The sequence below is a fragment of the Pogoniulus pusillus genome, chromosome 3, assembly GCF_015220805.1.
Source record: "Pogoniulus pusillus isolate bPogPus1 chromosome 3, bPogPus1.pri, whole genome shotgun sequence".
Lineage (NCBI taxonomy): Eukaryota > Metazoa > Chordata > Aves > Piciformes > Lybiidae > Pogoniulus > Pogoniulus pusillus.
The window spans coordinates 49,485,343-49,557,431 of record NC_087266.1 but is presented as its reverse complement, the minus strand read 5'-3'; the positions used below and the strand labels follow the sequence as shown (position 1 = coordinate 49,557,431).

The 72,089-nt window shown below is 45.2% G+C and overlaps 2 long non-coding RNA genes across 4 annotated transcripts; both read right to left on the bottom strand.

Annotated features, from left to right (window-relative positions):
• Positions 1-30,824: 30,824 nt before the first annotated feature.
• On the bottom strand, positions 30,825-48,762 carry LOC135174017 (uncharacterized). Of its 2 annotated transcripts, none has more exons than XR_010301671.1 (3): positions 48,690-48,762; positions 47,790-47,851; positions 30,825-31,987 (listed from the first exon to the last, which is right to left on the bottom strand). It is a non-coding gene; the product is annotated as an uncharacterized LOC135174017 (long non-coding RNA). The 2 variants fall into 2 exon arrangements; XR_010301663.1 differs by lacking the exons at positions 47,790-47,851; positions 48,690-48,762 and adding exons at positions 35,869-35,982; positions 37,471-37,554.
• Positions 48,763-50,866: 2,104 nt separating this feature from the next.
• Positions 50,867-71,715, bottom strand: LOC135192856 (uncharacterized). 2 transcript variants are annotated; one of them, XR_010309047.1, is made up of 6 exons: positions 71,498-71,715; positions 67,837-67,898; positions 67,127-67,266; positions 66,622-66,711; positions 51,493-51,586; positions 50,867-51,174 (listed from the first exon to the last, which is right to left on the bottom strand). It is a non-coding gene; the product is annotated as an uncharacterized LOC135192856 (long non-coding RNA). The 2 variants fall into 2 exon arrangements; XR_010309048.1 differs by lacking the exon at positions 67,837-67,898.
• Between the last annotated feature and the right edge of the window lie 374 nt (positions 71,716-72,089).

Sequence of the window (72,089 nt, the reverse complement as noted above, 5' to 3'; positions counted from 1 at the left end):
GGTGTTTCACAGCTGGAGTCCAAGGCTTTATATTTCTCCTCCACAAGCATTGTTCCAGTATCACCAGACCCTCAGGACCCCCTTCAAATACTGGAAGGCCACAATAAGATCTCCTTGGAGCCTTACCTTCTCCAGATTGCCCAGCACAAGTTTAGGTGTCCTCCCTTCTTGACCCAGTGGTGGCAGTGAGTTCCCCTGCTCTGCTCCCTGGATCAGCTGGCCTTCCCTGGAAAGAGGCACCACAGCCAAGGTTCAGTCCTTCAACTGCTAGAGCAGACACCTGATTCTGAGACACTTTCTCCTGCTATCTGCCATAGCAAGCCTCACAAATGACCTCCAAATCCCAAATCACCAGTGCTCTCTCCCTTTCCAGGTGCTACATCTGTTTCTCCAGCAGTTCAGATGCAGAGATAATCTTTTCCCAGTTTTCCTCTAGAGGGACCCTTACCTTGACTTTAGTTTCATTAGCTCTGATTGAAACACATTTAAGTACCAAAAAAACCCTGCACTGAAACCAAGCTGCTAACCCTGTGAGGATAGCAGCAAGTAACCGTTCCTGCCACAGGCTGCCTTAAAACTGAGGGGAGTCTCGGATGTGTGAGGAATCAAGACAGGACTACTGCAGTGCAACTCCTGAGCCTTCCTGAGCCATACACAGCAAATACATTGGTGTGTTTAGTTTTACACATCCTTAAACGTTTCAGTAGCAAATGAAGTGAAGAAAACAAGTCCAGCACATGTGTTCAGATCCTGGGACACAAACATTAAATCACTGTGAGTGGCACATGAAGAGGAAAATGCAAACATTATGCAGATTTTGATTTCCTCAGCTATTCCTAATTCCCCCTGAGCCCTACATTCATTCTTAGCGATTGCAGACAGCCTGATGACTCAAGGCAGGACACCAGTTAGCAAGAGGCAGCAGCTGAGGCACAGTTTGTCACCAGCCCCGAGCTGGTTCCGTCACGGCGGTGGCACTGCCATCTCCATCAGGCTCCTCGGCCGCAGGGACCCCGGTCTGTGACTTGCGTGTCTCAGGTACGTAGGTGAGGCACTCTGCAGTGCCCCTGGGAAGATCTATCGATCAGCATCTGCCTCCTAGAGCCTGCAGAGAGCTGTCTATGTGACCCCCTCTCTGGAGGAAAGGTGCTGGGAAGGCAGCCAACGACAAATGGAGTGGGTGTGGGAAAAGGGAAAAGAAGCAAGTAGAAATACTAGATGAAAGAGTGACCATATGGTTTGAGCCAGGAGCTGTGCAAGTCACAGCTGCAGAGCTGTGCCTGATAACAGACCCAGCAGAGCAGCTGAGGAGGGCCAGAAGTCCCAGAGAGAAGGTGCCGATGGGGGGTCAGGTGTGGGGAATGGAGGCAGGCTCCAAAAACTCTGCAAAGCACAGAATGAGCCAGAGAAGCCCAGAGGCAGCTCGGCCTTCTCCTAGCCACCCACAGGCCTGCTCTGCCCATCCGCAGGCAGCAGCCTACAGCTAACACCTGCCGTGGCAAACGTCCACTGGCCACAGTGGAAAAAGAGTCACAGAGTCACAGAACTTCCAGAGATCAGTAGAGTCTAGCCCCGTGCCAAGGCAGCATCCCCTAGGGCAGCTCACACAGGAATGCATTCAGGCAGTTTTGAAAGTCTCCAGAGAAGGAGACTCCACAGCCTCTCTGGGCATCCTGCTCCAGGGCTCTGCCACCCTCACTGTAAAGGAGTTTCTCCTCATGTTGAGCTGAAACCTTCTGTGTTCCAATCTGTAGCCATCGCTCCTTGTCTTCTTGCTGCTGACCACTGAAAAACAAACTCCAGCTGCACAGCCCTGCTAGCTGCTGGGCTTTCAGCACTGGGTGCCTTCCAGAGCGTGAGGAGTACTCAGAAACCCAGGCGTGAAAGAAGGCAGATCACAGCAGGGACAGCTCAAACGGGTAGTGCAGGGAGTCCTTTTGGAGAAGGGGACTCAGTTGTCACAGTCCTCCCGGCCGCTGGTGAGAGGGACTCCAGGGCTGACAGCAGTCATTCACCAGCAGGGCTGGGGTCAGCTGCCTCAAAGGAGAGCACATGCAAAGAGACCATGAACATTTCACCTCTGATAGTGACCAAAAGATGAGGAGTGATGACCTGGGAGTGCCAATTCCCATTACTGCAGAGTGACCTCAGATTTTGGCTGCTACATCAGGTCAAGATGAACAGCAAAGCACTGCCTCAAAGCACTCATAGTGCTGGGTGAAGTCCCAGCAGCACAGGCTTGCTCTTCACGTAGGACATTCCTTTATCTTCTCACTCCACGTTACAAAATAGACTCTCCCAATGCTGCCTTAGCCCTCATCCCAGAGGCGTTCCCAGAGGGATCCCCACTGAACCAGAATCGGAAAATCCTGGTTTGGAAACTCCAAAAATCCACCTCAACCTACCACTGAGCTTGGACAGGCACTTCTGTAGACAGTCTCCTCCAGCTCCACGGTGGCGCTGGAGCTGAGACCAAGGTGGGCAGGTTTCATCTGACTAACCAGCACACTTGGCAAGGCGTGAAAAGGACGGATCAGGAAGCACTTTGTTTGTGCCCGTTCGGGTCTGCGGGTCTTGCATATAAGCAGGTCATCCACCCTCCTCAAGCTGCCCCTGGCAACTAGCAGGCACTTTGGCAGATGGCAGAGAAATAAGCGCGGGGCAGATCAGGCTCCAGAGCACTGTGTGCGTCCAGCACAGCACAGTGCTGTCTGCGGAGCGATACCGCATTCCAAAGGGATGAAAGAGCTGAAGAAATAGCTCACTTGAAGTGATCAAAAGGGTGATACGCAAAACGACTGCCTCTTTGCAAGGGCCATTTCTCCTCCCACCACCCCCACAAATGAACTCTAAACCTAAGGCAAGCAATAGCAGCAGTTTCTAACGCAGACAGCTCTGCCTCTTGCAACGATGGTCCAGAGAGCAGAAGTCTGAGATTGATGCACAGCCACTATATATGCTCACCAAACCAGTGCTCCTCGGTGTATTTTTGAAAGCCAGGGGTGTTTTTTCTTTCATACGTCCCTTTCTTGGTTGTTTTTCACAAGTGAAGAAGATTTATTTGCAGCATTAAGTGCAATTCTTGCTGGACAAATTTTCAGCAGGAAATGGAATTTTCAGTTGTGGTTGTTCAGTTCTATTTTTCTTCTAAAGGCAATTGTTTCCCAGGCTAAATTTCAACTTTTCATTACCAAAAAAAAACCCAACCCAACCAAACTCCTTAAACTCAAGTGTTTTAGTGCTTTGGTCCCAGTCCAGCTCAAAATTCGGTACAGTTTTAATAATACCCTCTCCAAAATCCACTACTCTCTTTCAAGCTACCTCTTCACCAGCATGAGGAGATTTTCTATGAAGGGAGGCACCAAGGCACCCTGGGACCTGTGTCACAGCAGGGTTGGCCAGTCCCTGGTGGAAAAGTAAGACACTGTAGCTTCATCAATGTGTCTCTCACTGCACTGCAATTCCCAGGAGGCACCAGCCTGCTGTGCTGCAAACCAGAGCTGTCCTTTGCAGCTGAAGGTAGTCAACATTTTATTGTTCACACCTCTAGAGGTAAATATGATGAGGTGCAGAAGGGGGGGGGGGGGGGGGGGGGGATCAGCCCTCCACCAGCCACATGCGAGGATATATCTGCCCTGTGAAATGCACTGCAATGTCACAGAATCACCGAGTCACCAAGGCTGGAAAAGACCTCTAAGATCATCAAGTCCAGCCCATGACCAAACATCACAACAGCAGCTAAACCATGCCACCAAGTGCCACATTCCATCTTTTCTTAAAGGCCTTCACCACCTACCTGGGCAGTCCATTCCAGTGTCTAAGTACTCTTTCCATGAGGAAATGTTTCCTAATATCCAACCTAAACCTTCCCTGGTGCAGCCTCAGACCATGCCCTCTTGTCCTGTCACAAGTTGCCCAGGAGAAAAGAGCCTGACCCCCACCTGACTACACCTTCCTTTGTAGTTGTAGAGAGTGATAAGGTCCCAGAGCTCTAAGTCTCCTCTCCTCCAGGCTGAGCAGCCCCAGCTCCCTCAGCCTCTCCTCATGAGGATCTCCCTCCAGCCCCCTCACCAGTCTCATCGCTCTCCTCTGGACCCGCTCCAGCACCTCAATATCCTTCTGGAAGGGAGGGCCTAGAGCTGCCCACAGTGCTCAAGGAGAGGCCTCACCAGCGCCGAGTACAGGGTACGGAATTCATCCTGCCAGCCTGCCCAGTAGCACAGACTTCTCTACCCCTGATGGGGCAGAGGAGCAGGGGGAAACATCTGCTCACAGGGTAGGCCATCTCAGACCACCAAAGGGCTTGGAGTGCTTGACAGACAGGGAGTTCTTATTTGGGGAAGGCTGCAGTGGGATGCCTCCTACAACGAAAGTGTGGCCACCAATGAGCATCCCCTAGACCAAGCTATCAGCCTTCTTCCTATTGCAGGGCTGATCTCCTGTCCCCTCTGTACCCCTGCATGCATTTAGCTTTTCAAATGAAATGTTCTTAAAGCTACTTGGGATTTCCATGTAGAGCACCACCAAAATCCCAGTGTGTAGTTATGCTTGCTGTTAAAAGGCTGCATGCCACTCCCTGATCTTCAGAGGCTGCAAAGATGCTCTGCCAAGTCAAAAGGCAGAAAAACTAAGATTGCTCCTGGCTCGGGGTCCTACATGTGGCAGCAGAAAGCTTCACCTTTCCACCGCAAGATGTAATTTCCTGTGACAAGTCCGTGGCAGATGTCACATCAAGCCTTTACATTCTCTTTTTGGAGTTTTCCTTTCAAAAAACAAACCCTCCCATAAAAAAAAAAGCCCCAAGTGTAATTTCTCGGAGGCAGGAAGACTCATACCAAGTCTGGTTTGATGTGTGTGTGTGTCTGCAAAAACGAATGAGAACCGCTTTGGGTGGATGCAGAGCAACAATATGTAAGCCCCAGGCATCGGATGGTTAGAAAGCTGTATCCAGTGTGTGCACAGATGTAATTCACTGTAAGGAATATGTGACACCACACAGCAGTTCAAAGTAGCAGGCTGGTACTAATTACTGTGCTCTTAATGACTTCATCCATCAAACCATAACATGTTCTATAATTGTACAGCACAGCCATATGACAACCAAATGCCCAGCCGCTCCGGCGGTTACGCAGCAAAGTTCCCTCTTCCTTGCAGGCAGGGAACTTGAAAAGTAACTGCACTTTGAGTACCCAAAACGACCTCGTTTTGGCCTCTCAAGGTAAGTCACTGAGGGCTCGGGGAAGGGAGTCAGCTTGAGCACAGCGTAGGCAGGGAGACCCTGATGGGATTGACACTTTCATACAGATCTGAGATGTCCACAGCCTGCAAAGTGAACAATTTAAGGACACCTGGCAGGCATGCCTTGGCCTGGCAGAGTTGTGCCTCTCTACAAAGACAGTGCAGTGGTTGAGGACCTCCCCTCACCCCCTGCCCCCTGCCAAGTTAAAATTTACCAAAGCAGCTCAGATGGCTTGGAAGTAACATACATCTATATTTTACAGCAAAAGCATATAATATACAATACAGTTACATGTATTCTAAATCATATAGCATTTAGAAATAATACAGCAACCTACATTTCCCTCCCAGACAAGGAAGAAGCCCAGAAGGGGCACAATGCCACCCCCTCTCTCTCCCAGGCAGAAAATAACCAGCAAGCCTTACACATTATCTGGTCAACCAAGATTAGTGGAAGATACTAGAGGAGTGAAGAGAGCAAGCACTCAGGAGAGAGGGGCAAACTGTTTGTGCTTTTTAGCAAACCAATGAACAACATAGACTTTATCATTACTGTTCTTTTACAGCTAGAGATTTCATTTCTCTTATTAGAATATTCCAAACATTCAAACCAGCACAGGCAGGAGCAGCACCAAAGTGCAGCCACGGTTGCTGCCTCACAGACAGTCAATGGCCTCAGCATCTTTAGCAAGCAATGAAGTTTGTCTTTGACAGATCCTGAGCTCCCTCAAAGCTGTAGCAGAGCCTTCCCAAGAGTCTGAGCACCATCACTGCTCACATCAGCACCAGTCAGGCCTATATCCTGGCTCTTCCCCTTCCTAAGATGAACATGCTTAGCACCTCCACCACCACCAGCTGCCCTCCTCCCCAGTGAAACAGCACGCTCCAGTGCACACACTTCTCTGCCTGGGGAGAGGGTGTGAGATTAAACTCTGTGACAGATGTTACTCACACTGCTGTGTGAACTGCAGAACCATACTCTGGTGCTAGAGCAGAGGAAGGCAGGGGTCTGTCCTTTGGTTTTCTGCAGCTCTTTCCTCATTCTCTCCTGAGACCCAGTTCCTTCATAGCTCCCTCCCACACGGTGACTCCCTGCCCAGTGGCACAGCATAGATGTGCAATGCTGACTTCGCCATACGCATTTAAAAAGGTGAGTTTCCCACGCTCTCATTTACGATTTCACCCCTGGTTTTCCTCCAGAATGGCTACATGAGGTGTTATACAGGAACCTAAATAATAAAACTAGAGTTGATAAAGAATTTATCAGGATGAACTATGTGTTCCCAAGCTAATAAACTGTGGAGTTAACATAGCACAGATACCCTGCAAGAGAGACTTGCAAGCCCTAGAGCTGCCTGCTAGCTGACCAAGGCTGTGGTGGGTCTAAATGCACCGAGCTCTCCTGTGCTCAGTCCATCACAATGAACCAGAGGATTTGTTCCCACTTTATAAACCAAACTTACGTAGCAGAATCAGAGGGCCAAGCTCCCTGGATTTTCTCTGTAGAGATGAATGAGTGAAGAGGTGAATAGCTGACCTGACTACCTCTAAGGGACTACAACACTATGTGTGTGAGTGTTTGTTTGCAAGTTGCTCTGCCACAGGGATGTAAAGCATCAGATTTATTAGAAAGAAAACCACAAGTTCACCAAAAAAAGTGATCAGAAGCAGAGCAGAATGCACCAGATGGGTTCTTACACCCCAGCTCACCAGAAAATCACTGAACTTCAATGGCCAGCTCTTGTACCTTAGCTGGAAGAAATCCAACTTCTGGGAGAATGCTGCTTCTGGGAAGGCACCAAAACACACACACACACTCCAAAAAAAAAAGTGGAGAACCAAGGACAAATGGAGAGAACTACCTCACCCTGCACCTTGCATGCGTCATCCCTCTCCACCCTCACTCCTTGTTGAAGTCTCCACACCACCTTTTCCTCCTGCTGTAGCACCAGTGACTGCCTCAGCCACTCCTCTGCTGTGTAACCCGCCTGCTCTTGACCTTTTTTTTCCTCCTACATCAGACCTCTTTTCTTTCCTACATCAACAAGCAAGGCTTCCACCTAAGAGCCTGGGAGAACACAGAGTCTTAGGCACATTTCTCAGCTCCTAGTGCCTTCCTAAGGCAACCACAAGCACCAGCTGCCAGCTGCCCAGTTTCCAAGTGAGCAAAACATAAGAGCCTAAAAATGGTGGAGTAACTTGGAAACCAATGAACTGGTGTAGGGAAGTAAAAGATGAGTCACTGGATACTGGATGCTTTGCCTTTAAAATAAAACAAAAAGCACCTGGTGGAAGTGCTCTCACACTTACAGCCAGTCTTAGAGGGCACCACATCATTAAATCAACCACAGGATTACTTTGATCACTACCAAAAAAGGAATTAACCACATGCCATGAGACTGCATCAGAGCTCACCCTCTGTAAAAAGCCTGTTCTGTGGTAGGCAGCTGTGTGTCATCTTTCCTGCCTTCAGGAGCTGTTGCAAAGGGGACTCGTTACCAGTCACGCTGCCCCCAGCGGGCAGGGCCGGCTTACAGGTGGCATTTCGCTTACCTCCGAGCCCAGGTGAGCAAGGCTGGCAACTCATAACTCTGTCCAACACAGAAGCAGCACTTTGGAGGAAGTTCACAGGGTGCCAGGCGATGGCAGCCCTGGAGGGGGAGCATTGCAAAGACTACAAAGATTAGACTTCTGCACTTTAAATGAGGCAAGCCTTCAACCTCAGGTGAAGGGGGGGTACCTGTGTGCACATGCACACCTACACACTCAGTGCAACGGGCATGTGCTGAGCTTAACGTAGCCATCAACAGCTGCAGCACTGTAGTGGTTTCTCTCCTCCTCCACTGGAACAGTCCAAGAAACGCCAGAGGAGCACACCATTACACTTAGCAAGCTCTGCAAGAGCAGTTTAATGCGTGGCTTTGTTAAGTCTTTGCATGTCAGGCTGTCATAGCTGTGTCAACAAGCAGCACGCTGCCACCCAAAGGGGTTGCCTCCGTCAAGCAACACAGCAGAGCTCATGCGGTGTGCAGGTCAGACGCCTGAGCAGGAGCAGGAGGCCTGACTCACTGCCCTTGAAGCCAAAAGACCAAACTCACAGGGAAGGAAAAAAGCACACAGATGTGTCCAAGCTGTGGTGGTAGCACCTCTTGTCTGAGTTGCCAGGCAGTGACATCACATCCACCTGCTTACCTTCCTGAAGAAATCACAGCCCCTGTTCAAGCTCAAAGGCAGCCAGCAGCCGTCAGAGACTCCTGTGACTGCCAAACCAGCAGAAGGCAAAGCATTATTTTAAACCAAGAGCAACAAGGGGCAGGTTGTTGTGTCGCAGGGAAGCCCTGCCTACAGGGAAGGCCTCTCACACCACCATCCTCTTCCTCTCTGATCAGGCTTCTCCTTAAGGGGAGAGAGAAAGAGGCTGAATACGGTGCCCGGAAACTGCTCTATCGTTACAGGGTGGTATATCTGACTTAGATGTGATGTTGGCAAACACAAAAGCTTGGGCAGACGACCCTGAGCACCAGAGGACACTTAGCCATCTTGCAAGCTCTTAGTTGTGGCTCCTAGGACAGTCCCTTTTTCCTTGTCTTACTAACACAGCGTCATCTCCTTTCTGTTCCCCCTGTTGATGGGGTCCCATCTCTTTGCATAGCCAAAGAGTTAGAAGTGACCTGTAACTACTGCTCCCAGCTTTCAAAGGCCCAGAGGACATTTTAAGGAAGATAATGTGTGTCCTGCACATTAGAAAATGGTTCTTTTCCACCTGTTTGTCACAGGTAATGCTATCATCTAATGGAGGCTACAAATCAGCAAGTACCAACCCCATTATTAGTTTACTAATATCAAACATCTCTGACTCCGGAGCTCAGATTCTGTGTCTATAGACTGTAAATAAAGTGTTTCAAATTCTCTGGATGCTGCCAATGAAAGCTGTCATAAAGGAAGCAGTTGCTGTCCTTACATCCAAATCAGGTTTTATTTTCCCCTGAACAGTTCCCCTGTATCAAAGCATTTGCTAGACTTCATTCAGTAACACTTTCCAGTGGGTTACTAGGGGGACTTCTCATGCAAACCTCAATCAGAAGAAGGCAGTGAACCCACTACAATACCATGCAGCAGGAAAAAAAGAGGCTGTGCTGGTGTGCTTTGGTTTTTGTTGGGCTTTATTCTGACTCAGTTACTTGTGGAAGAATGTGGAGGGGGTGTGAGGAGGATCTGAGGAGAGAAAAAAGTCATCTCAAAATGGCAATACTCTTTCTGAAGAGGAGTAGCACTGTAGCATTTCATTTACTTGAGGCAGATTCTGAAGAAACAGCAGCCACAGGGTTTTTAACCTTTAGACACTCTGGCTCAGGAATACTTTTCTTTTATTTTCAAGTTTTTCTTTTTGGCATTACCTTGGTCTTCCACTCGGTGTCACGATGGAACTCGCTGCTGTAGAGAACCTAGCGCTTCTCCCTGTGTTCTGCATGTGTAACACCTAATTGAGGAGCTGTGTGCTGCGAAAAGGCCTTGTGCAAGCCAGCTGACTTAGAAAGGGTGACTTAGAACTTTTCAAGTGCAGTCTTTTTATGCTTTTTGCAGTCTCTGTTCTCATCCCCCCCTCCCCCCCTCAGCGTATTTCCTGTTTCCTCATCCTGTAATAGTTATGTACACTCAAACGGTGGATCAAACCCCTTTTGAGCTGTTGTTGTCAAGTTTTATTAGCATTTCCCACATCGTTTCCTGTTTTCATACTGATAGCCCAGCAAATATTTGCAGCAGTGAGCAATGCAGCTGGAAAACACCTACCCCAAACTGCTGGCAGATCGTTTTCTTCATAGAGTGTCATCAATCCCAAAAGGTATTAAACTCATGCAGCTATAAACTTATTATACACTAAAGGAATCGTTTTGCTCAGCCAGCTTTGAGGGAGATGCAGCACACTTTAAATATAGTAAGGCTGGGAATCAACCCGGGCAAGGGAGTAGCAAAGGGTGTTGGATGTGCCCAAAAACAGAGAGGAGGTGCATGTTGGTAGAAGTCTTTTCACAGCTTGGCACATGAAAGTTATCCTGCAAAAAACATGCTGCAGCATCTCCATTCCAGGTCCCATTAGTGAAGTTACACTTCCAGCAGTGCAGTGTCCCAAACAGAACTGAGGGCAGACATTAATACATTTAAGAGAACAAACAAAATTTCCATCAGCTGCAAGCAAAAGCCTTCTGCTCGTAAGTGCCAAGGGCTACTAACGTAATGCTTCGCCTGTGAGGTGCCCCGGTCTGGCAGCATGTGATGCTGTAGAGAAATTGACTGACTAAGAAGTTACTTTATGCAGGTTGTTACATTGCTCTCCCAGGCAATATCACTGCAAAACACAGCAATCTTTCTCTACAGAAATACAAACTCTGTGTGCCAGCAGCAGAGGGAATGGAGTGCTTTGTGTTAGCCAGCAATATTAAAAGCAGCGGACACATCAAGGCACAGTCAGAACATGTCAGCCAGTGACTGAAAGCAGCAAGGAGGAAAGCCTACATTCTCCCACATCAAGCTGCAACAGGGTTTGAGGGACAGGAGTGGTGCTTTAAATGTTCTGAGGTTTAAAAAGAAGCCAAGTCACAGGAGAAGGAGATTTCAGAACCAGAATGTCTGTGCTTGTAAGCAAAAGGCTGTGTAAAGGAGGGAACAGAGACGTGTGTTTTTCACTGTTTTCTTTGGTGGTGTTTTGCTCACGCTGTTACTTCACAGGATGTGCTATTGTCTCCACTGCCACCACGCACAGAAATACCCTGCAAGCCACTGTGGGCTCTGATACAGCGCTTGGAGACATGAAGGACGTGCGTTTGCTTTCAAGATCTCAGTATCTGAGAGCTTTTCCACCCACACGTGGCAGGTAGCCTTCCCAGTTCAATGAAATTATAAGGTAAAGGAGAAAAGCCACCAAGCCCACTGGATCCAACACAGGTTGGGGGTTGTTGGGCTCCTGAAGTCCTCTTCCCAAAGAAATCTCAAGGTTCAGCTATTATTGTGCTCTTTTTTTGTTCCCAAGGTGCTTTTCACCAACCTGGGGGATGAAAAGAGGACCACTGACTTATCAGGCTTTTGTTTACTGTGCTGGAGCCAAGTTGTTGTTCAAAAGCAGATGCTCACAGCTGGGATTGCTCATAGTCAGGGGCTAGAACTGCAAGAGAAAGCAGCAAAGCTTTGGGGTGTTTAGTTTTTTTTAAGAAGTGGTCAGGATGGTTGTCAGGAACTCCATGAGATCTGCTGCAAGCACATCTTTGACTGAAACCAAGGTCCAGCATCAGAGAGCAGGAAGCCAAGAATCTGTACCACAGGAAATAAGATCCCTGAAACAGGTAGAGAGAGGAAAGGATTGACAACAAATGATCTGGAATTACACTTCAAGAGAAGGATTTGACCTAGGGATACATTTACCTACACCAAGACCTATGACCACCACCTTTCTGCACACCCAGAGAAAGTGGCAGCTTAGGTGACAGTAGACATTTCCACCTAGGCAACTCTGGAGAGGTCAAAGCAGCAAGCCCTGCTCACATCATGCTTCCCCTTGAACCAAACCCAAGGCATTCTTGTGAAGAATAACTTCAGTAACCCTTTGAAGATTCAGATCTACCCTCACGGGTACATCCTTCTGCCCACCAACTGTCCCATGAGTTGTCTGAGATGAATCTTGCCCCGAGCCTCCTCGTGGTGTAGGACTCTTCAAGGGCCAGGCTGACACACTTGGCTGCACCTGGGCATCCCAGGAGGAAGTGCAGGGCCCTCCTGAGCTTCCACTGTGCAGAGGAGGCAGGATGTGTGGCTCAGGCTGTGAATCCTAGATCTGACAGCTAGCTCAGATCTCTGCACTAGCAGCAGTGTCACCATACTCCAGCTCAGTTGCAGAGAAGATCCAGCCCACCTGAAAGAACGAGTGCTGGAGAAGACGTTCTGCATCTACGTTCTGCAAGGAGGGGGTTAAGGGTATGGGGAGAGGTTAGACTGTGCCATAAAATGTCAGTAAGCTTTCTATAGAACCACCAGAAACTGTCCGTGTGTGTGTGTGTGTTTTTAACACCTACAGAGTTCTATATGTTGTCTTTCAGACGCCCCAAAAATTCCCCTTAGCACTTTTATCATTCGACATCTCTCCAGAGTTTAGTCAGCCAAACCATACCCTTTTCCAGTGGCAGATAAACTGCATCTCGAAAACAGCCCAGACCCCAGCACCACAGCGGCCCTGCGCTCAGCCGCATGTGAGCTCTCTGCCCTGTTTTTCTACCGAGATGAGTAAGGCTTTCCTGTGCAGTTAATGTAAAACACCTCTCTGTGCTTCTGTACGTACGCGGGGCAAAGATACCGCCGCCCAGATAACGACCTGCCGGAGCCCTCGCTGCGCTCCGCCGAACGCGGCTGCTCCGCCCGCACTTCGCTGCCTCCCAGCCGGGTTTTGATGTCTGAAGATTCTTCGCTGAGAATAGACCTTGTGCTAATAAGAGAAGCAGACACAAACCGCGCAGCAATTCGCAGCAGCAGCAAGCAGCAGGTTGGTTATTTAGTGTCTATCAATAAAGCCGTGTGTTTCAGCAAAAGCAAAGTCATTCCAGCCGGGGTTTAGGAAGGCTAAAACACGGAAGTTACTTGCATGTTTTTATCAGTAATAGCAACCATCACTCATAAGTATTTTTGGACAGATTTTGCCACTTCCAGGCGCATCACCCTCTCAAAGACAAAAGATCTACTTCTGTAAGCCCTGCACATAGTAATAAAGGCTGCAAAGTCTCTAATAACACAGGGATGGAGACCAATTTACAAAGGGATAAGAAGACAAAGTACTGACTGAAAGAATCACAGAATCACAGAACTTTAGAGGTTAGAAGGGATCTCCAGAGATCATGGAGTCCAATCCCCATGCCAAGGCAGGATCACCTAGGGTAGTTCACACAGGAATGCACCCAAGTGAGCTTTGAAAGTGTCCAGAGAAGCAGACTCCACAACCTCTCTGGGCAGCTTGTTCCAGGGCTCTGTCATCCTCACTGTAAAGAAGTTTCTCCTCAGGTTGGGGTGAAGCCTTCCATGTTCCAGTTTGTAGCCATTCTCCATGTCTTATTGCTGCTGACCAGGAAAAAGAGATTAGCCCCATCCACTTGACACCCACCCCTCAGGTATTTGTCCACATTGATGAGATCTTCTCTCAGTCTTCTCTTCTCCAGACTAAACAGCCCCAGGTTTCTCAGTATCTCCTCATAGGGGAGATGTTCAAGAAGCTTATGTACAGGTGTTTACAACCAATTTTCCATTGTCCTTTAGCCTATTATTGCTGAGATTTGCAAAGAATTGGGAATTCTATGACTTGGATTATTAAATACAGATTGAATCACTTGGATTCAATCCATATTTGATAATCTGACAATTAACTTAAAGGATCAAGCAGACCAAAGCATTCTATTTATCAAGTGTTTCCACAGAACAAGAGTTGCTTCAAGATAGGTTGAGAGAGGGGACCTTACAGAACAGCATGCTGCCAATGAACAGCAGGACTAAGTTGTCACTGGTTCAGGAGCAGCAAATAGGGGGCACAGAAAATGCAGACATAGGGACAGTTAACCTGTTGGTTTTGACCAGGAGGCAGTGGTCCAAATGCATTCCTTTGAATGGGAGGCTTTTCCACATTACTTTTCCTTAGGCTCTCCTGGAGGTGTGATACTTCCAGTGATGGCAGTTTTGTAAGCTAAGGTCTGAAGCACTGCAGCAGGGAAGGTTGTAGGGAGGCTGTCTGGCTGCTTGGCAAAGCTAAGGTGTGCTCAGCCAGCAAGATGCTAACTTGGCTCAACCACTTTGAGCACGTCTAACATAGGCCTCCCTCATCCTCCTTGCCTGTTTTAGCCAGCCCTTGTGCCTCCCAGCCTGAAGTTTGCATATTCAAAATAAGGTTGCTCTCTATTGCAGCTGCATGTCTGGTCACCATGACACCTGCTGCCAGTGGTGCCAGCCCTTTGCTTTCTGTTCTTTGGGTGGCCTTCTCTGAAGCCATACAGCCCATTTAGTTGATGTCTGTTGTCACTCTTTAATAACATTAAGGTAGTGCAATTAGTTAAGCACAGCTGTGTGCTTTGCTCTAAAACCTGAGCAATTGCACCAAGCATAATAGTTGAGCAACATGCCATTGCCTTGGTTCTCACCCTCTGTTTTTGACTTTTTAGGATTTAAGTCTTCATTAACAGGCACAGGCAAGTAGCCACCTGCATGCCCTATGGCTGCAGCTCACCTGTGCCAGCAGGTCGCTGTGTCCTGAGGCACATCCCAGCTGGGAGCTCTCAGCCGAGGGCAAGTTTGGGCATGGAGACTGACCAGATCTGCTGGGAGAGCACAACGAGGAAAGGAAATGGGAAAGGACATCTCCTATCTGCACATGACAGGGGTGTTAGAACTAGATGATCTTTAAGACCATTTCCAACTCAAACAGCTCTAGCATTCTGCTCTGTGATGTCCCAGGAAAGGTTTTGGAGTCTGTGTTTTCAGCAGCTCTGCTTTGAACAATTGGCACTGCTCGGGAACACAAGCTGTGATATCTGTAGGAAGCTGCCTGCTTACACATGCTGATGTTTTCTCCACATCTGCCAGCAGCACCCAAGTTTCCATCACGCAGCACTGCTCTTCTGTATGCAGCATGAGATTGTGGCCCCTTCATGGGCACAGATCTTGACCCAGGGCTGGGCCACAGTGTAGGACTTCCTGGACAGGGCAGCAGGCAGCGGCTGACTAGGACACAACTCCCTGCTGGCCCCTGAGCTTGTTGCATTGTCTGGCACATTTTGACTATGCAAGGAAGTCTTTGTCCAAAGGCAAAGGCAAACTTAAAAGACCATTTATTTCAGAAAGGCAGATCTAAACTCAGAGCAAGAGAGCAAGTGTGGAGGATTCTCTCTGCAGTGGGATGTGCTACAAGAAGCAGTGGCATAACACAAATGTCATCTCAATGAGCAGCACCTGCCCTGCTTGTGCTGCACCATTGCCCAGTCAGATGTGTCTGTGCCATACAGAAACCAGGTGTGATGGTTTGGGTGTTCCCCACCCCTCCACACTTTGGAAATCACCCTGACTAGACTCAGCTGGCTCTGAAAATTGAATGAAGCTTATTAGTTACACCTTAGCACAATATACAAGCAGATATTTACAGTGTATACAGTTATAGACAGAAATATACAAGGTAAAAGGCAATACAAAAACACAACAGCCCTCCAAGAAACCTGAGTCCCCAGGAGGGGCTCCCAACTACCCTTCCACCTTCTCCCACCCCTCTCTACCTTCCCGCAGATGTTGCCTTGTGCCCAAGGAAGAATGGAGGGTTGGCCAGGGGGCTTAGGAAGCAGGTGGATTAATCAGAGAGATGGCAGGTTAGGTTAGAGAGAGAGAAATGCAGTTCAAAGCCCAGGCAGTGACTGAATGTCTTATCTATATTTACAGTCTTGTTCTTATACCTCTCAGCAAGCCTATGAGTGCAGTAGACACCACCATTGTTTGCCTTTCACAGCCTGTAATCTAGTTCTTCTCACCAAAACATTCTAGCTAGCTTCAAACTAGCACACTAGGTTAAATGAAAGGGGTGTCACCCTGTGAAGCTCTCTTCAGCAGTGTTTCATTCCTTCTGGGTCAAGACCTGAAGGTTTTTGTCAACTCTGGTTCAGACAGGAGTACGTCCATAGGAGGTTTGGTTTGGGTTAGAGCCGAGGCAGGAATCAGGGACTTGGCCTGCTGTGAGGGAAAAAGACCCCATCCTGGCAAACAAGCTCTATCAGCTGAAAGGTGTTACTCTGTATGTCTCTCACCTGCCACACTGATGTAAGCCTTCCCAAAGGACGCAGTGGAACCTCGAGTCATAGCTTTGCTTACGCCTCACCTTTCCAACCTCTTTGAGTCTCCCTACCTCAGAAATAAATATTTCAAATAAATCCCAAGTCAGCACATTTTTCTGGGAGTGATTCCCCCCTACAAGTGCAGACAGAGCCCCTGCCTCTTGCCCCCACCTCCCCAGGACAGCAGTGGCTCTTGCACGCCCTTTCAGCACAGGGACAGAGAACACCTTCCCAAAAGCCATCCCTCCACACGTGCAGTGTACACCGACGTTAAAAATGCTGTTGCCTCAAAAGATGGGAGAGAGCCACGAGAAATCTGAACCATAGGTGACAAACTCCTCCATGGGCCAGATCTTACTCAGCAAACGTGGGCTGGAGCCTAGGCAGTGCTTTCACAAGCAGTTCGGCCCAGCGAGAGTGAGAAACCCTGCTTTGTTCTTTGCGGCGATGACACAGCAAGCAGCTTTCCCTGGTGCTGTCGTGCTCGCCATGGCTACAGCAGTCAGCACTTACACTGGGAGAGCAGGGGGAGAGGACCCGTGCAGCCTCGAGTCTGTCTTTGAAGGGAACACTGCCCTGCAAGAGGTGATCTAAAGTTTAACTAAACAGAACTTAATCTTACAAAGCCTTGCAGCACTGAAAGCTAGTTTGCAATTACAAAACGTCGTCATCAGCATCTGCTTTGCTCTTCATCTGTAGATATTCTCTCACCAACTTTCAGGTAGTTGATATGAGCCAGGTCAGCAAGCAAGTTTTTGCTGTCTGTGAAGTCAGGTTTTATTACAGGTGCTGCCTGTTCATGCCAAATGCTGCTGATGTTGTGCTGCAGCATTTGGTTTTCCATGTGTACTTGCAACTATCAGAGCCAGTTTTGGTTTTCATGGCCTAGGTTACAGGTTTTCTTTACTTTCCTCCTCCAAAGTGTGCTCACAGGTACTAATGGCTATTTAAAACCAAGACAGCAGGTTCAGAGTGTTACCTCTGTAATCTTTTCCTTCCCAAAACCCTTCTGCTAAAGTGCTGCTTCATACATCTAGAGAGCAGGAGAAAATTAACACTGTCTGCCTGTATTTGCAGCCCAAATACCAAGAAAAAGGATTCCACAATATTAAAAATTATGTTTACAATGTGATAACAGCATTTTCCCCGTGCAAAGGGTCCTGGCAATCATAAAAGCAAACACCTTAGGCCATCTATATTGAGCACAGCTTGCAGTATTGGTCCCGGGGGAGCACAAGCACTCCAGTGCTGGTCGGAGCAGCTCTGGTATAACGTATCTGCTGACCTGCACTTGAACCTACCACTTGCTATTTTCCTCCTAAAATCTAAATCTGGAAATGTCCTGCCTGGTCAGTAGTGTGCTCCCAAACCACCCAGTGAAATGCTCTAGCTGCTGCAAAAGCGTGCCTGTGCTTGCAGCGCCGCCGAAAACGGGCTCCTGAAACGCAGCCGAGCGGAGATCGCAGCCACCGGTATCACAGCCAGCCCATGTGCTGCGGCCCAGGCACCTCTGTAATGCAGCCAGGCAGCAGCTGTGTGCATTGCAGACATTGTGGGTGGGTGGCTGTCTGCGTGCTCAACAGCTGTCCCCACCGCCACCGAGGGCCAGCGCCCAGCCTCCCCAGGGAGCACCCAGTTTTGCTCAGCTGGAGCTGACTGCAGAGCACCCCAGGAAAGTGCTGCTGCTGCTGCTGCTTGCACCAGTCCTCCTTGGCGGAGGCTGATGGGACACGCTCACCTCAGCCAGCCTCGATCGCGGGGGGAGCCTGGGGGCAGTACTTGCCTCTGGGGAACTTGGTCGGCTGCCAAGGCCATCTTCACAAGAATGACTGCAGACATCAACTACTTTGTGGACATATTTGTGCTAAAGAATACCAGGAGTAAACTGCAAGCTTGGAGATTTGCCCTTTTTATTCCTCAGCCCCGAAGTTCAGTCAAATCCATCCACTTCAGCGAGCCTCTACATTTGCTGTCTTGGAGCTAGTGCTGTGTGTTGGCCCTGGCTGCACTAAATTCACACACATATTTGTGACTCCAGCATTTGTGAACGATGCCATTAATCCCTCCATAAACTGACTTACCCCATGTCACTGAGTAACAAAAACAGCCTTTAGTTTTTTGTTTCGAGAGAAAATTCAAAAGCCTTCATTTCCAGGTCTCCTTGGTCTGCCATCAGTGGAAGGATGTTCTCAGCCATGTCTATAGAAGCCTTTGTCTGGTGGTGGAGGCTGGGTCAGGCCAGCATTCCAGAAACATGAACCTACAGAACTACCATTTCTCACTGCAAGTCAGAAACCCCTGCAGAAGCTGTAAAGGGCAACGAAGGCTTGGATGGCAGAGGACACTGGCAGCTGAGGGGAAGTCAAGGGCATGACCTCACCTAAAACCTCCTGATATAACTCTGCATCTTTCTGTTGACTTCAGTGATGTTCACCTCCCTCCCCAGACGAGTAGCCATGATGCCCACACAGCAGGCAAGTGAGGCAGGTGCACAGGCAGCCATACCGGGTTTAAATGTGCTTACTTACACATTTTTCACTCTCTAGAAGAGGCTGATGCTCTCCCTAAGTCGTTGTGGCTTTACTTCTGGGGTGTTCCCCAGTTTCACAGCAGAGTCCCCTTCAGCCATTTCAACTGCTCCCACAAAAAAGGACTACTTTTTAGTGTGAAGATTTTTCAGGCTGCATTGACACTGGAATAACACTAAGCAAAATGTTGCTTCCTCTCAAACTGTGATATGTTACTTAGCTCTTAAGCAGGACCACACACTTTGCTCATTCTGGTCTACAACTATTGCATTTTCAAAGCTACACAATATGCAGGAAAGCACCAACTGTGCAAGCACAGCTTTTTCTTTCCCTTCCTGGAGTAACCAGGTGAGCTCTGCTGCCCATGCCACGGCGGCGATGCACCCTGGCTGCAGAGGCAGGGCTGCGAAGCCCTCGGGCACAGGAGTCGGCAGGGCTGGGCACACCGAGGCCTGCATCTTCAGGGCTATTTGAGAGTACTCAAAACGTGAGGGTAGGACCTGGTTTTAAAAACAGCATCGCATTTACAACTGTCAGTAGTGAAGCTCCAGCTCGGAACACAGGGACTGCAACAAAGCAAGTGAAGGTTTGGTGGCTTCAGCATGCAGGGCTTGGAAACCATAGCTCTAAACCCTCCAGCAACATCTGACTAAAATAGAATAGGGCTTCTTACAGGCTTAATGTCATCAAGAAGGGTTTTTTCCTAGGCTTAGAAGAGCAAGGGAAGATGGCAAAATGAACAGGGCTTTTAAAAATCCTCATCTGAGGAGGTTTTGGGTTTTCACGTCCAAAACCAAAATCTCCCTTCTTCTGTCCTCTCTCCCTGTCTGCTAAAGCAACTCCACTGCCTCCAAAGAGGGACAGGCACAGGTTAGGTATCAGGGCCAGCTGGGCAAGCCTTCCCAATCATTTGGCTGAGGTCCTTTGCCAGACATAAGCCTGCTCTACCTCATGCACAAATGGCTTTTAAAAGCAAATTGAAAAGGTGAAAGAGAAAAGGATTTACACAAAGGATTTCTATCCATCTTGCTCCCTCTGACCAAGCAGAGGCTGTCAGAAGAGAAAACGAGCTGAGAAGTCTCAGGAGGTGCTTTTTTGCTGTCTCAAACCCCCCTTGGCATTTCCTGGTGAGTTGAAGATATCTCAGAGCTCATCTCCAGTGGCAGCACAAACACCATGTGTCTCAGCAAGCCTGACACCCATGCACAGCTTTGTGATACTGGAGCTACTCCACTTAGTTAACAGCAAACAACAAGCACTGATACCCACACTCCTCAGCAGGCCTTCTGGACTTTGCAAGGGGGACACAGGCCCTTTTTATCCTTTGAGAAAACCAGCTAAGAAGCCAAAGGAGAAAGGTAAATGAGGCTGTGGACAGAGGCTAAAAACAAACCTAAAGGACAAATGGCAAATTGTATGACATTATTAAACCCTACAGTGTATGGAGAAGGGTATAGAAAGAAGTATCCAGAAACAGTTATTTTCACTACTCACTGAGGGCCATCTAGCTAGAAACTGATAGACTTTGGAAGTTGTTTCATCAGCACTTGCCAGACACCCACTTCTCTTATCAGGCCTTTGCTCCCAGGGAGCGCAGGGCTCTTATGCTCACAACTTCTTCTTGGATCACAATGAATTCTTTACATTTACAAAATCTTTATTAGCCTCTGGAGGCCCCAGATAAAGACCAAAGACCATAAAAAGTGTCCAGAGAAGGTCAGACCAAAGGTCCCTCTCGCCCAATATCCTGTCTCTAATGCTGGCAACAGCAGATGCCTAGGAAAGAATACAAGCCTAGGACAAGCCTATAATAAAACTACCACAATATACTCTGTCAACCTCCAGTGATTTGGAGGTCAGGGACTCCCTGACCTAGATATGGCATGTTTGTGTTTGGAGGCAGAGAAGGATTTGAACCTCTGTTCCAAGCACTTGAATCCTGGGGGTGGGGGGGAGGGAGGGAACAACAAAAAAAAATCCCAGCCTTAGCGGGTGAGAGAAATTAATGTTCACTATGAAGACCAAGAGTGCATTTCCAAAGCATTATCTCCAAGAGAACACTCAGCTTTCAGAGCCCAAGTAACAGCATTTAGCCTGAGAGACTCTGGCTGCTCAGCATTCCTGGGGCAGTGTTCGCCCAGACCCCTTCTTCCTTCCAGATGATCCCCAGGAGAACATGGGGAGGATGAAGAGTTCTCAGGAACATGTAGGACTGAGGCATCCAAAGTCTTCCTATTTAATATTTCAACCAGATGCTGAGAGTTCTTCTTGGAAGCAAAAGCAGGCTGGGTAGGTGTTTCCTTCAGGCATCAGACAAAAATGGTATTTCATACCAAAGTGTGGTGGACAAATGAACTATTTAGTGGCCAAAACAGTTATCCCAGCTGCAGTTACTGGAAGGAAGTAGTTGTGATGCCAAAGTCAAAGGGTTATTACAGTGACCCAAACGCAGGCTGGATCACTGGGCAGTGCCCATGTACTACTAAGCAAGTGCCAGTAGTGCCCTGGGGTCATGCAGCCCCAACAAAATGCAGCTGCATTGTGGCCAGCAGCATTCAGACACAGGTCCACGAGGACAGCCACCACAATAGGTCTCAGCAGCAGCAACAACAAAAACAAGCACAAGTCCCTTTACCACGCTAAAGTCTGCATGGACACACATCCCCCTGAAACATTTCTGCGTGGCCTCAGCTCTCATACGAAGCAAAACTGCACCTTGGAGCGTCTCCAGTTTTCCCTGTCAGGCACCACATCCCCCACTGAAATCATTTCCTGGGTGATTTTCAAGACTGCTGCTGCTGTGAGATGTTGCTAGTCTGGAAGTGGAGATGGGAAGGTGGCGCCTGCCCATGGAGCACAACAGCTGGCTAGACAAGGGGTCAGCTCAGCAGCCTCTCTGCAAGATGGCCTGGTGGTGGAAGGAATACCTTGAGGAGCAAGGTGATGCTCATCACTTTGTAGCACCCCTCTTGGGGAAATCCAGGAAAACAGGCTTGGAGAGCTTTATCCAGTGCCCCGGTTACAGAGCTGATCCTTCAGATCCTTCTGGAGCCAGAACAGAGAATCTGCGAGGGACGAGAGTCCCTGTCTGAGGGTGACTCTGCAGCTGGAACAGAGGCACGGCACACCAACTCAAATTGTAGTGCCAAAGGGTCTCAGCCGGGACAGCCAGCCCCTCTCCTTGTGCTAGGCACAGGAGAAGAGTCAAAAAGGGGAGCTGGAAACTTCAAACGGTGCTAAATGAGACTGGTTTGGGTTTGTTTTTTCTCTTAAAAAGAGACAAAGTGAATGGCATAGTTTGAGTGAGGTGAGGATCAGATGAGAAGGCAGAACTGAAACCAGTAACAACTCAGCTGCTAGAGACTGTTTCGCAAGCTCGGAAACACGCTGCTGGGTTTCACTAGGGGCCACTGTGCCGCACAGGATCGGCCCTTTCCACGGCACGGCTGAGCAGGACCAGTGCCACACCACCAGCACAACTCGGGGGAAGGGGGCTTACGTTTCGGTGCAACAAGTTGGAGTGTGACAAGCCGAGATCCTTGCTCAAATCTGAAAACCTCACCAGCAGTCTCCCTCTGAAGCTGGAGCGACTGAGAAGCGTAGCTGTTTGCATGCGTACCGAGCCAGAGCTCAGGCACTTCTCTGGGCTGTGGATCAGGAGCTCTTCATGCTTGTGGCATGTCTTTCACTTTTATGAAGGCTAATTTCTCTACATTTTTAGAGTGGTGACTGTAGCCGCAGCATGGCTGCTATTGAGTTCCCACGGCTACCAGTAGGACTTTTATGTGGGAAATCTGTGGGCAGCAGGGAGCCTCCCTGTTTGTATCAATATGAACTTCCCAAGCACATCGGCCTGACGTTTTCTCAGCCCGAGAGGCAGAGCACACATGCTCTTACTTAGAGCTCTCTTCTCCTCAGCTGAAGGACAGATGTAATCATTTTAATTTCAGCAGTTTTCTAGTGGGTCTTTTGCACACACACACAAATCCTGCACAGATCACTTTTTTCTCTTTAGCCAGCAGAAGCCAAATGCTACAAGCTGCCGAGCGCCACTTGTGAGGCACTAAGGGACTTGAGCAAACACCAGGAGGTACAGGAAGCATCTTTCCAGCTTGCACACCGAAAGCCTGATGAAGACTCCCAGCACTGCAGAGGCACCCAAGTCCCTTTCTCCACCACCAGAGATCAGACTGTTGATGCTGGCAGGTCATCAGCAGCACAGGCGTCCCTCAAGAGTTTCCCAGCCCTTCACTCAGTGGCTACGCATTCCAGAGATGACCAGACACATAAACACATCTCCTGTACTCGCATACGGCAGCACTTCTGCAGCTGGGTAGTAAGCTGAAGACACATTAGAAGTATATACATAATATCTCCCCTAGTTAGAAAAAGTGTTTGGTTCTCAGGACAGAAGAATGCAGTGGGAAGGCCATGGGTGAATTGCATGCCTTCAGCTTTATTACAGGGAAGGCAAGGGGAAGGGGAAGGAAAAGGGGAAGGGAAAGAAGGGGAAAAGAAAGGGAAAGGGAAAGGAAAAAGACACTGGTAGGACACTGTGTTTAGTCAACATTTGAAGACCACACAACCCACAGAGACAACAGGACCATGCTCAGTGATTGTATCTTACTACAGCTTCCCCTTTGCAGAGCTGCAACCACAGTAACTGTGGAAAGGTTTCAGGTCCATAGTCACTAACAACGGACATCTGCAGTACTGCACTGGGAAGCAAGGGAGCAGAAACCTGCAATCATTGGTTTATTACTTCACTCAGAAACGTTCTCAGTGAGAGAAGGTCCAGCTTTGTTTTGCATGAAGCTGAAGCCAAAAGAAACCTTTGAAATGCTCATAGCTCCCTGGGTTTGATCTGAAGTGTTCAGCTCCTTTATGAACCCATCCTTTGACAGCCACTGCAACTTTTACTCCTTGTACCTAGCTGCAGTGGAGGTCCACAGTACAGTGCTCTGAGCATGTTCCTTACTGCTGTGCCAAGTGTCCCACATGGAGACAGGAACATTGTGAGGTACACTGCTCTTCAGCTAGCAGTGGGAATGCCAGCATGTAACTTAGAGGGCTTGAAACAGAAAATAGAATGCTGAAGGTACTTCTAGTGCTGCTGCAGCCCTCTGAGCATCTTCATGGCCTCTTCTGGACTCACTGCAACAGTTCTATGTCCTTCTTGTGTTGGGGGCTCCAGAACTGCACACAGCATTCCAGGTGGGGTCTGAGGAGAGCAGAGCAAAGGGGAGAATGCCCTCCCTTGCCCTGCTGGCCTGTGGCCTGTGACTAGCCCAGGAAGAAACCAGGCACTTGCTCTTTTAATAAGAAGCAGCTCTGAATGCAGTAAGTGTCCCAGAGCACTCCTGCCTCCTCCAGGGAACACAAGGCTGCCTTCTCTGCCCGTATACGCAGGGCTTGCTGCATTATCTGACTGGATAATTGCATTAGTTTGCCTGTTGGCATGAAATTACATTTTGTGAGAGCCACAAAGTACTCTCCCAAGTGCCAGTTATTTTTCTGCTTAGAAAATACCATGCAAAATTATTCCATTCATGAGAGAATTTAAATGTTTTAACTACCTACTTGCTCATATTCTGTAAATTAGGGAAGAAAGAAATAGCTCATCATCACTGCCAGCATGTTCCACTGCATATGACCAGAGCTGACAACATTTCCAGCCCATGCCTGTTTGAGTTCAGCTCGGGACATGCCTTGCAGTCTTCTGGTTGTACTTTTTGCAGTGCAGAACCAGCACACTCCTACAGCTCAGACAGTGCTGTGCATGCTTCCACCTTCAAAACCAGATTTCTGCATATCTTCACCCTCTGATATTTTTAATGTGTTTAATTTGCTGAGTTAAAGTATTAGAGGAATATTATCAATAGCTGTGTCTCAAGAGTCTCCCACCAGATAATGCCTGAAATGTATCTCTCCAGGAGCTATTTGGAGAAAGACTTCACTGCCCTTAATCCCTTGCAGCACTACTTCTTCATGCAAGTCAGCAAGAGTAGATAACATACAAAACTAGTAAAGGTGGCAGGAGCAAGTTCTAAGGCAACCCCATACACAAACCAAGTCAAATTGTCCCCCAGGTACCACATTAAATTGTGCTGACATGGGTGGGATGGCACAAGTGCCATGAAGAGGGCTTTGGCTCACTAACACGTGAGACAGCTCTTCTCAGATACGAGTGTAGTCCCAGATCTGAAGTCCACCGTGCTGGTTTGAGGCTAATTGGAATAGTTTAATGAGAGAAATTAGATCATTGGTTGTGAGAAGAAAATAATGACAAAGTCTGTATCATTCATTGGTTTGCTGAGAGGGATGGAAAGCCAAGATGTCAACAATCTGCCCCACTCCGTCCTGCAACGCTGCTCCTATTCACTTCCTCCTCACTCCGCTCTCATCTCTCTCCACTGATCTTGGCCAACAGAAAACAACATAGGCCTTGCTGGTTGTTTTGTTTGTCTGTCTGGGAAAGTAGAGGGGGACAGGGAGGTTAGCTCTGAGCCCTCCTGGGCAGCCTCCTTTGTCTGGGAGTTTGGGTTTCTGCATTAGTTCTAATTTGTCTATAACTGTCTGTAGTTGTAAATGCATTGTGTATACATGCTTGTAAGCTTGGCTGGGCTGTAAATGCAGCTTCATCTCACGTCCAAGCCACCTCAGTCTGGTAAACTTCAGCAGTGTGAGAGGTGGAAAGTTTCTAATCCATCCCATCCATTAAACCCTTCAGTCATTCTGGGTTTGGCCCTAAGGAAGGACAATTTCTGGGGCTGAGTTTGACTGCATGTATTGAAGCAACCCAAGTCAGTGAACTGCCAGCGCTGCTGTGATGGAAACAAAGAAGGAAGCAGAGCTAAAGGGACTTCTGAGAACTGTCACAAACCAGTTAACTGGGCAGGAGTTAACCAACCTACCAAGCAATAGGTAAAGAGGCTGGTTCCTAGAGATAGGCCAGGCACAGGCAATTTGTTCACACAAAGGCTTTCAGTGCTCCAGTAATCAGATCCATACACAAGGATTATGGCAACTGGACAGACACCAACCAAAAAACCCCAACCAAAAAACCCTCTAATAACAACAATCCTTTAATAAGGCATAATTTAAGTAAAAAAAGGTGTCTTTTTGTTGCTGCACCAGCATGCACAACAGCTCCTCACTGCAGATTAACAAGGTATTGCTTACTGTGCCTATCTCAACGAGTCTAACTTTGTGTTACAACCACCAGCTTTTGCCTTTTATCAGACAGAGAAAAGGGAAATTAGCACTCTCTTTTTCATGTCTCAGAACAAAAGCATCAGCTTTGAAGTGCTGCACTTGTGAAAGAAACCATCGAGCTTTTGGGACTGAAAAGGTTAACTAATTTGGTTTCCCTGATAAGTTTATCTATGATCAGAACTGAGTCATACAGAAATACTCCTACAAGATTTGACCTTTTACTTGTATCCCACACTGAGATAATATTATACTTAAAATGGATATCAATAAGAACTTTGTTTTTAAAAGTATATTTAAAATAAATTACTTTTAAATAACAGAAACTGTTTTCAATTAGCCCTGCTAAAGGAAATCAACTAGAAAGTTATGTATGCTTTTTTGTTTTCTTTATACAAATTATACCCAGGAGCCCTATGATAGCAGCCCTGTACAAACTAGGCACTACCTTTATATTTATTTCTTATCAAAATAAACTTAACAAATTAGATTTGTTTTTACAGCACTTTATATCCAATAATGACAATGTTGTATTGGTCCCAGGATAAAAACAATGAAAGTAGTAGCTGAATGGTATTTTTATTAAGAGTTAACAAAAATGTCTTGTGCAAACAGAGTGCATAAAGAAAATTAATTCCATAATTCCTCATGATGAAGGCATCCTTCTGTTTGTTCTCTTCTTTTTCCCTCTCTCTCACAATATCAACCTCATTTGGAAAGAACACTTGCAGGGGAAAACTTCAAGTTTTAGCACGACTTACTCAGCAGAATTATACAGCTGAACTTAAACATTGCTGACTGTTAAGATTTAATAGTAGGACCTGGCAACTGTTTTGATAGCTTAATTCTTTTTAAAGGAAAAGTTGTTTGTTACTGAAGATTTTGGGAACCCAAAAGAAATATAATCTAAAAAAACAACAGAGCTAAATATCCAAAGAGGTGTTTCTTCTTTGTTCCATTTTTCTGCTTCCTCCACCTTGAATGGGTTTATCCATGCTGCCATGGCAGAGGCCTTTGAGTTGGTGGCAGATTTGAGTATCAGTGAGATACTGCCAGGACAATTCAGCAAGAGTCCATTTTCCCCCAGAAGTGGAAAAATAGCAGGGCTAATAGTCTGGTATCTGTTGCTAAAAATGACACCTCACACAAAAAGAAACAAACAAACCAAAATCCCAACCCAAACCACTGTTCAGAACCTGTGGTTTGCTGCTATTAAGTTAACAGTGGAAAAATCTCACTACTTTTAAAGTTAGTTTTATTTCGTGGCGGGATTGCTCTCCTTTAAGCAAAGCCTCTAATCCTACCTTACAGTCTTCTGCTCTGCAAGTCCCTCTTTGCATTGGCAGGATTCATATTTTAAGTCAAAAAGTGTTGAATTAAAAGGGGAAAAAAAAAGGAAGAAAAAACCTTTTACCTACACGTGCCTCTGGGGCTGCCAGGAGAGATTCATGTACCATCTCCTCCAGATCTTGCTCTGAATAAAAGAGCTTTCAATCAAGATCTCGGGTCAGAGAAGCTCTTTGAGCAGTGCTGAGTTTCTGGCTCTAATGAGAGTCAGATTAGATGCTGCTGCTTGCTCTGATGGGAAAAGATAGAAGCTGGATAAGTTCTGATGCCAGATCCACACAGGAAGCACTGCAGAGAACAGGTGTAAGAAAGGTGTAACCTGGTTCAGTGGATCAAGGACTCCGAAAATCAAAGCAGCTGAACAGAGAATGAAATAGAAGCCTGTGAAGGGCTCTAGTTCAGGTTTCTTTTCAAATGTTGGGAGCACCCAGTCCGACTTCTGACTTTTCACTGTGGCTACAGCGGTAATATAGAACTAAATATGCAATTAGAGGGGAAAATAACCCAGAGGCAGAAGCCTTGCTTACAGCTTGTGTGCCTACATATATCCTACTTACAGGTTACTATGACTCAAATCTGAAACTTTCATGGTTTAAAATACCAAGTGAGATTCAGAGTCATGTAATATTTGCATTCTACCAGCAGCCCAGTGGCTTTTTTGGTAACATATGCTCACGCCACATAAAATCCACTCCTGTGCAGAGGTGAAACATTATATTGTAAGATTCTACTCTCAATAATCCTCCTGTAGCTCAGTCTATGCACTGTATTTCAGAATACCCTTAAACTTTGCAGCTCAGCCATTCCCACTGTACTCTGTGCTTTCCTGAGTGTTAGTTCCCCATGAAATCCTGACACGTGAGCAAACAGACTATGTGCACACAAGAGCATTGATCATCTGATGTCAGTATTTTTTCTGAACATCACGCTGGTTCTTCTCTCCAAAGCTGACAAGTTCTGAGATCTGTATCTAGAAGCTGACTCACTTAGCCACACTGCTGCCAAGGGCTGCTTTCACTGTCAGTGGTAATTCTGGAAGCTCGAGCAGTTTGGTCCCTCCATATTTTGGGGGAAAGAAAATGGATCAGCAGCCCAGCAAATAAAGGAGCTCAGAATTCATACCCAGCAATGCTCTGCCAGCACCATCTCTGTCCTGGTGGAGTTTTCAGGTTTGGTTCAAGCCAGCTGCACTAAAATGTTATGGAAAAGGAATGGCTCCTTGCTTCACTGTGAACAAGGCTGCCTCGGGAGCAAGGGTCTGATCCTCACAAGTGCGTTAGCCCCTGTGGCTCTCCGAGCAGCTCGGAGGAGCAAAAGGTGTGCAGCACCTTTGAAATGCCAGGCCTTGAACTTAAAACACAGGAATTCCTGGATGACCTCCCAGAGGAGAAGGGGCTCCTGCCATTTTGGGAATGACTGCCCCTTAGAGCACTGTTAGAGATCTAGGAAATCAGTTCAGAGTTGAGTAAAACTACATATACAAACTGAGATTTGGTTTTTACACCCCCTCCCCTCACACAGACATCCACCTGGTTTAAACATGAACAAACACTAAGTGTAATCAGACTGGGACTGAGATAAACTCAGCTTTTGGCAGATGTCTAAAGTGTCAGCTGAGACAGGGATCTTGCTCAGATGGAGGGAGACACTTCAGAGCTGTGCCACAAGGTAGTGAAACCAACTCATTTTTAACATCTCACACATGTGCAACTGGAAAGTGAACTGGCAAGAAGGAGTTATTTGAAGCACCAAGTGAAAACAGCTCCTTCACACTGCAGAGGTTTTTGTCAACTTTCTTCTGTTCTGCTTTGTACACTTCTATACCTCAGGAGTTTTACTGGGAGTTTTAGCTTCAAACAAAGCAAAACTAGTCATAAACCACAATATTCTGACTCGTCATATTGAAACTGTATCTCACTCAGAAAGTTTCAATAGCCAAAGTGCAGAGCACTGGTAGCCTGGAGTTCAGCTCAGCCCATGTGCAAGCTGTCAGCCTGACAGCCAGAGACAAGTTTTCCTCACTCGCAGTGACATGGAGAGCTGTTTTCTCTGTGCAGCCCCATGTCTACATTAAAATATCCAAACCTACACAACTGCATGTAGTTTCTTCCAGGAATAATAATAGGCAAACCACCTCAGAGTTGCCAGATTAAACTAACACTCAATAGTGGCAGATCAGTAATTGCTATTTTTAGTAGAACTGCTTCTAGATGTCTTCAATAAAATCATTATGGAGGTTTCCTTAAAGGGAAATTCAGAGATGCAGACAGCACTATTGATGCTAGGTGAGGGCTGTTTGCTTACCTTTATCTTAACAGACATGATTTGTCAGAAGCAGTATGGTACTGCCCAGAAACACCCTCCTGAAGGAGGCTCTTGACTTAAACATACTTTTTATCCTTATTGTATCCCCTTTCCACATTCATTTTCTTAGCAACCCTTCAGCCCAGCGGTTAACACATTGGATTATCACTCTTAGTGACCCCAAAAAAACATATATGTCTAATTTACAACAGCACTTACTATCATGTTTCCATGGTCACCATTTAACTGTCCACTATATTAATAACCAAGGCCAATTTTTACCTAACAAGCATCTAAGCCCTCTAACTTGACAAAAAGCCCTGTCTGCTTGTTTCTCTTCAGAACCATCACAGAAAGTCAGGATGGTGGCTCTGGCTATCAGCATTTTTCCTGTGTGATTCACTCAGACCAAGCAAACCCTCTAGACCTACATTCTTCCTCTTCTGAAATTTCTGCTTAACCAACAGGATCAACAGGTCCTCCTCTCCGTGGGTGGTGATAATGTCAGTACACCACTGCCCAAATAACCTCTCTCTATAGGGAAATGCTAACATTTAATTCCTCAAATTTAAACCACATGTATTTTGGTCTCGTAACTGCACTCTGGATTAACTGCCTTTCACTATTAAGTCGTATCACTAAAAATCTTAATGAAACCAGTTATTGAAATTGGAAATGTTAAGTGAAGTAGACATCTAAATTCATGCACAAGCTACAATACATCAAAATAGTAACTATTTTAGCTAACCTTGTAAACACATGTCTAGAATTAATAATGACACGGCTCTGCGCGTGTTCAGCGCAAAGCTGCATCTCAGAAGTGCTGCTCCTTTTAGCCCCGGTCAGGAATGGCTTCCATTTCTCAACATTCTCCCTAACCCAGAAACAGAAAAGGTGTCATTTAAGTGCTGTCTACGTGAGACCTCCACCAAGAACAGTAAATTACGTGTGGGTTGACCACATCCACTTTTTCCCCCTGGTACTCTCTGCAGAAGGCACTGCCACTGTATATGTTCTCTGCATACATTGCCGTGGGGTGACCGCAAACAGACAGCTGCCAGTGGAATAAAAACACCAGTATTTGGAACAAATACTCAGAGACTTCTTGTTCAAACAAGGCAAACCACAGCTGGGATAAAGTGTAACAATTTCCCCAAACTAAATTGTTCCTCAGTCACATTTAGCACAACTGCAAATATTTCAAAACCCAAATAGATTAGCTCTAAACCAGCAATTATAACAGAAGTGTGTGTGCAGGTACCTCTGTGTGTGTGTGTGTGTGTGTACAGACTACAGTGCTTTCTGCAACATCTAGAAATGAAACTGTTTAATGTCTGCACATAGACATTTCAGGGTTATCATATTAGTTATTTATAATAAATAACATCCTGTGTTATTGAATACAGATGACACTTTAAGCCTTTATGTTGCAAATAACAGATTCCAGGTAAAAGCACATTCTCTTTCGAGCTGCATTGTTTAAAACAGGTACCACCTACCAGCTACAAATCCACATCATTTGTGCTGGTTTGGAGATAACTGGAATATTTTAATGAGAGAAATTAGATCATTGGTAGTAAAAAGAAAATAATGATGAGGTCTGTATCGTTCTTTGGTTTGCTGAGAGGGATACAAAGCCAAAATGTCAACAGTTCTGCAACACTGTTCCTATTCCCTTCCTCCTCACTCCACTCTAGTATCTTTCCAATAATCTTAGCTAGCCAATAACAACTTAAGCTTCGATGGTTGTTTTTGTTTGTCTGTCTGGGAAAAGCAGAGGAAGAAAGAGGGGGTAGCTTTGAGCCCCTTCTGGGCAGTTTCCATTGTCTGAGAGAGAGTTTGGATTTCTGCATTAGTTCTACTTTGTATATAACTGTAAATAGTTTTAAATGTATTGTGCATATATGCTTGTAAATACAGCTTCATCTTACTTCCAAGCAACCTGAGCTAGTCTGGTGAATTCCAAGAGTGGGGGAGAAAGTTCCTAATCCATCACATTGTCCTTTTTTTTCACTCTGAACTCGATAGCTGATCCCATAAATTAAATGTTTCCCTACTCAAAACTCACTTCAGTCCCCTGGACTAACATTAATAAAGGAATGTATTTTCCCAGTCCAGCTGAGGGAGCTTACTGGGACTGGTAAATTATATCAAAAATAACAGTCACCTGATATGGCTCCAATAACTCATGAGATACAATGTGGGCTTGGTTGCAAATGTTAGGGGTGCTTAGGTTGTAGCTCTCCAAGGCTTCTCATTAGTCGCATTCTTTCCCATTTAACAATCTTTCAATTGATTCCCAATCCATAAACCTGTATCACATTCCCTGGCATTTGGTAAAGCCACTATAAATGCCATTACAGCCCTCTTACGGGAAAAGCTGTTCACAGTTCTCTGCAGGAGTCTTCCTCCACCTCCATTCAGGCTCAGATTTGCAGCGCTCAGTGAAATGAATGGCACCAAGAAGGTTTCCCTTTCTTGTTTCCAACAACCATCACAGCCACGCCTTGGGAATTCATCCTGGGGGAAAAAAAAAGACTAATAAAGACTTTACCAAAAATTATTACATGAAAGCAGTTCTATTTCATTCTCAAGCTATAAAATTAATGCTGTACACTGCCAAATCCAATGTTAGGAGTCCTTTGTGAGTGACCCCACATCATGCCACTTTTCCTGTGTCAATTGCATGTCCAGATTCTTACTGATCATAATGCTAGTGGCTGGTCTGAAAAAGCTCATGGGAAAGTGCTCTCTGCCCATACAATCCTAAGGAATGCCTGTGGTGGTGAATTTTACCCAGATTTTGGTACCTTCTGATAGCTTTTATATTCTTTTTTAAGATGAGTTATACACTTTATACATATACAATATGTATTTTTTATGTATTATATCAAACTGTTCTTGTTATGAAAGACTGATTCAGTAATATTCAACCCCACACTGCACACTTCCTACATATGACCACACTAACTAATATATTCAAGGGTTTTAACTTCCCTCTGATGCAGTAGACCATCAAAAGTGGACCTGATTAACATAGATTTCTAATTGCCAATGTAATTAACACCAGGATTTCTCTAATTCCCACTGAGTGCCCTGGTACCTAAAATTAGAGCTTCCTTATGCAAAATTAGTTTGCTGCACCATGCCCAAAAGTGAGGAACTGAGCTTATTTTTGCCAGAGACTCCCAACAGTTTTGAGCATTAGACCACTCTGTTCCTGACGAAAAGCCCCAGATTTCTGGCCAGAACATTTCATGCTGCATCTCCTCAGCAATAGCAGCTACCAATTCACACACAGGTTCACCACCATTTAAACCAGACTTTTGATAGCATCCCATTAAACACAATAACTTTGTACATACCAGACACAAAATTACTTTCCTGCCTCTATGTCTTGTTAAATAAAAACACCTTAGATGGAACTACTTTCGCAGCTGTGCTACCTTTAATTTTGTTAAGCATTTGCAGAGGTCTATAATTCTCTACACCATCTCTCTAAAGGAGAAATTCAGCTGCCTAAAAGAAAGTCCCCAACGCCTGCTGGAACACCCTGGAGTTTCCAGCATACCCGTGCAGGGATGGCCAATGTGATGTGGGACCTACGGGAGACCTTCAACTTTGAAGTGATAGTGAGAGGCTAGGCATGATCCCCAGCCTGGAAAAAGATATGGCTGCCTACAGCACAATTACTGTGCATCATTTTGTTGTCACTTGAAACTCTACAAACATAAAATTAATGTGCTTCTTGTAGTCAAGCCTTGGGGCTTGCTCTCCTATTTTTCCTCAAGCAAATTCCCCTTGGACTCCAGGAAGAGTCTTGGTGGAGCATTGTATCTCAGTAGCAAATGGTTCTCTCTAGCGGCACTTCTAGAAAGGAAGAAGGAGGAGATAAAGCTGTGTGGACTAGTTAGTAAGCTAGAAGATGGCCATGATGAAGCTGCAAGAAAAGCAGCTGCATCACTAAGATGTTTCAGGTGAAATATTCCTGTAAAATGTGGAAGCTGTTGTACTAATGTTGCATGCAAGGCAGTAACAATGGATGCCTGCTTCTGCTCACTTTTGTTTAGACAAGATCAACTTAATCTAAAGTAATGCTGGGAGATGGAAAATGAAGCTTCTGAAAGAAACTTTTGGAAACTATTAGCTTAGTCTAGGATGATTGAGCCCAAACTTCCCAGCCACATGCTGATGCAAATGACAGGGGAAGGCACTGCAAGGGCCCACAGGATGCTCCTGGGGAAAGTCTCTGTTGGGCGAGAGAAGTCATCCTGGTAGGCCACGCAGAGTACATTGGCCCACAGCCTGGCATCTCTGCCTGACTAAAATTGAGTCTGCAAGGGATTTTCACTTACTTTCCTACACGTGGAGAAAATTGCAATAGAGGGGGGAAACTACTTAATGTAAAAAGACAAAGTGGACAAAAGGGCCCTGGTTAAATTTAGACCGAAAGATTTCTAATCACCAGAGCAATGGTGGGTTGGAACAAAGTTCCAGTAGGATATAGGATGGACAAGACATGTTCTGCATAGATTTCATGGTCAGCTTGGTTTTAGCAGCCAGAACACGAGACAGAGTAGAGCAGGAGCTCTTAGCAATGAACCAGCAGGGTCCTGGTTCCTTACAATGCAGCCATAGCTTTCTCCCTGTGATTGTGAGAAATAAAAAAGAATCTCTTGGTATTAAAGGACACTGCAGCAAATATCCAGATGAACACTTACAAGAAAACATGAATATTATAACAGACAATAAAATTATTATGCTTGGGGCTCATTTATGAAGCAGAAAGTGAAACACTTCTTTTGGTTACTTCAGACTAAATCCCAAACAATTCTGGTTTCAGTTGCTTCAATGAGATTAATTCAAGTTTGGTTTGAAAGAAATGAGATCTCACACCTTAGTCTTCTGTGTTTGCTTTGGTGAAAATAGAGCTGACAGCCCATCATAAAGGCTGATTAACATCACTGATTTGACAGCCATGGGAGGTGAGTAAGCAATGATGGAGATGTCACAGAGAATAGTAAAAAGCAGAAGACAGTTTTGACTAGACATTGCTTTGCCTTTTGTTGGTTATAAATCAGGAGCACAGGCTGCACCAAGATCATCTGAAAATGCAGAGCAGCCAACTTTCTTTTGTTCTTCACCCAGAGCAAAGTATCCTCCAAAAGCTATCTTCTAAGCATTTTGTTATTATTCTCTGTCACAGTCAAATCCTCCAGTTCAGGAATTTACACTATTTTCCTTTTTCCAGAATGACACCTGCTGGTGGGAGAAGCATGGGTGAACTGCAAACACTTTGTAGGTTTGACTGCAGCTAACCCAACGTATTCTCTGAGCGTGCTTATCACCTGTGTTCCAGGACAGCTACTGAAAATCAAGATTTGAAAGTGGTAAAGGTGCTAGAAGGAGTATGCTAGAGAAGTAATACAGGTCCCCAGCCTGATTTAATAGTTGCTCTTAAAAAATTACCAAACTACCTACTACTAAGACAATACTTCAATGGCGTTTCAGTGTTGGGAAGTCCACAGAATCAATATGTCAGATTGAGGAGCAAGCCAAAAGGAAACTCTCTCTATCTTGTGCAAAAAGCTGCTGTGCGGCTTCAAACCCTTGAACATAAGAAAATGCAGCTACTGATGCAGCTGCTAAAGCAACTATTGGCACTTCACGCTCCAAAAGATTTGAATGTCAAAGAGAAGTACCACGCACAGGTTCCTGACTTGGTATAGGAGGACACAGCTAGGAGAGAGAGAGAGCAAGTTGCACCTCTGCCAAAAGGCTGACAAACGTTGCTCTTACATCAGGCAGTGTTACGCTATGCAGTGGGCTCCTGCACTCATAGAACCTCTGTTCGTGGGTCTAGGGGTGTAGCCTCCCCTCCAGCTCAACTGCAGCCGCACTGGAGATACTAATCCTTCCAACACGTTTACAGCAATATCTCCTAAAGAGACTGCCAATGTTCAGCACATCTTAATTGAGAATGCAAAACTTTATGTCCCTTATCTGAGATGCCAACTGCCCATTGTCTTCTGCACAGGCAAGCTGAAATGTCGGTGTTCAGCACCCTGAAGAAGACTCTGAAGCTGGACTCCAGAAATCTGAATTACTGAAGCTGCTCTGGGATATTTTTGGACATTAACTCATGGTAATAAATCAGATTTTGAGAACTGTATGTTTTAAACATGACTTACAAAGAAACATTTTTTGGGGAAAATGCCAGTTATAAAGAAAACAGTATTAGAATTTCAATTCAGAATTAGAATTCCAAGAACTCTCTTGAATTCTCTACAAGAGCACAGGCAAACATACACATTCAAATGTGCTCCCCTTGGATGAATTATTAATGTACAGGTATTGCTAGGGCACGCCCCATTCTAAGATCAGGAGGCAAACTTTCTTACTGGTTACAGTATTAGATGGCATTAGGCTGCAACTTAGAGGAGATCTGACTTCTGTTCCTGGATTTGTCACCAGCCTCCTTTATGGCTATGTGCATCTACCTTCAGTTACCCCACCTGTGAAAAGAAGGTAAGATGGCTTTAATACAATAGCTACATGACTGGTTTCCAAGGATTGTTTTTCCTTTGGTGAATGCAAACCCATGAGAAGGGGGTACATTGCTCTAAGCTCACTGGTAAGTACAAGAAGCATGAGGCTGTTTGTTTTAATTGACAGTTTAGATCTGGAGAGGTTTTTGGAACATATTTCTTGCAAAGTTATCAAAGCTTCAGTCCTGCCTATGGCAGTACATACTTCTGTTTACAGAGTCCATGTTTATCACAAACATAATTGTGACTAGCAGAAGCTGGAACCTTATCATAACTTCAGGTGACCCACCTTAACAAAGCAATGATGTCACAAAGAGCCCAACAAAATGCCTTCAATGGGACCTCAGCCCAGGGTAAGCACTTCGCTGAGGAGAGCGGCAGAGTGGAAGCAGAAAGACTGGTAGAAAATCCCCAAACCTGTCATAGCCTGGCCATCCCTACAAGGTTTGAGCTAGCTTAAAAGCAGAGAGGAAACTGAAGAAATTATGTTTGTGCTTGTTCCTATTTTTTATGTCCAGAGCCTGAAACAGGTTTTCTGCTTCCACTAAGCTCAAGGAGTGTCTCCTTGAGCACATCACTACTGACATTTGATCACAAGAGACTCTGTTCTCTGTAAGATGCCAGAAAACAGATGCTGCTCATCTCAAAGTGACAACACTGTTTTCTTATCAGACTAGAAGTCAGCTTGAGTTCTGAGCTCAGCTTGGTGCTCACTCTTAAGCAGCCTCTTCCAATTTTTAGTGCTACACATAGCAAATTAAATGCACACATGAGACAGAAGCAGCCTGGGATTCAAATAAGCCTCTGCAAAAGGATGAGACCTCTGAATATGACCACTCACTTGGCATGGATTAATCTTGGTGTTGGGACTACTTTCATGTCCAATTCTTTTTTATTTCACTTAGGACTTTTTAAACTCTAATCCTTTAAGACTTATTCACCAAATCAAGAGATACACGTGACTGCCATAGTCCAATCCCACTTCTTACTAGGCAGATACTCAAAAACTGATTTAGATCAAAGCACTGCAGCTACCACTTCTGGTAATGTATTACCAATGTCCTTTCCCATAGAAGTCTGCCCATCCCTTCCCCTCCTAAAAAGCATATGCCCTATGATGAGTCCCAGCTCATCCAAACTTCCTTAGCTGCTAAACCACACTATAACCAAAAAGCTCCTCCTTGAAGGCACTCTGGTTTCAGCTGACCTCCTCCGGGACAGCCACAAGCTCTGCGGAAGTGTATTCTAACATGGAAGAGAAACATTGTTTTAAACTGATCCACACAGAGCAAGAACAACGTTACATATGATACCAGGGTTTTCTTTTCTCACTACTTTTGCACATTCAGCTTTTCCTCTGCCTGATTGATGTGATTCTTTCTCCTGTAACCAGCTTCTTCCAGCTTTGGTTGACTTCAAAGAGTAATTTCTTCTCCCAAAAACATATGTCCTTACCTTTGTTTGGTTTACTCACATTACATCCAAACACGGAATTGTTTACTTCAAGAACAAAGCAGGTTGCATTTTGCTTATGCATCTGCAAACAGGACAGGATATGATGAAACAGAGAACTGTGCTTGTGGTTTTACGTATACCATCCTTGCCACTTGCATAATTACAGGACATAGGCTACCATTAAAGTCAATTGCAAAGTTCTCATTGACTTCAGTAGATGCAAACCAGGCATTAATATTATGCTTTTCAGTTTTCTTGAGGTTTAAACACCTCATAAAATAAATTTACAGATGAACTAGTAAATGTACACTTACAAAGAAACCTCCTAAGGAGTCCCTGAAGCCATATTTTTAAATGGTGCTATTCATTCAGTTTATGTAGGACAGACTAAGGGACTGTCCAACAAGGGTTCATAGACCAAGAACAGCAATAAGGAACATGAAAATGTACCCCAGAAATCTAATGCTAAAAATCTAATTTGACATATTTGACAAAACACTTAGGAGAGGATGTTACACATGTGATGTATTCCACAAGCTCAGAAAACCCCACGCATTTATTTACCTGCCTATCCATGCCATTGATCTGCAAGTGAAAACATTTATGGCATATGCAGTAAGGTTTTTTCCCATGAACCCTTTCAAAACCACTCACATAAAAATGCAAGAAAAGCTAATTGAGAAAGAGAGAAAAAGCGAAGGGGGAGCAGGAGTCTAACCGATGCGGAGCGAGGATCACCACCACCCTGAGCTGGCATGTTCCTCCACACAGCTACATGCCCATTGGGCATGCATTTTGATCTCACAGACCTTCCACATGCAACACTCCAACTGACTTCAGTGCAAATGAACGAACTGCAGGATCCAGTTAAGCCTGCCGAAGCTTGAAAGACAGTCTCATGTGCTGCCCAAAGATGTCTGTGAGTTTCAGAGACCGTGGAAATGGCTTCCCTAAGTCACTGTCAAATAACCATCTACAGCTAATTGTGACTACAGTGTGTGAATGTAAATAGAAGGCACACCTTAGACAACAAAGGAACTAACAGTTACCTGGCTCGGTGAAGGCTTTCTCAAGCAGAACATCATACATGACATTACTAAGGATAGCGTTGTGATGGATGCATGACATTTGAACAATCACCTTGTTCCAGACACTAGAGGCAGAAGCAGAAGGGCTCTTCTGGCATTTAATAACCATTTGGGGAATATTTGCCCATGACCACACAGGAGCAGGGTAGAAAAGGAAAGGATACCATCTAGCTCTCCACAGCAGGACTCAATCACCTTAACCTAGGGACCCTGTTTTCATTTTCTACCATGCCCTGCTCCATTCAGAACATACCTTGCTCTTTCTCAACAAGAGAGCTAGAGTTCTGCAGTTACCAGCCAACAAGTCTCAGTGCTGCTTCAGCTCCAGAGCAGATCTAGGCTAGGTACAGGGATGAAGCCATATGAGAAAAAAACAGAGTGCAATCACAAAACCAGAGTCAGTGTTTCAATGTGAGCACACACTGGAAGCATACGGAAGTGGCTGAGGTCATTCTGTTACTCTTAATTTTAGCATACTTGTCCATATAGATTGAATATTATCTTAATGAGATGTTTTGCATATACAAACAAACTAATAAAGACTATCTCCACTATGTGCATCATATTCACAGGGACTTTGGTGCCTTCAGGCCCCCACAGACTAGTAGAGAAATTAATCAAAAGAATCAAAGAATCACAGACTAATTCAGGTTGGGAAGGACTTCAGGAGGCCATGTGGCCCCAGCCCCTGCCCAAAGCAGGCCTAATGTCAATGTTAGATGTGTTTGCTCAGAGTCTTGTTCAACTCTCTCATGACAAACTATGCTGAAGGCTTGCCAACAGCACATGAATGATAAAACTGGGGAGTCCTGAGTTGCATGGCAGCTCAGCAGGGACAGGCTCCTTACTCTTGGTTATACTGAGTAGCATTGCTGCAGCTCACAGAAATGCTCATGGACAATCCTACAGAGGTTGCCTCTGTTTTGGCCTCTGCTGCACTCAGCTAGCAACTGCTCAGTCATTCTACGAGGCTGGTGTATGGAAAGTCTGATCACGGGAAGGAGCTGTGCAAGGCAGAGAAGATGAGATCTCTGGAAATTTTTGCTGCTAGGCTCTGTAAATCTCTATGGAATATTTGGTAACCATGTTTTTTTTTCCACAGCTTGAAACACTTGACCAAATTGGAAAGGCTTTGTGAGGATGGCAAAAGGCACATGGCAGATTCAAAGGCAGAGAAAGGTCTGTGCTCCAAAACCTTTTAAAACACAGGGCTCAGGATTATTTTTGTAGGCAGATGAACATTATTTAGTAGCATTCCTCTTACAAACAGTTCAATCACTTTTAAACTAAAAAGTTTTTTTTACATCTCCAAAACTAGAGACTGACACTAGATAAAAATAAATTTATCCTATGTACATTAAGTTCAGCAAAGCTCTGAGGAAAAAAAACAACAACAAACCAACAGAATCTTCTAACAGGAAGCATTAAGAGAACTTCACCATGGGCAGAGCTGCCCACCCTGCCTCTAATATTGTTTGTTGAGCACTTTGGAATCCTTAGAAGTGAAGCGAGGCACATAACTGACGCTGCTGGTCTGCATTTCTCTGCTCCCCGTTTCTGCTGCAGGACCTTACTGTTAATTACTATTGCAAACCGCAGCTGGCTGGTAGGAGCACCAGTCAAGAATGTTTTTCTCTGGAGCTAAGCTCCAGGAAAATACAAAAAATCTGGAAATGCACTGCATCAGGATTAAAGAGAAAGTTTGCTAGCAGAGAAAATGCCGGTGAACTCAAACCCTGCTAACGTAGAGGGGAGGGAGTGCCAGAGGACGAGAACACTCCACAAATACAGCTGCAATTCCATGAAGTCAGAGGAAGCAGCTTCTTGTCTACCAGATGAGGTAAGGGATGCAGTGTAACACCCCCCATAACACAAATGGATCTTGCAGCTCTATCTGGGCCACGAGGCCCCAAAAAGTAACACTATCAACTATACCTGTAGAGCTTTTGTACTCAGCTTGGGTTTTATTTGGGAATTTTATTTGGCAATTCTGAATCCTGATTTTTCTTAAAGTATTTTTCTGCCATCCTTATTAAGGGGTTGTTTTTTTCTGAGTTTGCACTACTCAGTGTTAACAGCTGGCAAAGGATTACTGATGAACTCTCCATCCTGTAGTACTCAGCAGAAAGTTTGCCACTGACTTCAGAGCAGCAAGATTTTCACCACACAGGAAATCAAGGTAAGTGGGAAATAATACTCATTTCATCCAATTAAATAGTAAAGCTCACAGGTTTTCAGGATCTCAGTCCACAGACATTTCCTTTTACTGTCAGAAAAATACAGTTGGGAGGATATGTAACTTAGAGTACAAAAAAGGTGCTGTAACACAGAGTTAGACAAGGGGGCCAAAGCTGTGAATTCCTTCCATCGACAGGGTAATCTGTATTTGTAAGAGGCCAATCCTGAGCAGGCAGTGAAAACAGAAACACATAACCACATCACATCATTCCACTGTCAGAAACATTCATACTAATTTCCACCATCAAACACGCAGTATGATTACTTAAAGGTGGTTTTTTAACCAATCCTGCTTGTAAAAACAAAGCCCTCAAGATGGTATAACTTCACGTTTTCATATTCTGTAACATGAATATACATCAAACCGGCAACAATCTCTACCTTGTGTACAAGCCTCCTCCGGGGTCATTAACACAGAATCAGCTCCTTGCAGTAAGTAAACACTTCTTTTTTTTTTTTCCCCCTTTAGTTTTTATGTTAAAAATCAAAAATTAATCTTGCAGGTCATTTTGAAACAGCAAAACAGGGCTGACAAAGCAAGCACTGTAGTCTGATATCTTTTATTAGGCCAACTTAGAGTTCAAAAATATGCAAGCCTCCTTGACCACACACAAGTTCATGTATGCACGACTCCAGGCTGGACTCATAAAATGCATCAAACTACTGGTTTTGTCACTACACACACACACAGATATATATAGAGAGAGAGTATGTATGTACATAATGCACATGCATACAGATTTGAAAGGCTCCAGAATAAACTCTTCGTTGATAGAAGTTTAAAATAACAACTGTGCAGGACTTCTGTGGGCTGGCATGTAATCTTGCTATAGATCACTGGCCTCAATAAAGAAAAGTTAACAGCAGGCAACCCAAATCCTGCTTCTGATTTCTCACAAGGTTTACCTCCTATGAAAAAAGCCATGATTTGTATTAATCGTGTTAGCACTCATAGGCTCTTTGCTGCTAATAATAACAACAATGAGACTACTCAGCAGAGACACGGCACTGTGCTTCCTATCGAGTGTTTTACAAGGGTCAGTATGGAGGGTCACTGTCTTTACAATAGCTATGATATTTTGGGATACTTTATGCAGGTAAAAACAACTCCAAACATATGTCCCTTCAGCAGAAGAACTGAAATGTTTCTGATGTTGCTATGTATCCACAGCAAGTTGTACACAGAACCTGCTCACCTCTGCTTTCCACCCCACAAGCATGTAAACAGGTCACCACCCAGCTCTTCAGCGGCTCTCAGCCCACATGACAAGCCCTCCTTCCACCTAGGAAAGAGAAGAGCCAGTTGTGGGAGCTCCAGACAAAGAACGTGGCGAAGGCAAGCACGCTTCTGAGTTCTGGCACCTGTGAACCACCTCCTGCGTGTTTGACTCGGAACAAAGGCACGCCAGAGAATGAGAGCTCTTTGTTGGAATAGAGACAGAAAAATCAATGTCCCTCAGTCCATCACACCATCACAAGCACTGCTTGGTAGGTGCGAGTATCAGACACCACACAACAGTGTCTCTGCAGCCTTCAGCTACTGCAACTGGGTCACAACAACCACTTGGTAAGCTACAGACTTGGGCATGTGTGGTTGGAAAGCTGCGACTCGGAGAGGGACCTGGGGCTACCAGGCCATAGTCAAAGGAAGGTAAGGCAGCAGTGTGTCCAGGTGGCCAAGAAAGCCAGTGACATCCTGGCTTGTATTAGAAGCATGGTGGCCAGCAGGGACAGAGAGATGATCATCCTCCTGTACTCTGCACTGGTGAGGCCAAACCTCGAGTACTGTGTTCATTTCTGGGCCCCTCACTACAAGAAGGATATTGAGGTTCTGGAGCATGTTCAATGAAAGGCAATGAGGCTGGTGAAAAGCCTGGAGCACATGGCCTGTGAGGAGCACCTGAGGGAGCTGGGATGGTTCAGTCCAGAGAATAGGAGGCTGAGGGGAGACCTTATCACTCCACAACTACCTAAAGGGATGTTGGAATGAGAAGGGTGCCAGCCTCTTCTCCTTGATGTCAAGTGACAGGACAAGAAGAAATGGTTTCAAGCTGTGCCAAGGGAGGTTCAGGATTGATGCTGGGAAATATTTCTTCATGGAGAAGGATATCAAACATTAGAGTGGTCTGCCCAGTGCAGTGGTGGAGTTGCCATCCCTGGAGGTGGTTAAGCAGCCTGTGGACCCAGCGCTTAGGGACATGGCAACCAGCAACAGGACAAGGGGACACAGTCTCAAGATGTGCCAGGGGAGGTTCAGGCTGGATGTTAGGAGGAAGTTGTTGCCAGAGAGAGTGATTGGCATTGGAATGGGCTGCCCCGGGAGGTGGTGGAGTCACCATCCCTGGAGGTGTTGAAGCAAAGCCTGGATGAGGCACTTAGTGCCATGGTCTGGTTGAGTGGCCAGGGCTGGGTGCTAGGTTGGACTGGATGAGCTTGGAGGTCTCTTCCAACCTTGTTGATTCTATGGTTTAGGACTGACCCTAAACTAGGTCGAAGGTTGGACTGGATGAGGTTGGAGGTCTCTTCCAACCAGATGCTTTCTGTGATTTCTGTGAACTCTGCCAGGACATGCTGTGGCAGTACCTTGTGCACCAGTTGCATATGCCTTGAGATGGGTTGGTGAATCTAACCTGGTGATGCTAAATGTGGCCCTGATGAAGTTTACCAGCTCATTTTGAACAAGTTCTAGTTTAATGCTGGGTTTTTTTAGATGTGATCAGATCAAAGGGCTTCACAGATCTGCAGAAAAGGTTTGTCTGGCTAACACAGTGTGTTCAGGAAGGATCAGTATTTTGATCCCTCTGCTGGTGAACTGGGTCCTGGGGAAAAAATACTGGCAAGTGGATATGATGATTAATAAAAATTTTGAAACCACCCTCAGAATAAGTTTTAGATGTGGCCTCAGTGTTACCCTATCCACCTGAAAAGAGTAACTAGACATAAAAGCTAGAGCTTTATTTATTCCTGAGCTGAGGTAATGGCTACTAAAAATGTGGATTTCATTGACAGATGATTTAGTGAACATGATGACAGATGCTCAAACATGATTCCATTAAAGATAAAAGCAATATGCTTAACTCTCATGAGGAGGTTTTTTCCTTATTGGTAGAGAATGTATGTCAAGACCTTTAGAAACCTAGGAAGCACATAATGAGAGAACAACAAAGAATCAGCATTTATGAGTATCTGGTTGAAGTTCCCACCAAATGGGCTTTGATAGATCTTTTTTTCTGCCAGCAACAAAGACACAATAGGAATTGGCTGGATTGTAGCTCTTCAGTGCACTCTGTGATGAAAAACATTTCCTGTAGTCAAAGGCAAAGCCAAAGAAAGGACATTCTCCCTACAAGCATGAGGGCAGGTTTTCATTTCTAGAATGAATCTAGTTCTGCTGTATCATCTGAGAACATCAATACTATCTGGGGCAGGAGGAGGAAATGTAGCTACAGCATCAAACAAAACTACTGGGACATGATGTTCCTTGAAGGTGACAGTTTTAGCAGTGAATGGGAAGATACTGAAGATCTAAAAACGAAAATCAGTTACACTTCCCAGAGTTCAGCTTTGACTGCCTATGCAATGCCAGCTGTAATGCACCGGTTCAGTTGGCCTCGGTGCTTCATGTCCTTTTCTCACTTGGTATCAATGAGGGTGACTGAAAGGCTGGATAAGAGCTGTCCTCCACTTCTTTGCTGGCCTCAGTGACAGCTGACTGCTCCTCCAGTGCCAGCCTTCTGGAGATACTGGTCCTGGGCGCAGCTGATGACAGCCAGCGGCCTCAGCCCGCTCATGAACAGGACACCAGAGGAGAGAAACAGACATTTTTAACATGTGGTTCCTTCCATCACACAGGAAACATCTAACAGCTCAGATGGACAATTTCCCCAAATTACCTACTCCTCTCCATTAACCATAAACATTATCCAGGGTGACATCCACCCTAGACATATGCATTTCAGCAGAGAAAAACATTGTGCTTTTATGGCACAGATGCACCTAGGAGGCAATACTATTATCGTGGTCTTTCATATTACAAAGACAAATATTTTGACTCTTGAGTCTTCCCTGGACATTCACAATGAATGTGAAAGCACATTTGGAAGGAATGTGGCCATTTCTTAAGAGCAGAAGATAGAAGGAGCAGTGGGCACAAAGTTGAACATAAAAGGTTTCACCTCACATGAGAAGAAAATTCACTACAGAGAGGGTGACAGAGCACTGGAACAAGCCGTCCAGAGGGGTTGTGGAGCCCTCCTCTCTGGGAACTTTCCAAACCTGCATGCATGCATTCCTGTGCATACTACCCTAGGTGACCCTGCTTTGGCAGGGGGCTTGGACTTGATGATCTCTGGAGGTCCCTCCTGACCTCTAACATTCTGTGACTCCGACCACCATGTCATCTTCGTTTTACACAGAGCTTAGAGCCTGGGAATTTCATAAAGCTCACCATTACAACAAATATCACATATGCTAATGACTACTTTAGTTATTTGCTACCAAACACAAAGAAATACCTACTGCAGCAAAAAAAACAGAGCAACTAGAAAGTGCTGCCTAACTAGAGCTGATCTGCCTGTTAGCAAAGGCATCAAAAGATACAGCTTTGCAGAATTTAGGCCTGGTTTTCACCCTTAGATGAAGCACTGTGCAGTGAGAGCATATATCCTGTGATTTAAAAGACTTAGAGAAAAACAAGCTTTTTATCTTGCTTTCTAACAAGATTCCTCCATAATACTTTCATAATTAAAATGTAGGAGTGGGCAGGTGAGAGGCAGAACTGTTCCATGTGAACAAAGAGATGAGAAAGGAAGGTGTAATTTGGGGTTACTTCCAGTTCTCACTGCACAAGCTATAAAATTGCTGTAAGGTCTTTCTCAAAGAGCTTTATCATTATTCCACACTGTCTTCCAAGCAAGGGCAGGCCTACAGACCTTCTTTCACATGTTTGCACTGAAATAACATGAATGAATGATGTACTCAACTGACCAAATGTAAATGCCTATGTGAGAGTGAGACTAATTGTCTCTAAGCTCCACCAATTGTATTGCCTAGTTTGACCACAATTATCTTACAGGGCTGGAGGTGAGGATGACTGCTTGGTAGTTCCCAGCATCCTACTCTTTGCCCTTTCTAAAACTGGGTGTGATGTTTCCCCTTTTCCAGTCTGGGGACTTGCTCTGCCTGCCATGACTTTTCAACTATCATGGAGAGTGGCTTGACCACTACATCAGCCATTTCCCTCAGGACTCCAGCATGCATCTTGTCAGGTCCCATAGACTTAGGTATGTTCAGGTTCCTCAAGTGGTCTTGAAACTGATTTTCTCTTACAGTGAGAGGGAGCTGACTGCCCTGGTCCTTGCCATGAAGGTCTGGGGCTTGACAGATGTGTGAAGGGAGATTAGCATCGAATCAAAAAAACTGATGAGTACCTCAGCCTTCTCCATGTTGTTTCCTGCTACTATTCCAGTCTTATTTATTAGGGGAGTGGGAATCACTTGATTTTTTTTTAATCAAAACTCCACCATTGTTAAATATGTAAATATAAACTGCTGCATGTCATTATTTTAATGTATATAAATCAGCTGCATTTACAGACACATAAGTTACTCACTTTACGCAGCAAACAGCGACACAAAACTGTGCATACAATTTCACAGGGTGATTTTCTATCTTTTTCAGTTTTCTCTAACCTCCCTGACACAAAGATACCAAAGAAAACTTGACAGAATGCAGTAGTACTATCACTGTCATACGTCAAGCTCACTTTCATTTACTTCAGTGACTTCCCTGCAGAATAACATTAACACAGACCCAGAAGTACGATCTCGTTCTTTAACCTTTTCGAAACAGATGGGTTGGGGAATCACCATGAAAACTGCAACTTCATCATCTCCTGACATGACTTTTAAAACCATGTACCTTCTCAGAAACCACGTCAATCATCTGCACTGAATTAAGGCAATTTTCAGTGACCTTGTACCTAGGGTCAGCAAAATACCCTGTACTTTGTTCCAGACAGCCCAAGCACACACCAACCACTTCTGTGAGGTCCTATGGCAATACTGCACAGCCTTTCAGGAGGAGAGAAAACATAAACATGGCAATTAACATTTTAATGCCAAGTGTTCTCCTACATCTGTGTGGGCTTCTTCTGCCTATGCTTATTCCTTTCTGCAATGAATTACCATGCTAGTGTTAGCTATTTCTTAGGAGTTTTTACCAAGCTTTAAAGTTCAGTTGAATTTCCCAGTTCAGTTTCAGGACAAACATTCTTATCCACATCACTGAAGTCTAGGCAAAAAGTCCTATGTAAATGGTGAGTCTTCTGCTTTGCATACTGCTATAGCTGGACACAGACAATGTCTCTTCTCTGTGCCTTGGGAAAACTCCCTTCAAAATTGTTCAGCATGTTTAGCTTTTATATGCCAAGTCTAACAGAACAGTCACACATGCTACCAGAGTTTAATATTTGTGACTTAATAAATTAACAAAGTCACCTGATTACAGCAAAATTAACATGCCATTTTTGGCTTCTATAACCCATCATAGAATCACAGAATCATAGAATCAACCAGGTTGGAAGAGACCTCCAAGATCATCCAGTCCAACCTAGCACCCAGCACTATCCAGTCAACTAGACCATGGCACTGAGTGCCTCATCCAGTCTTTTCTTGAAGACCTCAAGGGACGGTGCCTCCACCACCTCCCTGGGCAGCCCATCAAGGAGCAACGTAGAAAACAGCAGCTCTGGAACAGGCACTGTCTTCTGGAACACCATCAGTGGCACTCACCATCTAGATCCATATATACTGTAGCACAGACAATTTAGCTGCATTAGCAGGTCATGGATTTGTCTAGACAAGGTGTTTTGAGAAAACCAAGCTGGAGCAACCAATTGAAGTGAATGATATGAAATTGGCCTTAGACTCTGAAAAAGTATCTGCACAGGTGTCTAACACTATTACACACTACTATGGAGATTAACTTCCATACCTCATTGTGCTCCGACAGTGGCAGCTTCTTCATAGGAAGTCCTTAATGTGAACCACACTCACCTGTAGGAAAGACAGAGGAAAAAGGTTTTAGGGCAGTGTCTGACATCAGATTGCTCCAGCAGCCTCACTGCCTAGACTGTGACACCACATGAACCCTGACAAATGTACTGCAGTTTGTGAGCCTCACTTTGCTTTGATTTCAGTCAGGTTGCTGCCTCCCCTCAGAGGCAGTGCCTTCACTTGAGGCCATAGTTTGGGAACTGCTGTTCCAGGCCTCATAAAGATTTCAATCAGGCATACATAGTCTTTTCTGGATAAGACTGGGTGGTGACATACTAATCTAGATTCCTTTAGCAAGTGGATAACAGATGGGAGAAGCAGAAGGTGTCATAACTTGACTGGTTTTGACACTGACACATATTATTCTTCTACCTAAGACAGAGAAACACACTTTAGAGGAAAGTAGTACAGGATAAGTACAAACTGGCTGTGAAGTCATGCACTAGAAGCATTTATCAACGGTTAATTATTGAAATGGAAGGATGTACAGAGTAGTATTCCCTAGAAATCTGTGCTAATTTGGGGCTTCTCAGCATTTCTATTAACAATCTGAATGAGGGAAGATAAAATATGCTTATTCATTACTGCAGATAATCCCATGCTAATAGAGGCTGCCAGCTCACTGGAAGATAGAAATTCAGATTGTCTTGACAAATTGGAAAAACGATCTTAAAAACAGGTGGCAAATCAATAAGGACACACACAAAGTCCAGTACTTTCACACTGCACAAATACAGAACTGCTAAGACAGTAGCCCCACAGAAAGAAGCTCAGGAAACACAGCCAGAATATAATCAACTGGACTGAAAAATAAAAGGCAAACCCTGTAGTAGCATACCTAAAGAGCCTTTAAGAAACTTGAGTTGTCCACAACTTCATCAGGACCAAACTATTAGCTGAATACTGAGTCTAGTTTGAGATATGGGAAAAGAGAAAATAGAGTTCAGAAAAGAGAGATAAGAATTGTCACAGATGAAAAAAAATGACATTCAAAAAATTATGCCATCTATGGAGAAAAAGCAAAAGGACCAGCATGGTTTAGGCTACAGACTGATACATAAAGCACATCAATAAAAGACTTCCAGCGTGAAAGAGTTTTAAGCACTGGCAGATTGCGTGAGGGGTGTAAGAACTCTCCATCCCTGCATCTCTTCAGGAACAGGCTAGACAAATGGGAAAACCAGAGAGACAGAGGGCAATCAGGGCATAGGAAGAGGCTCAGTGGTCTGTAAAGTCCCTTCTAATGCTATTTTCTAGGACACGGTCATTCTGCATCTTCTGAACTTCTACTTGTGAGTAGTTGTGTTTACAGGAACTGTGCCAAGACCAGCATTTCTCATTCAGCATCCTTGGAGTTGAATGAACCTGAGCATTTTTCTTGTTAAACATTCAGTAAGTCGTATAGTCCTCAGAGTTCACTGCACTAAAGCTAAGGCAGTTATGCAGCCTGCTTTTAGAATGCTTTCATTGAATAAATTAGCAAAGCTGCTATCTAGAGTCCACATTATTGCTCAGCACCACTTTGTTAATTTGGAATCCAGATCTGGTGAGTGATTTAGGAAAACAGTTCAGCTAATCCCTAGTGAATAGAAATCCTCAGCCTAAGATTGTATGGCTCACCAGATTCCCACACATGCAAATGCAACAGCTGCCTTGCAAGGGGAAGTTAAAATATCAAGTACAAACTTTAGGGGTTTTTCACATGACATGCTTATTTTCCTTACTCAGAGATCTAGGGCTAGGAAAGGAAGAAGTAGAGACAATCACAAACTTTCCTAGTACATGATTTCTGTAGTAAGAGTGGCAAGTGCATGTATGTATTCCAGAAAGCTCTGTGAGGGCAGCAATTCTGGCAGGAGAACAGTCAGAGCTACTGTTAAAAAACCTAACTCTTTTAATTAGCTGCTCTGCTCTTCAACCAGCCAATACAATTATAGTGCATACCCATCTGATATCAATAACCAATGTATTTTAAACTGTTTAAACTACTGCCTTCTGTGTGCTAAAACACATTCAGAGTACTATGAATTCTAATAGTGAGGGGTTCTTGGAAGGCTTTCCCTGCTGTGGGAAGGTCCCTGCGTAGATTGCTGCCTGCTTGATAGGATGCCCTTGAATGACCCAAAATGGGTTGAGCTTTAGGAGACGAGACAAGGCCCATTTACTCATTCAAACTCGGTATGAGGTGGGCAGGCAGCTGACTTTCTGGGATGCTGAGACAGGTAAGTCAGTCAGACATGTTATATATGTTACAGACATGTTATATATGTTACAGTATATGCTGTACCTGCCTCTGGAGTAGCCATCCAAATTCAGAAGCAAATGATGAAACGTGACAAAACCAACAACTTTGAATATGACAACAATGACAAGTAATTTCTTCCTCAGAATTACTGTGATGACATAATGATTGCTCTCAGATAGGTCTTTTTGAGTGGTACTGCATAACTGAACTTTTTCAGTGCAGCCAAAACTACTGAAGTATGCTTACTTCTACTGAAATGAGCACAAAACTTTTACCTACCAATACTCGAGAGTACATTACTCAATACAGTTCTTTCTATTACCATATTATTTACAGTAAGAGTCTTGAGAGCACTACCTAAGTTGCCCACTTATATACTGGCTTATACACAACTCTAGACATCTCAGACATAACCCTTCTCATTCTTGCTGTGCCCTCCCACTCCTCACTTCTTTTTCCTTCGAAATGGATCTATACGGGATTAATTTTAGAGGCTCTCAGCAGTCTGATTCTTCTCTCATGTGCTCAGGACATAATGGATTTATTCTTACAATACTCTCACCTCCTGCCAATTACAAAGTGCAACATAGTTCTGTAACTGTGCAGAACACTAGATCAGAACAGCTGAAATCCCTCATTAGAAGTAGGATATTCTTGTCCAGCATTACTTTCTAGTAAATGCACATTTATAGGTGCAATGAGACATCTTTCACAAAATGCCTGAAAAAAGAGGCTTGAAATTTAAAGATACTCAGACACTTACCTCCTACTACCCAACAAGAAATACTCAAACAGGACTCAGATGCCCAAGAATCACAGATAACATTTTGGGATCCAGGCCTATGGACCAAATAATTCAATATGCTCTCAGGTTTTCTCAGGTGGAAAACTTCGTCAGTCTCTGAACTTCTGGATTAGGTGCTGCTGGTCCCTTTCCTGGAGTCAGAGATAGCTGATGTGTGCTAGAAATGGTTGTGTACTGCCCGTGGAAAGAAAGGGTCTGTACAAAGATGTGTTGGCTGCCTTAACTCAGGTACAGTTTCTGTAGTGTCACACATGGCTGAGCCACTTACTTGAGCTGCAAAAAAGGCAAGCTGCATTTACTAAAAGAAGGCAACAATTTGTGATGAGAAAACACTTTCTGAGTATCATTTGGCACTGATATGCTCTTAACAACTCACAAGACTTCTTTTTCATACAGCATAGCCATCATGGCCATGGCAAGACTATTACACTTTATAAACATGCTTCAGCTCTCCATAATGGCCATAAGTCAGTTACATGGTTTTTAGGCCGCCCCAAAATTATCTTACCCAAGTAAGCTTATAAACAGAGTAGGCCAACACAAACAGGAACAGGGTGTAACAGCTGATAAAACCCAAAACTCTAAGAATACCTATTAAAGTGAAGAAATGCCAATCCTGACAGCACATTCTTCTCCTTCAGATGTTTTCCTCGGTGCCCTTTTGTTTCTTTGTGGGGAAGAGTAACTGTAATATAAAGGAAAAAGAGACATAACCAGTACAGTAGCTGTAAATTAGGTGCCACAATATCCCTGACTTCAGGGATCTAGCCTCTAAAGTAGGACACAAAGCCCCAAATCAGGTGCTTCAACTTGCTGTGAAATATGTGAGAAAGTCAGGACTCTTGGAAGATTGGCAAGTCCATAGTGGCACATTAAGTCATGTGGAGTTACATGGCTGATACCATAGGCCAGGCAGGTGAATTTCCTCAAATCTCATTTCTTTCTAGAGTTCACATACCTTGAAGCAGCAAGTCAAGACCTATTTGAATTTTAGGCTGGAACTTAGGATCATCCTTAAACACTGAGCGCTGCTAGTGTGTGATGCCCTCAGCCAAGAGCATTACACTTATGCATTACAAATCCCTCTGGCCACAAACACAGACATTTCATTCCTATCCATGCAGATGCAGATTACAGATACTGAACAAAGTTTCTCCATAACTTTTAGTTACACTAAATCCTTTTAGTACACTAATCATTTTTGTTACCCTGCCCTGAATCCCCTCTAGAGAACTTATTAATTTATGAGTAATATTATTTAATCTATTAAAATGAGGAAATATACATCCAGATGTATGCAAAGAAACATTTTTTTCTATATTTAATCTTAATTTGCATCTTGATTAGTCAAATCCCCACTGCATCATTGCCAAGTGAAATAAAATTTCACCAGTGATTAAAGGTGTCCCGTGGGATTGTACAAAACATGTATCTTTAATGACTTTGGTCCACTAAATGCACATGGCCAAGAAGGAACTGCGTTTTATATCTCTAAGTCAAAAGTAATCAAGAAAACACTTTTTCAGAGTGCAAGTAATTTTTTCATTTCAGTATATGAATATTGATATCTTTGCTATAACTCTCCATATAACTCTGTACAGTAAATCTAAATTATTCTGGAGCCATTGTCCCCTGCTCACAAATGCATAAGGTAATCCAGCAGATCCCAGCTTGCTTGGAAGCTCGAAAAGGCCACAGCTGAGATGCCAACATTAGTGTACTTTTTAAAAATAAGGTTTAAAAATAACCCCAAGCTTTATGACAGGTTTTTTATCTTTTGCCCTTTAGGTTCCAGCTACCGGGCCCGATTCTGCCGCGGGCTGAACGAGGCCTGTCAGTGAGAGCTTTTAAGCAGCCACCGTTCCGAAGGAGGAACAGGCGGGTGACCCACCTGGGCGAACCGGAGCCAGGGGGCGTGGGAAAGACTGGTGGCCCGGAATCTCCAGAGGCAGAAAAAGCCAAGAGAGGTAGGAAACCAGAAGGTGCATTGAGTGCAGCCGCAGAGAATCCAGAGGGGTTGATGTTACCAGCCGTCTTTTCGAGCGCTGAGCTAGATGCTGATGCGGGACGCGGACAATTCAACGCTGCAGCTCCGCTGCACCCGGGAGCACGGAGCGGGGGCGGCTGGCTGTAAGGACCTGGTAGCGCTGCGCGGACAGAACGAGGTCAGCTCCCGCAGGCCGGCCCTTCACAGGGACCGCGGCAAAGGATGTCCCCAGGCCGCTCTGCAGTGAGGGCCGGGGAAACCGAGGCAGATGATCACCCCTCCGCTGCCCGGCCCCATGTGCGACGATGGTGCTGCAGGCAGCCCCCACCTTGCCCTGCCCTGCCTCCTCTCACTCCGGCTCGGCCGCTCGCTCCTCCGGGCGCGGCCCTCTCCCAGCCTGCACCAGCTGTCCCTACACCGCCCCAGCACGTCCCAGCACTATCCTAATTGTCTCGAACAGTCTCAGATTGCCCCAGCACTGTCCCACTTGTCCCAGCACTGCCCGTGCACAGTCACAGACTACCCCGATGCTGTCCCAGACTTCCTCGGCGGAGTCGTAGACTGTCCTAGCATAATACCAGCACCGTTCCAGCACTGCCACAGCTCCTCCGTGGGTACCTGTCTTCCTCCAATGCATACCTCAGGTGGCCTTCGGACGAGGCTCGCCGTCGCATACCAGCTACAAAATAGAGGTACTCGGCACACCTCGGTGACAGTCCCAGGGCGATGGGATAGTTAATCGTGCGCCGGGACAACTCATGGCGCTGCCACAGAGACAGAGAGGGGGGAAAAAAAACAGAAGCTCTAACGATGGGAGCTACAAGTTGCTTTGCAGCCCGGGTTTAGGTAGCGTTTGTAGCTGCCGTGCGACAGCCAGCAAAGCTTCCCCTCCTCCAGGAAAGCCCGAATGAGGACAAACCCGCAGCTCGGGGTGTCAAGTTCGCAGAAATGGACAAACGCAATTTTCCTTTGCATGTTCCTCTAGGAGAATAAGTAAATAAATACACGCTGAAGAGATAAATTACTGTCTGGTGGTAAATACTGACCAGCAGCAACAGTCGGAGACGAATCAGCACACTATCGACATATAAACTGAAGCGTTTAGAGGAAAGGGGGAGAAAAGAGAGATCTTAGGGCTGCCGCAAGTGCCTGCATGCCCTCTGTTTTCCGTCTCGGTGTCTGCGAGAAAAAGAGATAAGAGACTGGTGTAGAAAAGCAATAAAGCAAAACAAACACACAAACAAGCAATAAACCACTAAGAAGTACTAATGACTTGAAAGTAGTTGCAGCCCTCCGTAACTGCTTGCCATAACTCCCGGACGTGGAGCGAAGGGCAGGTGACAGTACGTACCGATCCCCTTTCCCTCTCCCTGGCACAAGGTGGTCAAAAGGGCACGGGAAGAGCATGATAAAACGAATACCGGCCGGAGGAAGACCCCGCTGCCGGGCGGCTCAGCGGCTGCCCCGCGGGAAGATCTGCGAGCGGTGCACACCGCGCACCAGTGGCGTCACGCACCACCGGGGGCGGTGGTTAAAGGAGGGCTCTCCCGCTCCGTAAGGGCGACCGGAAAGGAAAGCCTGCAATTTACCTAAACATACACATTTTGGTTTCAGCGGAGAGGGATGGAAGTGACTGCCATTAATTACCAGGATCTGAAAGTTTTTCTTGCTTTTCAGGAAGTCAGAATTTACTTTTAGAGGCGGTGTCATTGTCGTTCCTGTAGTATTCCCAACACACCGCAAAGTTTCCATCCGAGCAATTTGAACATTTTACAGTAACTACTCATTTTCCCGGAAGGCAAAAGCAGCCTGGGAGGCGTATCTGCAGCGTCCCTCCACTTCGCTTTGCTTGACCAAGAGCTGAGCAGTTTCATTGCCAAACAACCCTCACTCCGGCACCCAATTCCACCACCAAGGCACTAGTAACTGTTCTGGAAGCAGAATCGGGGCCCTCGGGAACTCAGTATCTTTCTCGAAGAAGTTAATAACCGAGAAGAAGCCGTCACCTCAAGTGCAAAACACGGTTACATTTTGCGGGGAAGGAGGGGAAAAGTTCTTGCTGCTTTTTGACAGTTTTCCACGCCTCTCTGAACTTTTTTGTCTAACTCTACTAAGAGGAGGTGATTATTCGCTTCTTTTTGTATGTTAAATAACTCCTTAAGTGCTTGGAGAAATAAAAGTACCAGCAGGCACCCAAGGTGGGATTTCTAACGACGAGATTTAAAATCGCTTAATTTAATTATGTCAAACAGTAGGATGAGCAGCTGTCTGTAGCGCTCAAGGTACCTGAATTTACACCCAAATCTACAGATGAAGCTGGTAGTTCTGGTTCCACCGAGGCAGAAGAAGGACAGGGGGACACATAAAAATATGAGCTTTGAGACATCTCCGAGGAAAAAAAGTGTTAGAAAAAAAGGACTTGTTTGAGAAACTTGCCATCGAAGAGACGAGCTGGATGTTGAGCCTGGCACGAAAGCGGGCAGTCACACAGAGATGTAATTATTATCAGCCAAATCTTTGCACCGAAGAACGAAAAGGGGGAGAAATCAAGTATTTGCGACTGAAAAAACTGAGCTCCCCCTGCCCTGGGCCCCTCTGCCCAGCATCCCCTCTCCGGCCAAGGGCGGATCATTAGCCACGGGAGCAGTTCTGAAACGACACCCCCTGCTCCTGCCCACGACACTCAAATAATTCAAGTAAAATATATAATTAAACAGATTTAATATATAATTAAACAGGGGAGTTGTTTTTTTTTTTTTTTTTCTTTCTTAAAGAGGGGGGGAAGGCAGAGAAAAGTTGTCACTGAGCACTGAGACACTAGCATCAAAACCCGTGTTGCTGCATTTATTTCGCTAAAGGCTGTTATTATTTGCTGTACACATCCTTTCGCCAGTCAGTCGTGACGAGCAGGTTTTAAAACCTCCACTAATTTACACAGAACAAAGACGCTTCCCAGCTACGCTAGAAAAGAAAAAGAAACACACAAAAAAAAACTCAATTAAAAATAACGATTTTGTTCTTGGACAGCTACTAGACTTTTTGATCTAACCGTTCCGGGACTTTTACTTAACGTCAGTAACATCCTGAAAGGCTACAACCATTTCGCACACATTGCATCGTACCCTTTCAGTCCTGCAATGCCGAGCAGCACCGAGCTGACCGCAGGCTGCCCAGATAAGTTTGCTCGGTAAAAGAAACGTGACAAAGCGCACGCGGTTAATTAAATCCTGCAGCGATCCAGCTGGTATAAGCAAAAATCAGTCAGTCTGTAACAACCTGGCCGCATACGCTGCATATAGAAAACAGTGCCTACAAATATAATTGTGAAATTACGCAGCTCTAGACAGATCCTCAAAAAAAAGTTTCCAGACCGAAAGAAAAAAAAAATACAACAACAACAACCAACCAAACACCACCACCACCAACGCCCCTACATCTAGGTAGAAGTGACTGGTGCTAATTGTGGCTGTTGATCCTACAGCTTCACTTTGACGAGCAGATCACGTCCATTCCCTTCACAGGTTTCCCAAAATCTCGCTTTTTGAGCCCATTTTGTAAGCTTGACGGCACGGAGAGAGGGTTGGAAGAACGGAGGGGCTTCCACCGCCCTCCCTTGCTCCGTTGCGAGGTTGCCCAAGCTCTCTGGAGGCGTTTGAGAGAAGGGCGGGGGAAGGCGGCAGGTCCAGGAGCTGCCCCGCCGCTTCCCCGCGGCCCCCAGGGGGCTGCAACCCCGGGATACCGCAAGGCTCCCAGACAACTCCCAGGCATATCGCCGAGCAGAACGGGATGCCAGAACCGCTCCCTCCTTACTGGAAGTAGAGACGCACCGTCTCAGCCAAACCCCTCTCACCCTCTCCTCCCTCACACCCCTCTCCTTCCCAGCTAGATCTGATTTTTTTTCCCCTTTTTTTACCTGCCTAAGCACACGACTTCCCTCCTGCCTTTGACATTTGGGACTTGTGAGCAAGGAATGCTACGAAGTGTCGCTTGCCACCGCTCTCTTTCCGTGACACCTCGGGGGAATTTCGGTGGTTCTTTGAAAAAAAAAAATAGGCAGGCGACGGCGTTGACTTTATTTGGTGATGGTTGGCAGTATCCGCCGAACGCCGAGACGAGAGTGGCTGCGCGAACGGGGCTCGTCCCCGCTTCCTCACCTCGGAGACGTTCCCGTGTCCAGCTGCAGGAAGACGGGGTCGGGAGGACTATCTCCGCACAGAGAAACAACTGTCCTCTAAACCTCAAAACCAGAGACGGTATATTTCTGCCCCCTTTCCTGCTTAGTGGCAAGAGGAGCTGTTTTCAATCGCTATCTCCAAATTTCGCTGGTTTCGTAAGAAAGGAGACTGAAATATCACTGTTGCAGGGCACACGGAGTTGATAAAAGTTCTCAGTAAGGAGCAGCAAAACAGCTCCCCACCACTGCCGTTTAAACTTGCTTAGATGAAAAAATAATGACAAAGGAAAGGAAATTTGATTTGAGTTCTCTGATATATTTTGAAATGCAGGGAGTTGCCGTACTTGGCCAATAGAAGCCTAAAAGTTTGCACAGAGGTATCAGTAATAATGGTAATAATAGGAAAAGCAGCGCTCGGAGGGATGTGGAAGCCTCGTAAACGCTTGATAGGAAAGTCCAGGCATTTAGAGCTGAGTTTCGTCGTTTCAGTTTGCCTGATGATGTCAACGGTGTGTCGAAAAGTAAGAAGTGAGAATTAAGGGTGAGCGGTGGAGACAAGGGAAAGGCAGCAAGCGCTTCTTTCCAAAAGGCGGAGGTTTTTTGAGGTAATTTCGACTCTTTTGTCATTTTGAATATAAAAGAACAGTGATTGGTTGATTTTCCCCATCTCTCGCCCATCTGGGGTGATGCGGTAACTTCGCGCATGGATTATTTTAACCAAGATGTTAAAACATAAAACGTCCTTGGATCTTCCCTTAATGCTGACCATGTGTTTAATAAAAGGTCAGTGTAACTGTCCGAGCTTCATGCAAACTGGATTCAACTACGAGTCCTTAAGACTGCGGGCATTTGGAGCTTAATCGTTGCTACTTTTATCTTACGTTACTACAGAGAAATATGGAAACTGTTTGTTAAGCTTTTGGTAGGAATTTCACTTTCCTTGTCTATCCAAAGCAGTGTGCAACACGTAGGAACTTTTCACTATACGGCATCTACTGCCCAGTGAAGGAAGCAATCGGTATCATTTTGGAAAATAAAACAGCTCTGAAAAACTTCGGGGGAGAAAAAAAAACAACCAAACAAACTTGTCCTCCGCTTAAATTATCTTTCCCTCTCACAAACCAGCCAACAAAGCACCACCGAAGCAGGCACGCTGCTCTGCCCATAAAGCTGCAAAAAATCCCAAAACCAAAGAAAAAAGATACAAAACGTAGAGGCATTATTTCTGACGGCAGAAGTGAAACCATCTCGATCCAGGCGAGTTTATTTGTAACCCGGGAAGCAGCGAGCTCGGGGAGGGAAATGGGGGTGGGGGGTGGGGCGGGGGCGGCTTGAGCAGTGGGGGAGGGGTGCAGCGCGGACGGACCTGCCGGGGTTGGGGCTGCAGCTGCTGGCTGCTGACTCAGAAAAGCAATGTAGGTCATAACGAGTTTCCTTAAGTTACCTAAGTTCGAACAATTCAGCTTTTCTTCAGAGGCTTCCAAAGTACTGTTGCAACATTTCTAAGCGCCGTGGCTTTTGCCGAGTTCAACACCCCCGCTCTCCGGCCCGGTTCCGAGCGACTGCGCCGTGGGGAAGCAGGCAGCGCCCTCCCTTCGGTGCTCACGGGCTTCACCTCCTTCCATCGTCCCTCGCCCATTTCCATCACAACGTTACTTTTAAAATACTTTGTTTCAGAAGCGGGTTTAAGAAAGTAAACAACCAAACCCCAAACCAACCAACCAAAAAAAAAAAACCACAATAAAAAAGTATTCCCATTTCATTCTAAGTTTTCAGAGAAGAGTCAAGTGAATTGCCTACCTGTCCTCTATACAGCCCAGTTCTTTCCAGGAAGCCTTTATCACGGTTCCTAGTTTGGGTCTGTTTTTTATTAGCACTATTTGCTACTTTTCCCCATCAGTCGATTTTTACATCATCAGTTAAAGGGCCATGGAAAGAGTTCAATTTTGCCATGAGTTTTGTATGCAAAAGATCCGTTTTTCGACTAACACTGGACACTGTCCATCTTCTATCTATATAATTTGTATTACTTCCCCCCCTCCTCCACCCTTTAAAAAAATATTTTTTAAACCACAGCAGAGCACGAAAAGAGCAGCCACAGTCCCCGCGGAAAGCTCACGGAGGATGAGCAAGCGTCGTGTTCTGTCGCAAGAGCAGCGAAGTGGGACGGAGACCTCGCAGCCAAGCACCAAGTTGTAGACAAGCGGAAAAGCCTAGGATCTGGGGGACGCTTCAAGAAAGGAATCACACTGGAATTTATTTTATTCATTGGGAGCTTTCCCCAACCATCACCTGCCCTCCCCGCGCCGCAGCAAGCCGGGGCCGTGCGTGGGCTGGGGCGGGGCGGTTTGGGGAGATTTCAGAGGAACTCGCACTTTCCCCCAGAAAATCATCATCAGGAAGGCATCCGTTGTCACGAAGCACAACTAAGAGGGGAAATCATCCGCCCATAGATTTCACGAAACCGAAGAGTAGAGCGGGGAGAAACAGTGCACACCTCGCCCAGTCCGAGAGCTGCACTTCTGCTGGGGGCACACACGGCCCGTGTGTGTGTGTGTGTGTTTCAGGGCCATCGCCCAAATGGGTGTCATAGCTATGAATGCCTCAGCTATCCTCCCTCCAGTTCCTGTCCTACGTCTCAGGGACTGCTCGCCGGCCTTGGTGCTGGTAAGCGAGGACCTCCCCGTCTAAACATAGAAGAGAGCAGGACTCCCATGCATGCTTCCCCGAGCACGTTACAAGCAGCACCTCCACGAACCTCGAGGCCGGAGGCGGGAGTGCCCGGCAGGTTCAGGCAAGTTCGGTCCCGGCCTCCGCCCGCCTGGGGCACGGCGGATCTGACTCCCGGGGCGGAGAGGCAAGTCCTCGCTTTCCATAAAAATTACAAGCCAGAATGAATCCCGAAAACTGAGTTGAAAGAAAAAGGGGTAAAAAAAAAAAAAAAAAAAAAAAAAAAGGACGCCTTTTATTTTTCTTTGAGACTCGCTACCCTGCGCCGTCCTGCCGGCGGAAAGCTCCCCGCGTCCCGCCGCGGCCGAGGGCGGTGGCCAAGCTGACCGTAGGCGCTCAGGCCCGAGAGGGAAACATGGGGTAGGCAAAGCTCGGCACCGGTTGAGGAACACGTTCCCCAGCCTTAGCGGCGGTGGAAGGCCCTCCTCTAGTGTTTGCAGTTTTCTTTGTTTACATTCAGTTCAGAAACATTTGCCCTCGGCCAGAAAAGCACCGATTCCCCCTATTCTGAGCCTCCCCCATGACTTCTCCGGTGGCGGAGGAGAGAATTCTAACTTTCACAGCCCTCGGGTTTTAAAATGTTTTCCCTTGGGCTCTCCGAATTAACCCTTCAGAAACAAAACGGGTCTGGACGGTGCATGCACCTGCCCCTCGGATCTTCCAACCGACGGGGTCGCAACAGGTTTCTACCGGAGGGATGGAAGTGGAAGGTCTACCGGTGAAGCGCACCGAACCGAGCGGCAGAGCCCGGGGCCCTGGGTTCGGCGCGCCTAGCCTCGCCGCCCGCGGGGCGGTGCTGTGCGGCAGCCGGGCGAGGAAGCGGCGCGGTTCTCCCTGCCGCCGCTGACGCCGCACCGACCGGTTCCCCAGTGCTTGGGGCCGCGGCGGCGGCGGGTGGGGAGAGCGCTGAGGTCGCTCGTACGCGCCGGGCTTCTATGTCGTTCGCCCCCCCCGCCTCCCGCCCCTCCACCCCGATATCTTCCACCACCACCCCTCGGAGAGGAGTAAGTACCACTGCTCCGCCTTCTCCTTTTCGCAATGTTGACGCAATCTATAAATAGTGGAACAAAAGGACCAACTTCCTCGCAGCTTTGCTGAAACTGCACAAAAAAGGCAACCGGGGAGGGGACACACACGGTTATTTTTTGATTTTATTTTTCTCCGGTTAAGAGGCGAATCCTCCATCTCCCTTCCCCCTCCCTCCCCCCGCCCGCTACTGGAAGATTTTAAAATTATTTTTTTCCTCGCTGTCTCCTGCGCTGGCAACGTCCTGCGAGTGGCTATTTTGCTTTTGCACCGAGAGAAGGGCTTCCTCTCTCCTCTTCTGACAGTAAGTGCCATTTAGCTACTGCCTTTTCTGCGGGGGCGGGAGAGGGGGTGCTGCTTTTTCGCCTACCTGCCTGCTGCCCCAGAGAGCAGGCAGAAGGGACCGGGCAGCTCTGGGGATTGGGGGGGGGACGACGGCGACGGGGGAGGACACACGGTTGGAGGCGCTTTGTGCAGTGGCGGGGCACGGGGCGTGGGGACCCGTGGATTTGGACGTGAGCGGAAAACAGTGAAATAAGGTGCTCGGGAGAGGGGACGGCTGCTGCTGCCCGCCGAACAAAAGCGGACGCTGACATTAAACGAAAGGGCTTTTGTTAGGGGGAAGAGTGCGTGTGTGTGCGCGTGTGTGCGCGCGGGGGACGACACCCGCCCGCAGCAAGTTGCCGGGCGGCGGAGGGCACCTCAGACTTGTTTACCGCTCGGCGCTACGTTCACCGGCATGTTTACCCTGCACACAGGACGCGGGGCTCCGCTCCCCGCCTCTCCTCATTACACTTCCCCAACCCCTTCCCTCCTCCGCGCCCCGGGGAGGGGACAAGTGGAGCGGGGTTTAAAGGGGGAGGGGGGGGGGGTGCGCGGTCAGGAGATGCTGATACGATCACGCGTAAAACAAGCTCCCCCCCCGCCCCTTTGCCAGTCGGATCGGTGCAAGCGCAAGCAGTTACTGGCCGGAGGGAGAATTACATCATCCTCTGCTCCAGTGATGCTACCTTTCGTGCCGCTACCATGCGCGCAGGCAAACAAGCGGGGGCGCGCCTCCCACCCCCAGGCACCCCCCCAACTCGGGCGCAAGCCCGCGTCGCGGGGGGGTGAAGCGCGACTCCGCGTCACACACACACACACGCCCGCCCGCCGAAGTGTTTACAGCGCTCACACAGGCGTATTATGACGTCGCCTGAGTGACAGCCCGCCGCGCCAACGGGGGGGCCGCGGCCCCGACGCCAAGGCAGAACACGGGCGGCCCGCCCGCCAACCCCCCCACGCCGTGCGGAGGCAGCGGCCGTGTGTGGTTCCGCGGGGGTCAGTGGGCGCCGAGAGCAAGACTAAATACTTCAGTCAAATCAAAGGTACACGGCCCGGTACTGGTGTGCTGTACGTGATGGCGTTCTCAGCGCACACTGTACGCTGGAGAAGGGATTTCTTGTGTGAGATGCGCGGTGTATGCGAGCGCTGCCTAGGAAGTTACACCGCTCTCCCAAGCCTTTAGGACACCCCTCGAGAGTAAGCTGGGACACAGGGTCCGGCCTTCCTCATAATAGGCTCTGGCACAGGGAATGCGTGAGCGTAGAAACTGTCACACTGATGACTTTGGACATTAATTGTTCAGAGCAGACAACAAAAAAGCTGATTAAAAAAATTAAAAAAAGGAAATAGGTTTAAGCAACACAGACAAAAAGTGAATTTCACACATTGTCTGCTTTCCCCAGCGTTACGCATGTAATGGTAGAGGCTACTAGAAACTTGTTGCAATATGCTACTGGGGCAGAAAAACAATCTGTGAAAATACCGAAGGAGTACTTACCCACTGCAAAGCAGACAAATCCATATCACGCTAAAACCAACAACATTGCTTAAAAACTGATACTCCTCGTGAACTGCTTGCCAGGATGCAGCAGTGTAAAACTGTTGCTAAAACATCAACATCTACTCACTGCAAAATGCAAGTAACCGTGAAGACCTGTTTAATCCTAGGCACAGTTTTTAATGTGTTAATAGTTTGCAGTTTCTACACAGTGTATTACTTTTTGAAGTCTGGGTGTTTCTATTTGTGCAGAAAATAGACCGAGAAGCTTTGAGCTCCTACTGTTACAAAAGTTAAAAGGAAACAAAGTTGAGCTGCTAAGTCGGCAGTCTGGAATGAGTCAATAGTATCTCCTTTGTCCTTGCTAGCTTTTCTCTGCTGTGGTGTATCTTTGCTCTATTTCCACTGCACAAGCAAGCCCTCAGTATATTTATCGGACTTTGGAGGTCTACTGGCTTCTAAATATTCTAACCTACCAGTAAAATTCAAACGCATCTGCCTTTCCAGGCTGTGCTTAACAGTTGTGGTATCAGGGATGACAGGACACTCACTTCTTTAACCATGCAGATACTTACACATTTCCCATTATTTATAATTAATGGGGCGAGTCATTCTTGTTTTGTTGTACTAAGCCTTCAGAAGGGAACAAATCTGCCTTTTTAAAGTATTCCATCATCTCTTGTTTTTACAAACAAACAAGCAAAAAGGATGGGGACAGAGGCACAAAGGAGATATAAATAACTCTCCGCCTCATTTACTTGGGGATTCCCTGGCAGTCTCAGAGGGCACAGAGGTAACATAGCTGGCTTTTACAACGAGATCACAAGTCCTGACACAGGGTCACAGAGAATCTATGCTTGGCTAGCCCTGTGCTCCAGATTTGTTTAGCTGGTAGCTACTCCCTTGAGGGATCAGTGTCAACTTAAGCATGCTAACTTCTCAAAGCAATGGGGTGGCCAGTGACTGAAAGCTGTAACTGGCTCCTGCAGGGCTCCCCAGTTAGGCTGCACTTGGAGCTTGAGTGCAGCTGTCAGGCTGCTTCTATGGCCCCAGAGCTTGTCACAGAAAGAAATCAATGTAGCAACAATTTAAAGCAAATCCCAACACTGTCTGCTTTCTGAAAACAGAAAGTGGGTAGATGTTTTAGGTGGATTGGAAAAGCAGCTTGGATAGGGACATGGCTTATAGTCTCAGGCAGAAAACTGGAGCCAACTCCCATAACCAGGAGCTAAGTTTCTGTACACCTCCATCCCACTTTGCTTTTAAATTCTGGCCTCAGAATTACTATTACTTGTTCTGTAGATCTATCACACTTCCAGAGATGATAAACAAACAGCAGTTCAATACTCCACATGTAAAGGTATTATCTGTTCAGCAACTAAAGTAGGTGCATACTTTCTCTGTATTACATGTATGTCTTAAATTAATCCATTAAGGAGGTACATAAATATGGAGGTACCTATATATATAGCTCCTTACATTAATACTCCCTTCTGGTTTAACTATGCAAAAACACTGGAGACTAGAGTACAAGGAAAAGTGAAACTGCATTAAGTCATTGGGACTTTGAATCCTGTATTTTAATGTTTTCAGTATGCAGGTTTTACTTAGCTTTATGTTACAGGGTAAAGGCTCTTTAGGTTTGAAAAATGGAGATACTTTTTTGTTTCATAAAAATAAGGATTGTTTGTTATTAATTTATTTAAGCCTACTTTTAAATTGTTATTTTAATTACATAAACAAGTAATTCAGCATATGAGTATCTGAATGGCCATTCCTTTCCTTTTTCACACTCAACAAAGATTATTGGTCAACTTCTGCCATATGTATCTGTGACTGTTCTGACTGTACCATTTAGTGTCTGAGCCTTTTAACTCTATACTTCACCCCCTAGTTCTTTTAAAATAACTCTTAAAGGAAATGCAGCCTCATCATTCCCAAAGATAACAAGTATTTTTTCTGATGACCATAAAGGTCTATGCCATGAATTTATACAGCTGTCATTTAAAACTCTAAACACATCTCTACCTTTTCAGTTGCAAAGGGTGTTCCTAGCTTATGTTTGGAAATTGACAGAGACAGACAGCACAGTCTTCCTGGTTCTGTGAGCAGGCAGTTCCAGTGTTTCAGCTTTTGCACAGTAGCACTTTAACAAGCAGCAGCCATGCATAACTAACAAGGCTGCGAGTCCAGATACTGCCTTTTAGAAGCCTGTAGCCAGCTCTTAAGCTATCCAGAATGTTCACTTTATATTGTTGCAGCAATATGACAAAACTATTAACAGCAGGAAAGTGTAACAGTTGTTCACAACAGATAAGACACAGAAGGAGAAAAGAACTTTTTTTAAAATGGAGCCTGAGGTGCAGAAAGGAAGCAGCAGAGCTCCAGCTATCCTTTTATAGCAACTGGTGTTTTGTGGAAAGTGGGAAAGAACAGAAAACTCTTTTCTTTCCAGCAGATAGCCAGTGATGGCATGACCATTCTAACTGATAGCATTCTTGGGGAAATCTCTAGATAGGCTTCATTTCTAGTATCTGGAAATGAGAAGTATTCTTTACCCTATTTTTCTCTCTTGAACCTATTTCTGCATTCTGGGTCTTAGTCTCTGGCTATAGAAGGATGCCTAATTGAAAGTTTTCAAGTTTGGCATTAATGCTTCATTAAAAGTAACATTTTTCAGGATATCTCAAAGCAGTGTAGTAGTTTTCATTAATATTTTCTACAGGTACAGTTAACATTCTGAATACTACAAATATATACATTATAATAGCTAACCTTGGCCTCGCTTTAAAATGTGTACACAAGATGTACCTAGCACAGATTAAAGACATGTTCTCAAGACATATTACAGCTACAAATATATCTTTTGTAAAAAATGAATGGAAATTAGGAAAGCAGTAGCTCACCAAATGAGAAATATGTCCATCAGACTGTGATGGAATAAACAAATATGCCAAAACCCAGACAACACTACCTGTCAAATCAGAACATCAAAACCACTGTGCTTTTTCAGGGCTCTCTGTATCCTTGTTCCTAGATGAATGTGGTATGTACATGAAAATGCTTTCTTATAAAATGATAATTTTTACAAAGGTTCCACTGTATGACAGTGTACTGAGTGGCTGTCACAACTACTGACTAAATATTCATTTTGGTAGCCTTTCCAAGTGAAACCTGTGAACTAATACATCTGGGTAGCTTTTAAATCCCTACCCACATGTGAAACTCCAACTTGACTCTCACATTGTCTGTCCTTGTTTGTTTAGTAATTTACTTTAGTTCATCGATTTTACTTCTATTAGCTGTTTAGATGGTATCTTTTGATCTGCAGTTTATTTCATTTTAGTTTTACAGTACAAAAAGGTGCAATAAGCACTGCAGAGTAACTAGAAGAACTTCCATGTTAGTGTCATCCCTTCGGTTTTGTAACTCCTACAGACTTTTTATCTCTTATGAGCAATGATTTACATACCAGTGAGGGAAAATGAAAACGAGGGGAAAGCTCATTATAACTCAAAGTGTACTGTAGTTTCTCCTAGTGCAGACTAGATTAAACCTGGCCTACATCACAAGAACCGTGAAGAGTGAGAGCAAAGGGTCCTTTCTTGCAATGGCCATTCATAATGAATACTCTCTTCACTCAAGAGACAAAACCTGACCCAAAATGGGAAGGAGGATCTGGGCTACTATTCTTCCACCTTCACTCCCTACCCCCACCCTGTGAGCTGTAAATAAAGGATCAGGTTGCACTATTTTAAAAACTGGTGGGCTACACACACTTTCTCAGTATACTGGAGAGCACTGGGACAAAATGTTCCTCAAGAGCTCCCTGAAAGAACACATACTGATTCACAACATCCTCACTCAGGACTGTGGCTTATCAGAAGAACTGAGCCCTCAAGTAAGTGACAAGAACTTCCCCTATAACATACAACCTTTTTAGGAGTGCATACAAATAAGAATATTATTGAACTAACTTACCTTTGACACATGGTTTTGAAAGCTTCAAGCTTGACTCGAGTCACACAAAACAAACTATCACAATAGCTCAGCACTGCAGGTACAGCAGACCTGTAAATAAATGAAAGAAGAATTTAAGTGACAGCATAATTTCCTGAACACCCTTAAATAAACTGAATTGATTAACACATTAAAGAATACAGTTGCTCCCCCTTTCATCCCACCATCTGAGTGCAGACTGCTAGTTCCTATTCCTACAGACATTTTAAGTTAAATAATACAGCTGACAGTAAATCTCTATCAAGGTGGGAAGATGGATGGTGTTTTGACCAAAGATTGGAATGGGAGTTCAGATGAGGGCAATACTCCTGTCTCCGATTCAGAATTTCACCAACAGCTTTTCAATTCTAAGGGGCAATTAAAACTGTCCTACTTCTCATTGAATATGAGGCTACATATACTAAGGTTATTTAAAGTCCAAAATAACCTAAGATCTGAAAGAAGTATTTATCAACTTTTTGTTTACCTGTGTATTTGTCTTTCCAAAATAGAAAAGTTACAGTTCCGGAGGCAAAGTCTCCAGTTAGGCAGTGTCTACTGAATGTCAAAAGGCTAATCCAGATAGGATGACCTCCTTTGAAGGAGTTCTCATGCTGTATCATATCTCTGTAGAGAAGAAATGAAAACCACACTAGTCTTCCACAGTCTTATTAGATATGAAGATCTGATTGGGAAAGGGCACTATGAGCCTTCTATCTCCCCTGAGGAAGGATCCTTCTGTAGGAGCTGTGGAAGGAAGCCCTAAGCCTTCCCACAGGGGAAGTTTTGGGTGTAGTGGGAGAGTCTGCACAAAGCACTGCATAGATGCTGGGCTGGGAGTCAGTGGTACTGAGAGGCTAGAAGAGATGTAACATTTTGCTGTAACCTGTCAAACAGCACAACAGTGAGAAGGTGCAAATTCTGTTCAGTCTTACTTCAGCCAACTCTACCTGAGCTCTGTAGAAAAACATCTCATTGCAGTCCTAAAAAACAAACCTCGAAGAAGCAAAAAAAAAAAAAACCACCAAAAAACCACCACAATGTTGAGATCTATAAATAAAAAGCTCTATATTAGATCTAAGCATTACTATTGGAGTTGTTACTACTGCACGACTTCAACCTACAGGTTGGCAGGCATTTCACTTGAAAGCAAGAATTAAAATAATGACACATTGTGTCATAAGACAACAAACTTACAAGTAGTAGAGAAGCTGTCCTTTTCTCATACATAACAGTCATCTTTCTAGAGGGAGTGCCTGCTGGAAATAAGGAAGAGGCACATGAAAATGGAGGGGAAGATAAGAAAAGTTTAATGGAAGATGCTGAACTGCATGAACAAAGTCTTATCAAATAAGAAAGGAGTATCCCATTTCCTTTCTGATGCTGTGTAAATGACTGAATCAAAGGCCACACGTTCTCTTGCAAATTATGTCACAAGGATTCTACCTATCTATGCCTCTCAGGTCATGAGTGATCATGTACTGACCCTGGCAGACTCCAGCAAGCACACAACCTCTCTAACCACTTGAGCCCATATGCCAGCCATATACTGCATGCTACCTTCCCTTAGTTTTTTTCCTTAATTTTAGCAATCTATACCTCTCTTTAAAAAAAAATCCTATAACCTTTTACATCGAGTTGATTGGATAGGGCTGAGTGATAGGTTGGACTGGATGATCTTGGAAGTCTCTTCCAACCTGGTTGATTCTATGATTCTCTGCTCTCTCTACAGCTTCTTTTGCACTGAGAAGTTTCTTGATACTCAGACATCTGTTAAGGTATAAGGAAAAACCTAAGATTACTTCAAGGAGATACTCAGCAACTTAAAAAAAAAAAAGGAGTATTTTATTTCACAGACTAGAAAATCTTTTACACTGAAAGAGGGTCACATTTATATTATCACTAAAGCTTATGCTGAAAGGGAAGGAAACAGTAACTGTAGACATTGGTTCAAAAGGAAGTTCTGTAACAGTACAGATAAAAAAATAAGTTCTTACAATGTATAAAATATGTAATAAGTGCTGAACTTCTGCATATAACTTAAATACCAAGCTGTGTGTGTGGGCTGCTCTTTACTGTGTCCAATGGCCTTAATGCTGAAACCTATCCAAGGAGGTAATTAATACAATAGCATTCACCAAGCACAAAACTGAGATATTCTGTCATTTGAAGCTTCTCCAACTCTAACAAAGACAGCATTCAAAATACAAAAGCATTTCAAAGACCACTGTAGATGCTGGACATAGACTGATTCTTGAGTTAAAGACAGACATCTGCTAGCCAAAAGGAACAGCTAGCACAAAGGAGAGACTTTCAAGTTTGAGAGCTCTAGCTTGAACTCCTATGTTTTCACACATCAGTAGGTTTGGTGGCGTTAGAAATAGCCAGTATGTGTAATGAAAACAATCTCTATCAGTGGATACAGCGTGAACATGATAACATATGTTTTCCAAGCCTAGAGCATTGTCAAACAATTGCTATTTGTCAAGGCAACACACTTGATAGTCAAGGTCATCTAACCCTAAGTCATCTTCTTCTACCTTATTCTGAGGCATGCTTCGGTAGTAACTCAGCTGCTCAGCTTTCTCTAATTTGCTCTGAGCTAAGTTGCAGACAGAGGTTTCTCTTACTACACAGAGCCGAAGAGGGAGGTAGAGGTAACAGCAAGGGGTGCAGTTACTGCACCCTGATGGTTCATATAAGCAACAGCTGCTGGGGATTTGTTCCAAGATGAAGAAGGGCCCATGCAGGTCAGAGGGGACTCTTGGACAACTGATTATTAACCAGGGCTTTCTAAAGCACTTGCAAGACCCATATTTTGTGCTTGTTTAGGATCCAGAACTACAAGTGCATGTTATCAGCAGGCTGTGTGGATTAGATTGTGTCTGAGTTAAACTATCATTTCAAACTACCTTTTGAAGTAGAAAAGAGAATGACTCTGCCTTACACGGTCTGTTTTGGTCTGATTTTACATTGATGCAATATGATTATTTTTGCTATCCAGGTGTTATTTCACATCTGCACAATTTTTACTTAATCATCTATGTAACTAACTTCTGGTTCTTAAGTTTTACATTTTATGATACAGAATGTAATGGCTTCACCACATCATTCTGTCTTTCAATTATAATTTGTGGAAATGGAATTCAATTAACATGTAGCAAAAGAGCAGTTCATTTTTTGTCAGTTAAATTAAATAACAATAGAAGTATAGGACATGTAAGAAAATAATTATCAGAACACACTTATTCAATAAGGACTAAGGACTAATCACTGCTAGTTGGTGCACTTCAGTGATTGTTTCTGGTATGCATGACCTTCAAGATTTTAGAACTAGTACATCTAATCTTACAGTTTTCAGTCATGAATCTGATGAGAAAAAATAGAATCGTTTTCTTTTTCACCTCTCAGTGGCTTTTTCAATTTTGAACATCCTAATCAGTAATATAAAGAGAAGAAAATGTCCACAACTATGAGAAGCAGGTTCAGCATTCTGCAGGTTGCAGTTACAAATTCTCTGCCAGTGACTCCCACCCTTTCAGTGGTTTGACTTTCTCTTAGAAGTTTGGCATCAAACCCTGTGTTGCACATAATTTTAGTTTTGTTATTTTACAATACTATAGTAAATTAAACCTCAATACTGGTTGCCCTACTTAATTTTAAGAGGTTTTGTTAGAAAAGAAACATTTAACTTAAATAAAGCACACATATAGAACTCATTAAATATATATTAATCTTTGCAGGAGGCCACACGGGTAATAGAAAATGTGGATTCCTTACTTTCTGATTTATCAGCCATTTATGCTATATTCAAACCAGAATGGGTTCCTACTGTGCCTGCTGATGTACATACAAAGTTAAAAAGACAGAGCCCTGGCACAGAGGTTTGTCTTCATTTGCTCAACACCTGAGGTGTTTATAGTGAAAAGCCAAACAGGAGCTTTTAGTTGTATCTTTTAAAGCACCATCTCTTCAGGTGCAGGTTTACCAGCAGCAGGAGGCAGAGAGTGAAAGGATGCTATGAAAGGTTCTGGAATCTCCTCTTGTTTCTCCATCCTCTTCTATTTCCCTCTTCCTCAAATTCTAGCTGCAGTGACATATGCCTGTCTAGTGAAAACTGGAAGGACTTTAAGACAACCAGGGAACTGAACACAGGCACTGACCACCTTAATCTCTGCTAAACATAGTGAGTTCCCACTGAATTTCCTTGTCTTTAAGAGTGACTAAGGAGGATAAACCTACTGTCAGTACCCTCAGCTGAAAGGAAGAGAAGGAGAGTTATTTCCAAGAATGTCCAAATATGTCTTGCTGAACTGACTTACATTCCATTACAGATCTGTGGACTGAATTTATTCATTCACCAAGGATCAGAATGGAGCTCCCCAAACTAGTGTGATGGAAACAACACTATCCTATGGATTTTCAGTTAATTTTCTTACCTTTTTTTTTTTGGTGGGGTCAAATATTTCCTCTCTGTATAGAGAGAATATGAAAGCTAGCATAAGGAACAATAAAAGTCACTCCTCAAAATTACAATGGTAGTAATGGGTTTCTAAAGAGATAAAGATGAAGTCTGGTTTAAGTAAGGGTATGATTAAGTGAGGAAAAAGGAGGCTATGCGGTAAGCAAAGCTGACGCTGCAGGAAAAAGCACAAGATTGATTAAGGTTGGTTCTAGTTGGTTGAATTTAAAGAGTGGAAGATCCTGATAGTATTTCTTTATTTTTTGTAAAGAAAATAGGCTAAGATTTATAAATTAACCTTATTTTAGGAGTACAGAAGAAGTCAGAATGGTTCAGGCCCGGCATACACTTGGCCCTTTTTCTTATCTCCAACAGCAGATACAAGCCAATTCTTACCCAAGTACGCTCTCGGAGAACAGCAGGACCAGGAGAAACGCATTTGATAATGCCCCTCAGTTCTAGCATCCAACTTTGTTTTAGCTGGGAGAGTTTCCTGAGCTGGATGGGGTTTGTCTAGTCAATGACATTTACTAGATCTCTCTTCCAAGGTCTTGTTCAGTCTCTCCTTTGATCCATCTGAAATTCTTTCATCCACGCCATCTTTAGGCATAGAATGTCATGAGTATATTACCTGTGAACATATAAAACAATATAATTTATTGTATTGTTTCCTTTGAACCTGACTAGTGCCAGCTTCATCTGATACATCCTCATTTTTTTATTAATAGAGAGGTGAAAGGCTCATCCCTGACCATCCTTTTCATGTGTGATTTTAAAGCATTTCTTGCTGTTTTGATGTAGTGTTAGAGGGGTGCTGTAATTAAAGTCTCTGAAGAGGAGTCCATTGCCCTTGTGCTGGAAATCTATTTCCTCTTAGCTCTGCCAATCAGTCACCAGTTTGCCTGCTATCTGTGGCAGATGCTGAAGCTGCTAATGCACAGAAGTCCTTCCAAGATCCTGGGGAACTGGAAGCTTAGATGGGTACATT